Source organism: Nipponia nippon, unplaced genomic scaffold, assembly GCF_047370975.1.
Source record: "Nipponia nippon isolate SJK-2023a ecotype South Korea unplaced genomic scaffold, ASM4737097v1 scaffold_1, whole genome shotgun sequence".
In the NCBI taxonomy this organism is placed as follows: Eukaryota; Metazoa; Chordata; class Aves; order Pelecaniformes; family Threskiornithidae; genus Nipponia; species Nipponia nippon.
The window spans coordinates 133,191,309-133,263,397 of NW_028262290.1; the positions used below are offsets into that span (position 1 = coordinate 133,191,309).

At 39.4% G+C, this 72,089-nt stretch overlaps 1 protein-coding gene across 1 annotated transcript; it reads left to right on the forward strand.

Annotated features, from left to right (window-relative positions):
- The first annotated feature begins 21,196 nt into the window (after positions 1–21,196).
- Positions 21,197–57,319, forward strand: MACC1 (MET transcriptional regulator MACC1). Its single transcript, XM_087754651.1, has 5 exons — positions 21,197–21,305; positions 42,202–42,316; positions 44,593–46,631; positions 49,060–49,248; positions 53,418–57,319. The coding sequence occupies exons 1-5, from the start codon at positions 21,303–21,305 to the stop codon at positions 53,631–53,633; spliced, it is 2,562 nt and encodes an 853-aa protein (XP_087610777.1). The 5' UTR covers positions 21,197–21,302; the 3' UTR covers positions 53,634–57,319.
- The last annotated feature ends 14,770 nt before the right edge of the window (positions 57,320–72,089 follow it).

The window sequence follows — 72,089 nt, forward strand, 5'->3', positions numbered from 1 at the left end:
TATTATTTTATCATATGATGCTGGTGAAGTGCTGAAGTGGTGTGTGTGTACATGTAACAGCATGTGTTTTGTGTTACGAGAATCACAGATCTTTATTTCTGTTGGGCAGTAATTACTCTTTTACCATTCAGGGATGGGCTTTTAGGGCAAGAAACAGAAAATGAATAAACAATCTGTGGTATGGCTCACAGCTGTGAAGTGAGGGATCAATTGCAGCACATTTTCCGCTTACTGAGTTAAGTATTACATACATATATATATGTCCTATGTTTGTGCATGTGTATATGACCCTATTCTTTCAGTATGTAAACTCTAAGTGAATTCTAAATTTATGCTAAATAAAAATGAGAAAATGCTGCCACCAACTGCGGATTCCAGAATTATTCTGTCCTAGGTAATATGCCAAGAAACAGAGAACTACTGATGTTGTTTCTATTAGAGAGTCATTAACTGTCAAACTCAAGCCCTCTCAATAATAATCTATAGCTCATTTTCCGAGAATTGTGAAATTATATCTTCTTATTTGCCTGTCATTTTTTAATCTTTTACTTTTTTTTTGTTGTTTTTTTTTAAGCTTTTCTCAGTCTATATAAACTGGATACACATACCTATGTGTACTTTTGCATATTCATGTCTAAGTATGTGGAAGTCTGTGCATAGTTCTTACTTTTCCATACATATATTAATTCCAGAGGAGAATCACTCCCAGTTACACACACCCAAAATGTCTGTTTTCCATAGCCTGTCTGGCAGAAAATACTTTGTTCTGTTGGGACCATGATAACAGGGAGCTATATGAACTCTTTCATGTCTGCATATATACTCTCCATCTTCCATTTACAATGGCCTATATTGTATTTTAGATCTTTCAAAATTATCTGATTGAACAGGTTTGTTGCGACAATTAAAAGTGGCTTAATTTTTTAGTGGTTATCATACATTAAATTCCAAGTTAGTATCTCAACTCAATTTATGGGCAGTGTCTTGCTTTCAAAGACAGCGACTGACAAGTCTGTAATTACAGTTTGTATAATTTCATCATTTTTTCCCAGCAAGAATAAATATGCAGGCTACATGTATAATGCTTCATTAACAGTCTTATAAAAAAAAAAAAAACCTTCAGTATCTGACTGCATTAAATTTTTAAATTTATTTTTTCTTATAATCCGTAAGATAGAAAAATTTTTGTTATCTCCACTTTACACATCAAAAAATGGTAGAGAACATAGAGAAGAGAGATTAAGGTCTGACCTTCAAAAGGTCTTAGTTCCTTAAAAAAAACTATTAAAAAAAAAAAAATCTGACTTGTTCAAGGTCGTAAGGGAAATCTGGAGCAAAGTAAGGTCTCAGATTCCAGGCTAGTGCCCTCCACACGGTGTATAATATGCTAGGTAATATACTGCTAGAAAAGATTACTGAAATGCCCTTAGGGAAAAGGAAAAAAAAGACAAAGGAATCATATCTTTTAGAAAAAACATGTTAGTTGTATAAAGTTTGAACCTGCATTCAGTTCCCACTAATTTTTTTGGTAATTGAAAGTACACAGTATTTTGCAGGACTGTTCACCTACAAGTGTACTTCAATGTTTCACTCCTTGTGCTAGTCCTCAGAAATGTATAAGTGCTTTTTATTCTGACAAATAAATGCATGTTACAGGGTGCAATCATTCTTCTAGGCATTCTTTATTGTAGGTTGTCACTCATGTATTTGGATTGCACCTTTTTCTCCGAATAAACTGAGTTCTCTACCCAGATTTTTCCTAACCCCTTTCTAAGAATTTGACAAGTCACTTGATTAAAGATCAATTTTTCAAAGCATCCCCATCCCAAAGCTTCCTTAGTTCTTAGAACCACCATTTTTCATATGTATGGGTTTGAGTCTGTTCCCAACAAAGAAAAACTGACTTTGCATTTTTTCTTTCTTAAATTCAAATCAAGCATAGGAAACAACAAACACAAATGCTGAATTCAAGGTTTTGCAAATGCAAAAGCTTAGACATAAAACTACAGTAGAAGACTTTTTACAATAATCTTATGAACTATTCAGGAGGTTGTGTTATTCCAGGGAATACAGATCAGCAAAACAAAAATTAAGTGTGTAACTCCTGTGCATTCTTACTAGGAGGCTGGCTAAATGACAAATATGCAGAATTACCACCAGCCTTTTATTTGACAAAGTTTCCTTCTCAGGACCAGAATGACACCATTATTAACTACCTTCATTTTTCTCTACCTGTTAGAGAAATCAAAGCTTTCCATAACCCCAGATAGAAAAAAATAAAAGGGATTCTATCAGTCCATTTCTTGTATGAGATGCTGATATACTGATGATGGGCCAAAGTACAAAACTTAATGTGCAGAGAGCCTGTAGTCTCTTGGTTGTTCCTATTTCTAGGGCTAAAAATTACACAACAGAGTCTTTGATATTCTGCACATTACCTATATGACAAACATTAATTCACCAGGTGAATAGCACATTCACTTTCTATTCTGCTTTAACCTAATAAAATTCCCAATATACAGGATTATGTTTCTAAGTGTATAACTGTGATTTTGTTATAAAACATGGTCCTTTAAATCCTGTGAGAAATTATTATCACTTTTGGACCTGCTGAGCTAAAGGAAGAGTAGAGGTTGTACAATGTGCTCCGCAGTGTACAAATGATTGTGGCATCTTTCACTTTCATTTTATAACTGGGCTGCACTTTGGAGGGGCAGGCTGTGAATTGTACATTGCATTGACAGACGCACTTTAGGTAGGCATGACTGTAAACTATTACTCATATATATTCTCATGATTATAATCCACTTTCTCCTTGCCCCATCTTGCAGGCTGAGTAGCCAGACAGGTGGCTGGGAATGGCTGCTCCTCCTCTGCATGCCATGGAGCTTGAGCAGCAAAAGCTTCTCTCCAAGGTAAAGCAGCTCTGCATTATTTTGCACCTCAATGACAAAAGTAAGCTGGAATTTAATTTATTTTTGAAAACCCTTTTTGTATATTACCTCCTTTGATGGAGTCTTGAAAAGGAAAGTAAGAATCTTATTTGAAGTGGTTTTATAGCGAGTTTACTTTATCCATGGTCTGGGCCTTAAATGGTAAGGAGTATAACACAGAGTCCCTCTTATACAAAATAGTATTACTATACTTCAGCGAGAGATCTGCCTTCAAAACCTGTAACAACTCTGACTGACAACTGTGACTATTTTTGGCACTGAGACCTCTGATGAAAGACTGCAGAAGAAGGCTAGGAGTAAAACCATTTTCCTGTAAACAGAGAAGTTTCCAAGTACTAATCATACTGAAAAAGGGACATTTTAGTGGAACACCTAACTGGTTACAATCAGCTCCCAAGACCAATACTTTCTATTTCAAAGTGACAAACTGCTCCTACAAAGCACACAGTAAGCCTGTTTTTTTTTTTCTTAAAAAAACAAACCCATTTTTTTTTACTGCCAATAATGATGAGAAACCTTCCAAAGCTTTCCAGTTCTGTTTAATTTAGCCAGTATTTTAAAGCATAGATTCCAGAACTGTGGTCTGCAGACCACTGGGTGGCCAATACCCAGTCATACTGACCACTGAAATATATTCACAAGTCAAATTTTGGTGCTAAGAGGTTTTCCATGAGAAACTTGGAAGATTGATAGCAGTTACTTGTTCTGAACAGCACTAAAAAGCTTTAGTCACCCAGAGTTACTGGATAACCAGGAACCAAACATGCATTAAGGCCACCTTAACTATTTTCGTGAGCATTTACTTGTAGCCTGGAAGTGATAATTTCCTCCCAGCTGTCATTAGCGCAAGGAAAAAGTGCTACAATTAAAATTCCACAGACACCTGGCATATACCCCATCAAACATGAGAAAATTGTGTTCTCTCCACCCAATGAAGACCGTAGAGAGATGGTCTGTGTGCCCACTCCTCTCTACCATTCCCTACTTCATTGAAAATATATGTCACAAAATCAAGGGCTCAGAAGTTAGGAAATGTTGCAGTTAAGATTCTTTTTGTGCACAGTTACATGATTTTGAAGTATTTTTACCTCTGTTCCAGGAGGCAATTTATTTCCAGATCCTGATGACCCATGGGATTAACAGGTCTCAAATTCCTTTAAGATCCTGTTACAGCTCCTCCAGTGAGGGCCATTTCAGGCAACCCCAAAAGTGTCCTCATTCTCTCCCTCTTTTCTGTGGTTTTGTTCTGGAGTATAATTACTATTAGACAACAGAGCAGATGCAGATCTGAAACAGATATCCCCCAAATATTTGTAGGCTTTCTGGAACAACACTAGCATCTTTTTGCAGTGTATCTGGCAACAATCAAGTATGATCCCTTGAGTTTTATCTTCAGTTAGTATTATGAAAAGGAAACACAGAAAAGCTGCTCTGGAACAAGAAGAAAGTTCTTCTTTCTCCCTTAAGACAACATGTGCAGTCTGAACATCAAAGGTGACGATTGAAAAAGAAGCAAACGGATGCATAAACTCTGCTAACTTAAAGATGTTTAGCAATGTTTCAGTTGGATAATTGGGTGACCTCATTTACAAAACCCAGGAATCATTTTCATTTGATGGGAAGGAGTACCATGGCAACAGAGACTCTGCTCTTGTCGTCCTTGGCTCCTGAAGCTGGTGAGGTTACTTCAGCCAGCCAGTGATGCCGCAAGCCCCTGGAGCACACTGCTTTGCCCACAGCGATGTCATGACTTGTGCGGAAAGCTTTTGGTGTGCTTTCTGCGTTCACCCTGTTTGGCAAAGAATGATATTATAGGGGAGCTAGTGAGAAATTATGCTTAACACGATACTGATGCAAAAAAAATCAGCCTTCAAGTATTTGTAAGAGACGTGTATTGTTCTTTTAAGCCCAATGGGATTGAAAGTGGGTTCTCAGATTTTTTTAAAAAGGAAAAAAATAATTTTAAAAACTGCCTTACTGTTAATCATTGCATGAAAAGTGTGTTGTCAAGAGAAGCCTCCATAACAAGCATTTTCTTAATGCATCTCACTCAAAGTTATCACATGGCCCTACCAAGCCTTTCTACATCTTTCATCCCATTAAAAATTCCAGAGTTGATTTATTTCAGCCCTTTCTCCCAAACTCTTCAGCTGTGTTAGCACAGTGTTTTCTGTACAAACCATCCCTGGCCTGCTCTTTGTTGCTGTAGTATATTAGGCCAGTCTTGGCTCTATAAATTCTCTTCTTCACAGTCTTGGCCATATCTTTGTCTCAAATACTCTTCTGGCATTTATCGGATCCTTCATTTTTCATAGATCATAAAGGTAGAAGGGACTGTTGTGATCATCTGTTCTGCCCTCCAAGATAAAACACTCCACATAATTTCTCTGAAAAAGATTGCACTTGAACCATAAAACTTTGCTTGTGCTGGAGGATCTGCCCCAGGCCTCTCTGATAGCTCTCGGTAGGATCCCCATCCAGGAATACCAGGCAAATATTTTGATATAATACTTTCCTCACTTTCTGGACTCTCATCTGTTGGCACCGGTCCGATAGTACCTCAGTAGTAAAGATCTGCAGAGCAAATTGTATGGTTTATCAAAGGTGGCCGGGTGCCAGGCCCGTTGAGTACTCTGAAGGTCACCACCTGCAAGCAATTGTACAGTGTGCAGCATCTCTCTGCTGCTCTCTTAAAAAGCTCTGTTCCTGGAACAAACGCTGCAAGGCACAAACACACCTGATTTACATCTGCTTGCTTAATTTCGTGTCTAGTTGGAATACGTAAGCCAGTGATAGATTGACTCTATTATTTTAGTGTATTAATTAGTGATCCAGAATGTAAGTTTTAAAAGAATTTTATGTAAACTAAAACAAAAACTTCATTAGGTTCTAAAATTCTAATTTTTTAGAAAATGCTTTATAAACTCCTTTTTCACTCCTGTTTTGCTGATCAAAAATGTTTAATTCTACATCTAATGATAAACATAAATTCTTCATTTGAAATATGAGTTCGTTGACTGAAATATAAATAAAAGCAAAATAAGCTTTTATTTCTAATTGTATTATCCTCTTACAAGGAGATTCTATGAAAATGCACATGCTTTTCTGGTGACTGAGTACACTGTGTTTCCGGCCTTGTACTTCATGAGGAAAGATCTGCTGTTTCCATAGGAAAAAAAAAAAAAAGCTGGCAAAAGAATGTGTTCTGGAATAGAATTATTCCACTATCAAACTAATGTGAGTTTCCAACTGTTTTTGTGTGTGCATGTGGAATAGAGCCCTGTTAGAGCAGGTTTTTTATTGCAAAGCTTTTAAAATATGACTCATGGGTGTTTCGTCAGTGGAAACGTTTGTAAAAGATGTTAGAGTATTTTTTGTTTTCAAGACGTCTGTTAATCCTGATTTCAAATGTTTATATACAGATCACATTCAATAATCTCTTGATTCAAATAATCTGAAAGTAAGTTGATGTGGATAAAAATCAGTTCATCACATTTTTTGTTCAACTTTCCATATGACGTCTGTTACAGAATAGAGATCATTTTTTAAAATAATGCATGTTACTGTAGAAATTGAATTTTAAACACTTTTTTTTTGTTTAAATATCTGACATCAGAAAAGTATGTAAATGCACACTTCAACTAAATACAAACATTTCAAGTTAAACATATAGCTAAAAACTTTTATGTCCCAGAGGTTAAATTAATGACAAAAATTATCAGTACTGCTGTGAATTCAGTGACCAAAGACTAACTGGGATAAGGTCTTTATAGAAAAAGTAGCAACAACAACAAAAAATCATAATATTAAGAAAGTTGTTAAGGTATACATAAAGTCATTATGCATGCTGAAATGACCATTTATTTTATTAAGAAACATGGCAGTAACATCCAAATACTCAAAATCAAAACCTAAACTTCTATTAACTCCTGAACTTACAGAATAATTTAAAGTTTTCTGATCTTTTAAAGTGGGCTACTGCTGGTCTTCATGGTGAACATTGCCTGAGTAAAGGACAGTTTAAAAAGAAATCAGAAAGGGAAGGAAAGCGACTGGGAGAAAAATATAGCTTTCATACTTCATGGATGTAATCAGATTTTCTATTTAGACCAAAAACCCTGAAATGTGGCTCCTGGCTTTTTACTTTTTAGAGCCACTGTGTTCCTGGTGATGGAATGAAGAAAGGACAGTTCATTTCTTAGTCCTCTGATTTGGTAAAATAGTTGTTTATCTCTAACAAAGTATCCAGTTAAAGAAACAAAAAAAAATATTCTGTTGAAATTATGATTTGGCAGCGTACTTCTGTCTCTCTGATTCATCAGTATTTTGCTGATGTTTAGAGCCACAAAAACATATTTCACTTCTGGTAATGTTGCTCTTTCTCATGAAAATGAACCTGAAGCATTTGGCAGGACATCTCCAAAAGTAAATAAATAGTAAGGTTGTTTCTTTTACCAGACATAGCTCTTTTCCTGGTTTCCTGCTTTTCAAAAAACAATAAAAAGTGATGGCAAGTGGCAACTACAGCAGGGCTGACACTTAGTGAAATCTGGCCTATGTCATTTGGGAACTTTATATGAGGCACTAAGATAAAGGTAGATCTTGTGATGAGGTTAGACTATGATTAAAAAATTTCCATCACTCTTTTGCAAAATCTATATGTGACTTCAGGAAGATTTTTAAATAGAAGAAAAGATCAAAAGTTTTTAGTCAAAACCTCTGCTTAATTACTTTCTGCTATTCGAAATAGTTTTAAATAAAAGTATTTTTTATGAAGTTCCCAGACTTTTTGAGGAAAAAAAAAATATTTACAGGAACTGTTTTTAACCTTTTTTTTTCTTTCTTTTTTTTTTTCCCCTTTTTTCTTTAAAATTCTATTTTAACAAACTGGTTATAACTAGTTATTTCAGAACTAGGAAAAGATACTTCTTCTCTGGACAAACAGGACCCTAACTTTCTAACTTTCCCTTCATTATTCTGCTGTACTTCAGATTGTTTTATAAAGAACAATTAACAAATAAACCCAAATTTAACTCAACAGTTTCATTTGTCAGGAGTCCTATATATTAAAAAAACCCATGTAATAAGTAGTGATTGAACAAAATAAATGAGAAAGGGGAATATTTTTTCTGAAAATAAGATGAAATATATTTAAAAGAAATATATTTTGAAATCTTTAATTAAAAAATGGAATTCCATTTCTAACAAAAAATGAAACATTTTTCTTGGTGTAGTAATGGCCTATACTTATCTAGCACCTGAAACAAAAACAGACAGTGCTTGATCCCAGGAAAACATTTGAAACATTTCATCAGAGGCCACTGAAGCCTTTCCTTCTGTGCAACTCTGGGAAAAAAAAAACCTTCCTCTGCTCACTGTAATTTGAAGATTTTCAGGATTTCTATTTTGAAGTCTGTGACAATGCACTCCATTTCTGTGGTCATGCAGCTTTTAATTGTGAATAACTTCTGATTAACTACTCAGAAGAAGCATTTACTTAGCCTGGGTCCCCTAATCAGAAAAGAAGTTTGAGGCATCAGAACTTTTATGCTTCAAGCAACCACAAAGAATGCCAGTGACTTGGTAAGTTTTCAGTATTCGTAGGAGAAAGAAGAAAAAAGGCAAATGCTAACAAAATTCTAAGTTGCATTCATCATCTTGCAAGACAAAGATTTGCACCACAGGATCACTGTAGTAAATAAGCTGAAGGCATGCCTGTCTCTTGGAAGCTGAGTGCAACTTGATTCAACTGCTTTTGGCAAGCAGATGTGATCCTGGTACTTTACAACAACTGGAAAAGGGTCAAAACAAATGCACTATTCCAGTTACTTGAAATGAGATAACAGAAATCATGGATCTTAAGTCTGTGAGGGCTACTTTTGCAATGGTTTCTTGTAAACAGTATCCAATTATGGTTGATGAAACAGCAAACTTTCCCAAGAAGAAGCAACTGACTTTATTCAAGTATACATGGATAATGACAGAAGGTTCATATAGAGTCCACAAGATTACTCAATGTGGAGAAGTAGTTATAATGGTAAAGTTACAATATTTTATTCAGTCCCGAGGTTCAACAACTGTCATGGAAACTTCTGCAAGGATGCCAATACTATGGAAAGCTTAGTACCATATGTAGCAAAATGGAGTTGGCAAGGGCTCTGTTTGCTCATTACAATGCCCGTGCTTGGAATGTGGCGTGGCTTCAGACTGTAAAAATACTACTATTGTATGTGATATTCCTGCAGTTGTTTACCAAACTATCAAATTTAATTTGAATGACACAAATGAGATGTTATTTTTCAGGCCAAATAAAGAAGAGTAATGATGACATCATAAGGAATTTGACCAAAAGGATAGCATACGTGTGGAGAAGCACTGGTTTTCATTTCTGAACTGACTAGAACATGTTGCAGTAGGAACACTGGGAGACATGCAAAGAAAGAATTTAAAATTATTGTGATTGCAAAGTATTGTGAGCTTTAAAAATCACCCTCTTTTATACTAATTATATGGAAAAATTCCAAAGAGGGTAGACCTTCTTTCCAACACAAGTTGCAGCAAAAGAAGGCAAATCTTATTTCTGTCCACTCACATTGCTGAAATCTAGACATAAGATATCAAGCAAAGATTAGCACCTTGTAATTCAAATGGCAGAATGGGGCTACAGTAGGAAGTTTTTCATGGTACAGTTTCAGATTATGTATGCAATGAGGAGCACTCACCTGATACGTTATGCTAGAAGAGCTCTAGCTACAAAATCCTTGCCAGAGAAGCAAGGATAAAAAACTGTGAAGGGTGTAATTTCTGAACTGCCACAGACATTTTGGTAGGAATGATTTGCCAAGGGTTATATTCTAGGATAAATCTACCAAAAAGATGTGAAGTTAGAAATTCTTGGAGGTGCCTGCGATTCCAGGGAAGAGGAAAGTTCCAAAGAAATTGTGGCTGACAAATAAAACTAGACACTTAAATTTATCAAAGTATTTTGTGACTTTTTCATTGGCTCATAAATACATTTCCCAATGTCCAGCACTCAGTCAAACTTTGAACAGAAGAGTCACCAATTATATAAGATCTGGAAATTCATAATGATGTCAACCTTAATAGAAATATGCATGCAGACATGCTTTGGATGAATGGTTCAAATTGCAACTATGATTGACTGATTTTCCAACTTTATTAGTATGTTTCCTTTCAAGATTCACCTGCTTCAATGCATGAGGAAGATTCTGGATGGTGGAAAGGGGGAAGTGAGGTTGAGACCTGAGTTGAAGGGGCTGCACGGATGTAGCACTGTTTTAACCAGAGAATTGAATCCTGGAAGAAGTCCTTTCACATGGGGCAACCCAGCACACTCCCTTACTCTGTAACCAAATGCCCCAGGTGCAGCTGGTCAGCAAATAAACAGCGGTAAAGGAACCAGAGAGAAGGCATTGCATGGCCAGTGCATGAGATGTGACCCAAGCTACAGAGGAGCAGGAGACTGGAGTCACGAGCATGAGCCTCGACCTCTCTGTGTGTGAGGCTTGACAGGTGACATCTCTTGTGAGTCAGTGTCAGCTCACAAGATTGTTAAAGTCAGATCAGAAATATGTGTATTTGTTCAACCAAACACCAATATCATCTGTTTTCAAAAGCAGCGAAGACAGTAACAACTGGCCTGGTGGCACTGATAATGAATGCTCTTTGTGGGCGTATTTAAGTACTCTCTTCATGATAACGAACTGTGGCTTTGATCCACAATTTAACAATCATGACTGAACTTGTATATGATTTTACATGTTTATGAGGGGAAAAAATGATGACTTACAGCTTGCAGATGTTGCTGAAGAATTCATTTCAAGATGCTTGTCAGGAAGATCACTCTCTGGACTTTTTTTCAGGTTTGTAAGTTGTTCTTTTCCCTCATATTTAAAAGATTAATGTTTTAATGAATAGTATTTTACTATGACTAAACTTGTCCACTATTAATAAAGTGAGATAATGACCCCCTATTCCAAAAACTATTTCTTTATATAGCAATGAAGTCCAAAATGCCACTAAACTAAGCCAGTGAAAAGAGTAGTTAATAATATGAAAGCAAAAATGTAGGTTTTTATATGGACAAGGATTAACAAGCACTTCTTATGTGTTTTCGCATTTGCATTACTATAGTCTAGAAGTTTTACTGAAGCGTGCCAGCATCATCGTCCAATTTATGTATGTTTTTGAACTTGGCCTTCAGCAAGAAATGCACGCAAAGAGAATCCTCATGGATCCTTTGTGATCCAAACTGTTATTCAAAACCATCTTACTTCACAGACCGATTAACTTTTGTGTGTGTGTTTACTGAAATGCAACAGCTTTTTTTGTTACATTTTGAGATGGCTATACAGCCCTTTCTATTTGCTGTTCCTGCTTGAACTTCCACCCACGGGGCAGTATCACTGCTGGTCTAAACTCAAAGTTGTCTGAAGTCAGCGAAGTCGCAGCTGTTAACACCACAATCAGCTTTGGCGCAGAACTGCAATTTCATCACCCCTGAATAATCGCAGCTTCCTTGCTGCATTTGTTTTAAAAGCCAGAGAATTGTGTACAACACTGGGAGATGCCAGATAAAGCGCTGGTTGTAGTATTTGCCGGAAAATGTTTCCTGAAACCACCCATGTCATTTAAAGAAGTTTAAAGCAGTTAATTATTTGATCTTATCCTGCTCCCGTAGGTGTCAACAAAGATAAATCATTACATTCAGAATGAAGGCAACAGGAACGAACCTTACAAGATTTCTGCGTGAGCACTCCCTTGAGCCACTCAGCACTGAAAATATTCAGTGCATTGCAGGAAGCTGCCTTCCAGAACAGGTCCCATAAAGACCTCGAAACCAAATATGCTCCTATTTCCACAGCTTTCAGTTGACAGGGACCTAGTGTGCTGAAGCAATGTTCCATGTTTAACAGCTTTGGTGGTAAATGTAGGAATCAGATCCTCAGAAGATGTAAAGCGGAATTACTCCCTTCACTTCAGCAGAGTTGTTCTGATTAATAGCAGCTGAAGATCTGACATTATATCTTTTTTATAACTGCATTCTCAGCATACGCTGTACTTAAATCATACTATTTATTACACCTTGCCAGTTTTCTTTAAGCTGGCAAATTGTTTTTAGTTGGAACCTCTGAAAGCCTTAAAAGAGAAAACTTAAAACAAAGAGAAACATGATATTAACAGAAAATGAGGTCAGAATATTGTCTTCTTGCACTACTATTATTCCCTTATTAGCAGCCTCAATGCAAAAAATGTTGGTACATGCAGGGAGCGCACAGCTGCTGCTGCCTCGTACACTGTAGAGAACGGCCGGGGGTGCCAGCAGTGGGTGGAGGGCTGCTGTACAAGCACACACTGCTCTGGTAGCAGAGGCATTAATTACAGTCATTATGGTAATCAGAGGCAATTGGCGGTATTACTGAATAAGAGGATCTCTTTTAAGTACCACGGGCCCAAAGCTGACAGCAGCTATTCCTGCAGCTGGCCAGGTCTGGGAGTGGCTTTTCAGCTGAAATGTTCTTGGGTTCCAGTCCTATTGCTCCTAAGGCAGCCAGAAATGATCTTCCCTTTTAGTAGGCAACGTTAAAGACCATCTAGGAAGGTCTTGGAGCCATTATGTGTGCTTCAGATTGGCCATGTGAGGTCACTTGGGAATTAAAGCCAGGTCCTGTGTTTCCCTTGCAAGGATGATACTGCCAGGCCATTTCTGAAAGGAGTGGGGTTGGTCTGCATTAGGAGGATGTGTGATGTGCTCATAGTGCACCAGAAATTTCTTGTTATAGAAAAAAGATTCAGTTCCAGAAATAGTATTTTGCAGATCAGGTGGGTGTTTGTAGAGCTTTTGGAAAATTACATTTAAGTTATTAAAAGGTGAGACAGTATTATCAGGATGGTGACAGTGTCTGGTTAGTACCATTTGCTTGTGGAGCTGAGAGATACGTACTCCAGAGCTTAGATTCCAGCTCAGAAAAAACCATATACATATGCAATGTAAGTATGATAATGCTCTTCCTAAAGAGCAAAACATCAAAATACACAGTTAAATATGCATCTGAATTGCATCAACAAGATTATCTGATGTTTTGCTGACTCAGAAACTTAATTGAACACCTGGGTGATTACATAGCTGAATAGTTTCTTTATCAGTGGTGGTTTTTGTTCTCTGCACTGCTATAAGATTATTCCCTTGCCTGCTGTACCTGACAGTGAGAAAGAGAGTGCCTGTTTCCAGGTAACGAGTACACAGAAAGTGAGATTTACAGTTCTCTATCTCAAGTCTGTGACAAAGGCATAGTAGAATTCAACTGATTAGAGTCACTATAAAAATAAATATGGCCAAATTATCTAAGGAAAATAGATGAAAAATGCAACCGAAACTCGTCTATTTTTAATCTACAAAAATGATGTATAAGTAATTGATGAATAAAACCTGATCAGTCCGAGTCTTTTATACAATTGTATGACAGTTTTATACATACTGGTTTTCATGCTACAGCCACTATCCAAACCCTGACTCCTATTTCTAGTTGTACGCAACATTTGAAAGGAAATCTTTACATTTCTTTATATGACATACCACACAGTAAATATGACTAATGAATACTTAAGGTATTAGACACAAAGTATTGGGTATGATAGGTCAAAAATGTAGCAGACCTAGACTATTGCATCAGTTATTCCAGAAATATGCAGTCATCTGGCTTATTGTAATCATAGAATAAGTCATAGAATGGTTTGGGTTGGAAGGGACCTTAAAGATCATCTGGTTCCAACCCCCTGCCATGGGCAGGGACACCTTCCATTTGACCAGGTTGCTCAAAGCCCCATCCAGCCTGGCCTTGAACACTTCCAGGGATGGGGCATCCACAACTTCTCTGGGCAACCTGTTCCAGTGCCTCACCACCCTCATAGTGAAGAATTTCTTCTTTAGATCTAATCTAAATCTGCTCTCTTTCAGTTTAAAGCCATTACCCCTTGTCCTATCACTACATTCCCTTGTAAAAAGTCCCTCTCCACCTTTCTTGTAGGTCCCCTTCAGGTACCACTGTAATAGACCACATTTCAAGGAAACCTCACAGTTTGCAACAACATGCTGTGATTAAGGATGCCAGGTGATTGCGAGAAGGGACTAGAAGTCAGCCTTTAGCTCCACTCACAGCTTCACTGCTGACTTGCTATTTAGGTACGTTTTAGGTCACAATTCAACAAATCACTTACATTCGGGTTTATCAATAAATACAGGGTAAGGCATTATTAAACTTAAAATAGGAGAAATGTTTTCTACTAACCTGAGGAAATGTTCTCAAGTGGAGGGAAAAAAAAGCAGCCTTCACTTTATAATGAAGAAAGCACTGAATTTGTGGCCCTAAGTTTTCAGGGCTTATTAGCTCTTATATTAGAGGAGATATAATCTGTGATAAAGGGATGAATATTTGGTTTATAGGTAAAAAGCTGTAATTATGCTGTAATTGATAGATATTTAGCAAATAATTATTCAAGTTGGTAAGAAGGTATAACACAAAAGTTTTAATGTGTTTGAGCCTTTCCAAAATTGCATTTTTATCAATCTGAGGTAAAAGGAAAAAACCACAGCCAGTAAATACTTGCTTTCAGGTTTAAATGGCATGAAGAACGTGAAACTCCTATTATTTATGCCAGTGTTTAACCCCTATCTAACATGGAGACAATCAGTTTTAAGTTCGTAATAATGCTAGAATACATTTCAGGTCTTAGCCTGGTAGTTTAAATGTGATTTTCAGTAGAGCCTGCTTTCCACATAGGCACCTAAACAAAGACCTGACTTTCAAAAGCATCTGGTATCACCTGACTCCCGGTGAGGCATCCATGGCCAGATTTTCAAGTTCTTAACATACTCGTTGCTGAAAAACTGGTCCATGTTGACAACCTGTATGGTCAAAGCTAGCCACCTACTACTTAATTCAGCAGAGCTGCTTGGGATCTACAATGAGATCAGATTCTGATTCTTTATGTCTGTGTTGTATAAATGCACATAAATATCTTTTTTTTCCTATATGGACATTGACTAACCAAGAGAAAAATAAAAATGTATTCCTATGAGCAAGAGGAGTTTCTGGAGCTGAATATCTCATGAATTTGTGTTTTGAACTGGATTTTTAACTGTTAAAAAAGGACAAGCCCTGAAACCTTCTTTGGATTTTGTGTTGTCATAGTAGTCCCTCTTTTATTTGTTGTTTTCTGTGTGATTCTCTGAGGTCTAATAATATAGTAACCTTTCCTCCACAGGATCCTCAGCATCCTTGAAAAGGATGAGCCTTTTCAAGAAACTTGCAGCATTCTACAAAATCTGAGGTGGCTGTCCCTGCATTCAACTGAGCTGAACTGGCTAATGGATTCACAAACAGTGGTGAGTAGAATAAGTCAGAGTCTTAGGCAGACACGGCATGATTGTATAGACCTTGTTTCCTGAGGAAATCAGGCTAAAAACAACAAAAAAAATCTTATTTGCTTCATCTCTAGTAATCAGTTAGTTTCTACCCAAGTGCAGCTGAGTACTGTGTGCTAATCATTTCTAGAAACACAATATAAGAAAATCTTCTGAGATGGAACAGTATTTTTCTTGCCCTGCTGCTCATTACTCTTTAAGACATGAACTTTTTGGCCTGAACCCTGTTCTTTTGCCTTGTTGCTCCCACCTGCAGAATTTTTTTTACTGTCACATGGAACATTTTCCTTGGTGACACGCAATGTAAGTGAAACGATCCATCTTAATGAGTCCACAGGATTTAATGAGGAACTAAAACAAAAATAGGGTTTTCCTAACCTGAAAGATATTATTCTTTTGCCCAGTCTAATGCTACAGAAGTAAGTGCTATGTGGCCCTGTCATCCACTACTGCTTCTGCCTTTGATATGGAGGCATCACTGCAAGAACTTCTCCAGGACGGGCCTCTGCAAAACATTGCTTGGGCCACGGGGGTCTTTGCCTGTGCCTTATTGACTGAGGTGGTAGGCTTGCATGCTCGAGGCAAATTTGTTTTCCTTCTTTTGAGGTCACCTGGTGCCTTTTCTCTATGGGAATGGAGTAAGTGAACCTTTCCTGCAGAGCGCAGCAGATTTGGCTGTGGGAGAGAGTTTTGCTAGCAACAGAGTGAAAATGGTGTAAACACAAAAAGAAATTGTTTGTTTAATGAACACACTTTGTATAAAGTAATGTAGCAGCTAACCAAGCTAAACAGCTTTAGTTACAGAGAGCAAACACAAATGTTTTCATGGTACAAAAGACATCTTGTGAGTCCTTCCCTAGGGCACAAGTTCCAACCCACTTGCTATTTCAAGAGAAAGAGATCTTTCTCTACCGCTTTCAGAGCCCTTCCTCCAAGTCCCTTTTGGCAACCCTATGCTCACCATTCAGGAAAGTTCCTGCCCTGATATTCTTTAATCCAATTTGCAGCTACCTATTCATATTAATGTTTCAATTGGATAATAATCTTTAAAGTTTTCTCTTCATTAGAAAAAAAAAATCTCTCTTTTAAAAATAATTTAATGTTCAATCAGTGTAAGGGCATGGTATACTTATTCCTTCAGTAAGATAAATACTAGAGGAAACCAATGATTTTCCTTGAGTTGTTGATATATGCAAATCAGAACAACTGTGTTTTCACTAGGACTTTCTGGGTGGTATTTTTTTCCCTTTTTTTTTTTTTAAACAAATTTCAGTCTTTGTCTAGCTCCCCATGGAGAACTGATCCCTTTTTTTTTTTCCAGAGCACAAGCAGATATAGTAAATACAGATATAGTTTCTGCTGCTCAGTATAACATCTTCCTTACTAAATTCCATGCTGCACAGTGTTGTTTCAGTTTGGGCTATTGCCTGCAGCAGTTTCAGTACATATTTTTGCTGCAGACTTTGGCGGTAGTTTCCCATAGTGTGTTACCGTTGCCACAAGTTCTATGTGTTCATTAAAATGCAATGCCACAGATTTTTTTTTAAACCAAGTCTTCACCTTGACTAAAGTCTAAGAGATAGCCTGCTGAGGATACAACATGCTTTGAGAGTTGTTTTTCTGATGTTTAACATTACGCAGAACTGTATCCTGCCCTTCAGAAACCAGGTAAAAGCTTTCTGATTGCTTTGGTTCACTATTTATCAGGAAAGGTGGTTTTGCCTGCCTGGGTGGAGTATTCATTAGTGTTTGTAAAGTCTGCTTTGTATTAGAAACTTTTGTTAGTATAAGTAACGTCCCTTAGGAATGTGATTTTGGCAACGTTTGATACTGGCAACAGCCCTAATGTGGACACAGAACTGGCAGAAGAAGTGCTTTTGCTGGTATAGATTATACTCAGGGTTCTGGAATCAGTAAAAATAGCCCAAACCGCTTTTGCCAGCATAACTATACTATTAAACATTTTCTAGCACAGACCTGGCAGAAACCCAATTTTCACCCCCACACCTCTCGGTTATTAAATGTCATTTCATTGGGAGGTATACTCAAGCTGCTACCTCATGTGTAAATATCTTTGGCTGAGTATTCTCTGCCATGGAAGTTTTTCTTCCACTGGTGGGGAGGGGGGAGAGAAAAAAAAATATATTTGACCATGTCTGAGTGGCTTCTTTATATCCAAATGGCCTGACATTGTACCTTTGTTTCCTTTCACACATGCATGCATAAATCATGGTGTAGTGGCCACAGCTAATTTTCATTGCAAATCATTGTACAGGTAACTGTCACGTAGCCTAGGGTTTATGGTGCCCCTCTTCTAATGGTCTAATGGGCAAGGGGTTCATATTTGTTTTCTCATGAGCTTTAGGAACGACCAAAACAAATGGGATGAGAACAATATGTAATGTACACTGAAGGCTTGGTGTTTATCATTCTTCTGACAAGAACTGCAGCAAAACTGAGATCAGGTCCAAAAAGATGTGCTATTTTCTACCCTAGCTACTCAATTTGTTGCAGGCAAATAAAATATGGTTACAGACAGAGCCAAAGTGAGCCCTTTGACCCTGCAGTCATTGTTAGATTTAGCCGTCAAAATATGTAGTTATTTAAACAAACAAACAAACATAAAGGAAAAAATCAGCAAAGTGGAAAGCACATACTGTAATCTAATGAAAAGTGAAGACATAGATGCCACTTCCCATATATGCTATATTACGTCAAGCCAGAATGTGACTGTTTACGCTCCCAAGCTTTCCAGGATCCTGCCACCACTACCAGTAAGGTTGCAAAAGTGAAACGATGTGGCTTGGTGGCATTCACCCACTTCCAAAGTGAAGTAAGTATCCCATGAGGTTGCTTGTGCCCTGGAGTTGGCAGCCCTAGCTGCTGCAGACCAGCTCTCCTGCTCTCGCTACGCTAGTCACTGCATTCACATGGACCAACACATCATGTCCAGCTTTCATCCAGGGCTTCCTACATACATGTTTTATTGGCTTCCAAACTTTCCATCTGAAAATTAACCTCATAGGTCCTGCTTCTGTCCCAAAACATTCCTCCCCAAATTCCACTGATTTCAATGACAGAAATATATCTGAGAAGTGGGTTGAGCTTAACAAACAAAAAATGTGAAAAATACATTGCCAAATGAGCCTGCAAGCATCTGCTATTGCTTTTCTCTGTGTGTACAGCATGTGGGTTTCCCCTGTATACAAACACTGCAGTTAATTAAACACATGAAATTGCTTATTAACTGTCCACATAATATTTAGCATTCCTAAGACCTAACAGTTTAAATCTGCTTTCTGGAAGTCTTTGCCCTGAAAATGAGTCAAACTGCAGAAAACCACAGTGTCTCATCAAATGATGTTCAAAGAAAAGTTGTTGCAGAATATGGGTTTCTACGGAGTCTGGAAACGGAAGCTGACTGGTCAGATCTGGTTTTGGAGAGGTAGCAGGGTATGCAGTGCTGTCTTTTAAACACCTACTTGAGATGCCTTCAAGGTAAACTCCATTATGCAACAAGACAGAAGTGGCAGAGTTTAATAAAAATGTGGGAACTAATAATTGGTCAGCCTTGTACAGAAAACCCAGATAGACTATGTTAATACTCAAGCCCTTTTCTGAGGCCCAGAAGTGAACTGAAATCCTGTAGATGCTTCATGTGGGTCAGCAGGGTCCCACCTGCAGGGTCCCACAAAGCTATCGGTACAGATATCCTCTATAGTGATTTTCTAGCTGAGAAACAGTTGAGAAGCCTATTAGATTTAATGAATTTTGATTCATCCCTATGAAAAGGGGTGTTAAAAATCATCAGCCTAAACTTAAGTCTTCCTGTTTAAGGTAAAATACCACTACTGTTTTTTAAATTGTTCTTTGAATCAAAAGAATGGATTGACAAAAAACATCTGGCTCTGAAAATACTTGTACTGGGAACCAACATTTCTGTTATGAGCTAATGGTCCATTCAGAGAAATGAAGTCTGGAAAAAAGTATTTATCTAAATGGAAATTTTAAGCAGTCATCCGAGATTACAGAAAAGGGGTTGAAATTTAGAGTTTAAGATACCAAGATCTTCATTTATTATTAAATTATATTAGTATAACAGTGAGTTTCAACTGGTTTGGAGTGTTAGTGTCATTAGTATTAGAGACACATAATAGACAGCACCTACCTCAAAAAAAAGCAGAAAATGAAATATGTAACAAAAATTAAACACTTGATTTCTTAATAGCTCTGAGTAAGACACTAAATGTCTGTGGAAATGTTTCCCTTCTCCTACTGGTGTCTGACAGGGCTTTATCTGCCCTACGTATTCTATTTCCAGAACCTGAATTTCTAAACTACACCTTTAGAGAGGCAAAAGGAGCAGAAGTTACTTAATTTTCCTGTAACAGGTCGTTTTAGTACAAAGTGAATACCCTGCTGTGTTACTCTAATCTGCTTCTGACAGCAGGACAGAGCGCTCTCAACAATATATCTAGTTGGTTAAAGCATTTGGAGATGGGGCATCTTTTTTCATCTTTATCACAGCCAATGCCTTACTTTATTATACAAAATAGAAGAGATTCCCACTCCAAAACCCCATATGGTCAGGTGGGAAAGGCTGTTTTCTGGATTATGGTGGAGGGGGAGGGAAAGTGTTCAGTTCTCTGAAGGAACTGAATGGTACTGCAATAGATTGACCATTTAGTTGAAATGGCATTGGCACCATTTCAATTTCATTTTTTTCTAGATGAAACTATTTGTGGAGTTGCACCCCACTTTGCTACCAGCCCTGGTCAAACAAAAGCACTTATTTTGGCAAGTAGCTTATTTGGTGGAAATTGCCCACCAATATTGACAGTATCTCCTCCATAAACAACCCAGACTCTGCCTCTCTCCATTTTTTTATCCTGTTTGATTTATACTTCAGCTTTTTGGAGGCAGGCTTAGAAAGCTTGTGAAGGCTCTTTTCATCAAAGGGGAGTTTCAACTGTGAGTCCTAAGTGCCATAAAAACACAGGTGGCAAATAACAGGACAGGGAAATCATCTCTTCTCCAGCTCCCTGTGACATTCCTGGGACAAAGACCATTTATCTTATCTCTCTGTGGCTATAATCTTTGTTCCTCTAATCTTTATCAACTTTATCCTGCAAAATGCTGAAATCACTGAGAAAAACACCTACAATATAATGTCTGGGAAAACTTACTATTTCCTCAAGCTCATGGAGCCGAAAAGGAACTCTTTCACTCCCCATCCTCCCGAATGTCTCTGCTTTCCCTCCTCTGTAGATGTCTTCTCAGGCTGTTGCCACCCCTCCTTCACTTGCTTCCTCATACCCAGTTGTCTGATTCTCTCACATGCACAGAGATGCCCAAACCGGTCATACAGGTTCATGCGATTTTGGTCACTGTATTCGTTGCCTGTAAGTCTAATTATTTCTAACCTTGACCTTTATCGGAAGGCCATCCTTTGTTCCCCTCCCAGCAAGTTCAATATATCTGCAAGATGGCGTGTAAAAGTAGAAAACCCTAACTCTCTTCCAGCAGCACACAAGGAGCACACACTTCCTTCTTTCCTGTTCGTGCTGATCTCTCCTCCCTAAGGCGAAACTCCCACACCACCTCTCCTGGTTTCAGGTGTAATCATAAACCTGCTGAAGGCAATTATGGGTAATGTAGTTCCATTGCTCCCTCCTGTCTGTTTGAACAAGTGGTGCCTGGTACCTGCTAGACTGCGCATTCCAGCAGGCATTGCTCAGCACCCCTAAGAGGGAGGCTCGCCAGGTGTGCTCCCAGCACCTACCCGAACACTGAGCACGCCGGAGTTTGTCAAAGCCAGAGCAAGAATAAGTGTTGCTTCAACAGTGCTGATGTCTTGAGCAACAACATAATTTGGATCTAGGGGAAAGCTCTTAGTTTCCAGAATGGTGAGTTTATTTTTTTACTTTCAAGTATCTTTTGCTGTTTTTGTTTAAAATACTTTGAAAGGGCTGAAATATTGGAGTAGCTTTTTACCTCGTACTAATGCTGCAGTTCGATACCCTCTTTTTGGCCATAGCTAGTGCCAGGTACCTCTGGAGAAGGTGCAGAAGCTGTGTACATTTTGAATTGCACGATATTGTACCCTAGGGTGGTTTGGGATGTCTGGAGAAAGGCACGGTGCTTGCTAAGTGCTGGTGATTGCCTTTCGTGAGAGCATAAATAATGGTGAACCTCTTACAATTTAAAATCAACCAATACTAAGCTGGCCTTCTCTGTCTTTTTTCTGTTGTGAAATAAGCTGCTGTAGTTGTGCGTATGTGTGCGTGCATGTGTGGGGTTTGGTTTTTTGTTGTTGTTTGTTTGGTTTGTTGGTTTAGTTTTGTTGAAGCACTATATGAACTGAAATACTCCTCTTCCTGTATGCAGCAGGTGGACTGGCCCCTGACTTTGTGAGTTGGGGATCAGGAGCGTGCAACACTGCATAGCGATCCTCCCTGCTAACAAGGCAGCTATTAGAAATCAGAAAAATGGAGTTTAAAGAGCACAGATACTTCTGGGCTTTAAAATATTCGTTCTCTATTAAAAGAATACTTGAAAGGTAATATCTCCAGGCTAAACAGAGAAGAGACCTCCGTGGAGGCAAGACCTATCATGCTGACAGACCTTAAGCCAACTCCCTTTATGACTACAAAATGACAAGCAGAGCTGGCCAGTCTGTTTAAAAATAGAAACATTTAAATGAAAGACAAGAAAGAAACAGTTCTTGTTCCCTTTCCACCTGTTATTTAACACTCAGCTAATAACACCTCTTCATTGATATAGATTTCTTTTTTTTAAGGAGACAGGTTCAAAATCTGAACATCTTGGGAATAATTTTTGACTGGCTTTACTAGGAAAAGGCAATAGGCACCATTGTAAGTAAGGAGTAAGTGAGAGAGGGAGGGAAAGAGGGAGGGGATCATTCATACTGAGTAGATCTTGGGGAGGTGCAAATTGCCACACTGGCAACAATTTCCCTAGCCCAAAACCATGTATTTGACAGTGGTTAACATGAAATGCTCCAATGCAGAACTTACACACTGAAACCAGTTGCACAGTGTCTGTGTTGGGTGGGAGATATACAATGGGATTTACAACACAAGTAGAAGCTGGTTATTGTCACGCTAGAAGCCATAGAAAGTGTTTACCTTGGGTACATTAAAACCAAGGAATACCGACAGTCGTACTCACTCAACTATATGGTACAACAATATCCTGTGGAAATGTGTTCAACAGGCTAATTATATGTTGCAATAGAAGGCTTATTGAGCATTTAAATGTTCGGTTTAAATGTTGTGCTGTCTCTCTTTCCCCCCGTTCTCCCCTTATTATGAGAATGGCTAACTGGGGTCAATTGCACTCTTTGTCGTTATTCAACTTCCTTTTAACTCTTTATCATAGTGATTTTTGGCCTGTGGCCCAGGAATATTTGTGTTTGGTGGACTGTCTCTGAGAGATTTCTATGAAGGGTATCCAAGGGAAGAAAAAAACTTTGAAATTCACTACCTCTGAAGCTGGATGCCTTTCCTCTCTATTTTCCAAAACAGATAAACTCAAGCTCCTTGAGAAACTACACCTGTTTATGCTACTGTAAACTTTGGCATAAGTCCCTGCAGGGAAGTCCACCCTTGAAATATGAATACAAAATCACAGAATCACAGAATCATAGAATCACAGAATCACAGAATCATAGAACCACAGAATGGTTGGGGTTGGAAGTGACCTCTGGAGATCATCTAGTCCAACCCCCTTGCTAAAGCAGGTTCACCTAGAGCAGGTTGCACAGGATCACCTCCAGGCAGGTTTTGAATATCTCCAGAGAACAAGACTCTACAGCCTCTCTGTGCAGCCTGTCCCAGTGCTCTGTCACCCTCAAAGTAAAGAAGTTTTTCCTCATATTCAGGTGGAACTTCCTGTGTTTCAGTTTGTGCCCGTTGCCCCTTATCTCGTCACTGGGCACCACTGAAAAAAGTCTGGCCCCATCTTCCTGACACCCGCCCTTAAGAAATTTGTAAGCTTTAATAAGATTCTCTCTGTCTCCTCTTCTCCAGGCTAAAAAACCCAGCTCTCTCAGCCCTTCCTCATAAGAGAGATGCTCCAGTCATCTTTGTAGCCCGCTGCTGGGCTCTCTCCAGTAGTTCCTTGTTTTTCTTGAACTGGAGAGCCCAGAGCTGGACACAGTACTCCAGATGTGGCCTCACCAGGACAGACTAGAGGGGGAGGATAATCTCCCTCGACCTGCTGGCCACATTATTCCTAATGTACCCCAGGATACCATTGGCCTTCTTGGCTGCAAGGGCACATTGCTGGCTCGTGGTTAACTCATTGTCCACCAGGACTCCCAGGTCCTTCTCAGCAAAGCTGCTTTCCAGCAGGTCAACACCTAACCTGTACTGGTGCATGGGGCTATTCCTCCCTAGGTTCAGGACACTACACTTGCCTTTGTTGAACTCCATTAGGTTCCTCTCCGCCCAACTCTCTAGCCTGTCCAGGTCTCGCTGAATGGCAGCACAGCCTTCTGGTGTATCAGCCACTGTCCCAGTTTTGTATCGTCAGCAAACTTGCTGAGGATACACTCTGTCTGTTCATCCAGGTCATTGATGAATAAGTTGAACAAGACTGGACCCAGTACTGACCCCTGGGAAATGCCACTAGCTACAGGCCTTCAACTAGACTCTGCACCACTGTTCACAACACTCCAAGCTCTGCCATTCAGCCAGTTCTCGATCCATCTCACTGTCCATCTCACCTAATCCGCACTTCCTGAGCTTACCTATGAGGATGTTATGGGAGACAGTGTCAAAAGCCTTGCTGAAGTCAAGGTAGACAACATTCACTGCTCTCCCCTCATCTACCCAGCCAGTCATGCCGTCATAGAAGGCTATCAGATTGGTCAAGCATGATTTCCCCTTGGTGAATCCATGTTGACAACTCCTGATAACCTTCTTTTCCTCCACATGCTTAGAGATGACATCCAGAATGAGCTGTTCAAAACAGGTAGAAAAAACATCAAAAGCACATACAATGCAGAAATATAAATCATGTTGCTGTAAAAACCAAAAGACTGGCTTTTTGCACAGAACAGCTGTTTAGTCAACCTAATCTAATGGTCTCTGAAGGATGTCCTGTCTGAAGAGCTGAATTCTACAGTAGTGGCAGCTGCAGTATGGCAAACTTCTGCACCACAAAATATGGTGCATACTTGCAAAAAAATTTGTAAAAGACTAAGCATAGCTCTGTCTGAAACTATAGGCTCTTCCATCCCTTTTGCTACAAAATACTGCATAGGATCCTAAGTTACCTCACAGATCCCACAATGGGAAATGGAACATGACTGGAGAGGAGAAAAGGAGTTATTTCAACAGCATCCCTTTCCTGATGTTTCCATACTCTGCTGCTACCACAAAAAGATTAGTCTAATTTGACCTATTCTTTTAACTGCTTCTTCTATGAAAGCCGCCTCCTCTCATCTCTTACCCTCCTTCTTGAGTTCTTGTCAGTTCATCTCCTTCAACTCTGTATTTTCAGGAGTAGATAGGGGTTTTTTTTCAGAAACTGAACTCCAGAGTAAAAGTGAGGTCATATACTCATGGAAAAAGAATATATATGTATATATGTATTGGCTCTGTAATACTTTACCATATTTTCATCCACTTCTCAGTACAGACCAGTATCTTATTTTCATTTCTGCACATTGAGCAAACATGTCTGTTAAACTGCTGAGGATTATACTTAAACTTTTTCTAAGAAACTACAATTAGTTTAGAAAACAATGTGTATGAGTAACTTCAAATTGCTCCTCTGAAAGCGCCTCTTCATGTTCTTAGCTACAGCAAACTTAATCTTATGCTATTCAATTCATTAGGCCTTCCAGTAATTCTTAGTCTGCCCTAGTGTTAGTAACCTCAGTAATTTCAGTTTGTGAGAAAACACTATCATATCACTTTCCACTAACCTTGCCTTGCCTTGCCTTGCCTTGCCTTGCCTTGCCTTCCCTTCCCTCCAGAATTTACTCAAAGCACCTATTGTACACTTCAATAAGCTGAGGCACTGGAGCACTTCCGTACCAAGGAGCGGTGGTGAAGTTGAATCAGGGCTTTGAACCACTGAAAACTTCAGAAAACTGAATCAAAGTTTTATAGCTTGCAGCAAGTGATGCTTTGGGCTCTGGTTTGGTGTCCTCATGGTGGAGGGGAAAAGGTTTTAGGTTTGGATGTATCCAGACATCCTTTTCAAGGAATTTTATAGGAGGCATATACTGCTTAATATCTGTAACAGTAGGAGTCCTTTCCTTGCATAGCTGAACTTCACCTTGTAAGCCAGCCTGCCCAGGAAGAAGCTGGCTGATTATTTAGTTGAAAGCTGCGTTGTGTACCCCTAAATGCTGCCTCCCCCTGCTCTGTGGGTGGCTCTGCAGGCTGAAATGCTCTGGAAATCCAGTGAGTATTCTGGCAGCCCAGAAGAAATTCTTCTAGGTCTGCTTGGGATATGTATTACAAAAGACTCTGGATGACAATTATTTGAATCCAAAATGTAAATAGTTGAATGTCTTTGGCATTTTCTTCAGCTTTCTTAATGGGGAAAGGATCTTTTTGAATTCTTAGAAGTCTGCCTTCACTGGAGACTCAGAGTACTTAATAATCTTTGTGTTCCTCTTTACAACATACCTGTGAGATAGGGAGCTGCCATTTTACCTTAGGTAAGTTCTTGCACTACATTTAAGCTGCTGTAATGGCTCCCTGCTGCTGAATGGGGCAGTCCCATTTCTCATACCTTGCCATTACTTCCCACAGGCCAGCACAGGTGAACGCTGACTCATCGGTGCCTGGGCCAGCTCCCTGTGAGACCAGATAAGCACCAGTGTTGATGCAAAGGAGATGTAGGACTGCTGCTTTCTGGAGCAGCCAGCCAGCCAGCCACCCAGTCAGATGGCATCCCCAAGAGCAGGCTTAGCCTCAAGCGCAATGCCAGATGATCTTGTCTCTTGTCTAATACCTTAAAAACTTGGGAGATTTGACCTTAGTTCTATCCCAAGCTTGCTCTGAATTAATTCTCTAATCTGTCTGTCTCTCCATGGAGGCATATAATACTTCCCTGCATTAAATGGGCGTTCACAAGTGTTTAAATTGATTCTAAAATGTATTGGCTCATACTTTAATCTTCACTGACCTCTAGTTAGATATAATGGTATTAATTCAGGTTGCGTCTTTACTTACTAATACGAAGTGCCAACAGCATTGCTTGTCCATTGTGCCAGTCATCTTGCAATCATGCCAAAGCAAACAGCTTCTTTCCCACTGGTTGCAATAGACTCTATCGCAAAACATTCGTGCAACAGCTTGACGAGGCATTCAGTTCCCACCTGAGACTATGTCTGTAAAAACCCGAAAGTTTCACCTGTAGGCTCGAAGCTTGTGACCCATCAGTGGCAGATCCTACAGCCTAATTTTGTTCCTATGGTCTAATTGGGACCGAACTTTCGATATGTATTTACATGGAGAATAAGCTGTGTTTCTACATGTACTAAGCTGCATAATTAAAAGGAAATTACTTTGCCTGAAATAACTGGGGGGAGGGGAGGGGCAGCTGGCAAGACTTTTAGGTGGTTTGTTTTTATTCATATATGATCTCATGCAATACCAACTCTGATCCCTGAAGAAAGGCCTATGATGTGATGATAACCTTTTTATGAATTCACTCCCTCTGATCCACTAGCCTTAATTTAACAGGATCTCTGTAAAGGTGGGAGGGGCGTGATGCAGCAGGGAGACAAGAATTCTCAATTTATTCTTACCACTGCCCTAATTCCTGCAGTATAAATTGTCACTTGTTACTCGGTGTGAAATTATAGTGCTACGAACATGAGTAATGCCAGTTTGTTCTTCTGCTCAGTGAGTTTTTTTTTTTCTTTTTTCTTCCCACTTGAAATGTGGTCTGTTCTTTAGTGTGGACACCAGTTCTTCACCTCTGGACCGAGACTGTTAACTTACTTCCAATAAGTTGCATACAACCATCAAGTGAGATGAATAACATCACAAATGCATTTGTAAAATCTCATTAGCTCTCCAAGGAAACATCTAACAGTTCTCAGCAGAAGTGTTCATAATATCTGTCTCAAGGGGTGAGAAGAGGAAAGCTAAACTCAAACCCGTCCCCTCACTTTCCATATATAGGACAAGCAGACTACTACACGCTAACAAGAAGCAAAGTTGTGTACCATCTACAGCTAGATGGTACACAGGACATGGGTTACACTAATTGAATCAAGCTTAAAAGCCTTCAAGCTAAACTCCATATAGTTTTGAGGAAAGTGTAGGAAGCTAGCATAGCTTTCCCAGTGAGATAACTGCTTTTTTTTGGAGCACTCAGAAGCGTCTGGACTCTGAGGTGTGTGCGAATCTAGTTGTAAGTGTTTAATGCATGCACCATCCTAATTTCTTTATCTCATCAGTGGAGATCAAGAGGTGCATTTAATGGCTCTCTGAGTTACCTTTTTGTCTGTCAGAGCACAGGTACTTATGCTCTGCCAGCTGGATCCCACCCACAGTTACTTGCTTGGCTCACACTGTCGAATGGCTGCTAATATGGCTGCTAAGCAGAAAAGTGATACTAATCTGGAAAATATGTAAGAGAGCCCTTTGCACCTTGGAATTCCCTGATGTATTTTTACCAGTAATGATTGTACTCCAGTCACAAAACGCACAGGCAGGAGGTACTGTATGCACTAGTGATGTGCTCCCCAGAAAAGTAGGAATTTCCCTAGAGTTTTCCTCATCTCATGTAGTATAAGATAGCAGAAACAGAAGGACAATTTGTTGGAAGGTTGAATTTAATGGAAGTTGCATTCACCATCACTGTGATTTGTTTATTTACTTATTTATTTATTAAAAAAAAGGTAATGAATAATCTCAGACGTCTAAGTTTGGCTACTGGTCAGTTGTTTTGCCAGATAAATGAAAACACGGGAGAGAGAAAACAGTGTGTGGGGTGTATGTATCTATATATCTCAGTAATTTTCTGCTACCTGTTATACATAGCTACAGTTTCCTTGTATCTGATTTTGGTATGTGATTTCTGCTCATAGCTGGAAAGGGAGGCCAAACCTAGCAATGCCAAAGGCTGTCAGGAGGTGTTATGAATACCTGCCTTGCTCTCAAGTTAATTGCCTTTTCAGGGTGTGAACGTTTTGGGAAAGAGAAGGGCTCTTGTGATATTTATGCAGTTACTTTCAAAGCCCTGATCTTGGTGGCAGTTTTCTTCTCACGGCACTTGCGTGTCCTGTGTTCTGTCACTGATTTCCTGAGTGATCTGGGACAAGTTGTTTGGAGCAGGATTTTTAAGGAGTTAGCACATGTTTATGCAGTTCTTACAGTAGGGGTGGAAGACACTGGAATGTGGCTATCAGTCCCTTTTTATTTTAGTCTTTCCATCTGTAAACTTGTCTATCTCCATTTTTCCCCCATCCATGCCCTTCCTTGTGCATTAAACAATCAGTTCCTTGTGACCAGGGTGTGCTTGCTATGTATTTGTACAAAGCTTAGCAGAGGGATGCTATTTCAGCTAGTTCTACCAGGATATAAATGAAAAAGTAAAAGAAAACCCTGGTTTGGGTCCCAACAGAATATAAACATAAGCTCTGGGGCTCAAAATTGGATTTATTTTTAAACAGTTTCAGTTCAATAAAAAGTATTCAACTTGGCACAATAAGAGCTAGGTAAAAGTCTGTGGCCTTGATTCTGCATAGGAAGACTAAAGATGATTGCTTTGTTTCTTTTGGCTTTGAAATCTTGATTTGAATAAGTCAAATTTAGTGATTCTGAAACAGTCTGGCAACTATAGGAGCTTCTATGCCTGTGGTGCCAAAATCTGTGTGTCAAGCCCTGTTCCTCTTGGGACAGGTAGATCTGGGAGGCTGAAAAACCTACACGTTTCTTAGGTGGCAAATCACCTCTCTCCTAATATGGAGAAATGAGCAAAAGCTCACACTCTTTCCCTCTGGGCAAAAAGTTCACATATGGATTACAGGTTAAGCCTTAGGTTTTTTTTAACACTAATCTCTAAAGAACTTTAAAACAAAATTACTTGTGTGGACACCAGTGATTCAGCGTACTGAATGATGATGACAGACATTGACTTACCATTGTAAAATCTTGCTGAAATCAGCAATGTGAGATGAATTGGCACTGTAAAATAAAATGGTCTGAACTAACTTTCACAACAGAACAAACTATTTAGCTACATTTGTCAAGACTGTGTGGGCATACGGTCATTTCTGCTTGGTGTGAAGTAGAGCAGAATCTCCTGAAGTTCTGAAGATTAGAACTTGCACCAAATTAGACAAATATCTTTACATGTACTTACTGATGATCTGCTGACTGATACTTCTCACTTCTGGTGGATTTGACATAGCTATACAATAGTTACCAGAAAAACACTATATTATAGAAGATTTTTAGATCATGATGATTCAAGTTTTGAGCAAAGTTGTACACATTTTTGTTTATTACAGACAAAGCAACCTATACAAATACAAACCTGGACTGTGACCTGTCAGGAGCTGACCTAAACTAACTTCATGCCGGACAACTTTTGCAGCATGCACCTCCAAGAATACTTGCCAAATTAAAGTTTAGATGAAGCTTTGGAAGCAGAACATATTTAATTTGAGTTTTGATTTTCATACCTCATGCTTTTCTTTCCCTTTTTGTACTAGACAGCTTTTTGTTGGAGAATGTTATGTTCTGCAAATATCTGCTTGTCATCATCAATGACCTGAAACATAGAAGAATAATTGCCATAAAAGGGAGACTGAAAATCTCATCCAATTACATTTGTCTGTAGCAAAGAGATATAACAGGAGTCTCCTGTCTCACTACAGCCAAGGAAAAATGTCTTAAGCGAAGTAACTTGCCATCACATATCAAGGTGTGTGTTTGATGTGATGTTTATAAGTTAAATGTTAAAATGATATTTACACATTACGACAGATGTATACTTTAATCAAGGAACCCCTGACAGTGATGGCAAGGATACATGTGTAATGGTAGGAGACAGATGCTTGATCTAGTCTTTCAACTGCACTGTAAGTGTGTTGTGTACGTTGGTCTCTATAGAAAACCCATAAAATAACAAATTTGGTTAGAAAAAAAGTAAACAGTAGAATTTTGCATATATGATTCTGCAGCGTTTCACACAACGTAACTGTCGTGGTTTAACCCCAGCCAGCAACTAGGCACCACACAGCCGCTCACTCACTCCCCCCCGGTGGGATGGGGAGAGAATCAGAAGAGTAAAAGTGAGAAAACTCATGGGCTGAGATAAAGACAGTTTAATGGGTAAAGCAAAAGCCGCGCGCGCAAGCAAAGCAAAGCAAAGCAAGGAATTCATTCACTACTTCCCGTCGGCAGGCAGGTGTTCAGCCATCCTCAGGAAAGCAGGGCTCCATCACGCGTAACGGTTACTTGGGAAGACAAACGCCATCACGCCCAATGTCCCCCCCCTTCCTTCTTCTTCCCCCAGCTTATATACTGAGCATGACGTCATATGGTATGGAATAGCCCTTTGGCCGGTCTGGGTCAGCTGCCCTAGCTATGCTTCCTCCCAGCTTCTTGTGCACCCGGCAGAGCACAAGAAGCTGAAAAGTCCTTGACTAGTGTAAACTCTGCTCAGCAAGAACCAAAACATCAGTGCGTTATCAACATTATTCTCATCCTAAATCCAAAACACAGCGCTCTACCAGCTACTAAGAAGAAAACTAACTCTATCCCAGCTGAAACCAGGACAGTATCACACATTTTGAACCCTTATTATCTCGAGAGGTAGGAGCTTGTTAAAGGTGCAAAACTTGAGACTTGCTGCCAAGGAGGTGAGATGGGTAGGGAAATGCATTGATCATCAAAGTCAGTGACGTTTTGGAAAAGCTGTGAACAGTTCCGTGTTTAGGTACAAATGGAGCAAGGACAGTAAACTTATGAAGTTGAAACCAGAAAAAGTGTTTCTTTAGGGTCGGCATTTGGAAGGTTCTACTGAACAGGCTGAATTCTCTAAACTAACACATGGCAGGTGCCTTCAGGTTCCTAACTAGGAAACTCAAAGTACTAGAAAGCTGCTATAAGTTTGGTCTGGATTTCAGCTTATTTCACTTGTAACCTTGTACCTGCTTTCTTTCTATCTGAAGCAAAGGTTACTCTGCTATTAATGATCAGACTGAAACTGTCCTGCTAGAGGAACTCCAGCTTCTTAGAGGCATTTATCCCAAATGAAATGGCCTGTGCTGGTACCTGTAGAGACTTTGTGCCTTGGGCTGTTTAGTGATATTTGAGACAGCTGTCTGTTCCTTTCAATCTGCTATAGCCAATGTATGGGACACTGTTGATAGTTTCCTCCAGCAAGGAGAGATTAGCCTCCCCTCCTGCAAGACTGGCTGTCAGAAAAACCTCAATTCTAGGCAGTGCATGAAAATTTCCTTTCAAAGTAAGGGTTGTGAAATTAATGTGGTTTTGCATGATGTTTAAATATCCTAGTGGTCTCAGATCAATTTTCTGTAACTTACTTCTGTAGTCTGACAATAGCCTATATAGCAGTTTCACTTCATGTACGAGGTGATTATTCTTCCTAGTGAATGGAGAATCATATGGCTGCAGATGTGGTTTTGGATGATAAATGATGCCCAGGGTTTTTCTGTGTAGGAAGCCAGTGAGGTCAAAGAATTGCAGCCTTTTCAGAAACTTAATAGTATAATATACTGAGCTTGCTCAGTCTATATGAAATTGGAAGGTGAGCATGTTCAATGTCTGTGAAGGGTGAGGCAAAATAAAGGACTGACACCTGGATCTTCGCAAGGCTAGACAATGGCCAGGTCTTGCAGAGACTGCCATATCAGTGAAAATGAATTTACTGCATGTAAAAATTCCTGAAGGAGTGCAGGACTGACTGGAGTTGTGGGGGCTTTTTTTTTGGGGGGGGGGGGGGGAAGGGGGCAGGGACAGACCAGGGGGGAAGCTGGACGTAACATATTGAAATGCTGTGATTATATCTAGGAGTTACTCATCTGCAGCCCTCCACTTCTGCTAGAAAGGCAATAACTTCAGCTATGGTGAAAAATAGTAAAGCTTGCTGAAGCAGAATAAATGAAATAAAAAACTGGGCACGCATTTTGAACTGATAGAGTATAATCCACAGCATTTCTGAATCATTTTCCTGAGGATTTGCTGCAGGGTTATCTGAGAGGTGCTGTTTGGGAATTTGATAAGTTTGGTTTTAGCCAAACTTTCTGAGCAATTTGTAACTGCATCACTCTAGCCCTTATTTTTATTTGAAGGTATATCAGCCAGATTTGTTGGGACAGATTAAAATTTTTCTTCAACTAAGCTGACCATTTTTTGTTATAAAAGGATGAAATTTATGATAATTTAGGGATTGGTTTTTTTTTTTTTTTTTTCCTTTGATGTGTGATTTGAGTGGAGAGTCTTCCTTTTTATAGAGCTTGAGCCACTGACCTCCTCATTTTCTGTCCTATGCTAATTCCCTCCACATCTCTAACACAGTGTTGTAGCCAGTGCACCTGTGTGGTGTTAGGGAAGTAAATAAGGACGAAAGAGGTAACAGCCTTCTTTCTCTTCTTACCACTGCCATATTAAATGCAAAGAAGAAACAACATTAAGTGCTTTCTTCATGGCAAATGGCATGGAAAGATGTTATAGAGCTGAGTGGGGAAGATTTCTTGAGTGAGTAGGCACTCATTTATGTATAGTGTCTGCTCGTGCTACTCCTGAGCAATTTCAGCTCTCTCAATTGCTTCATCAAATTTTGCCCTCAAAAGTCAGTGATGTTAGCTCAGAAGGAAGAGCTATCTCACACAATTCTTACTTTCACTTCTGAAAAAGAAAAGAAGAGAAAATCTTTGAAAAGTGACTCTGTCAGTGCTGCATAAAAGTGGATGAGATTGGACATGCTATTCTTATCGTACCAAACAGTAAGGAACAACAGTATAGGTGCCCTCTTCTCAAAAGGTAGGAATAGACAGTTCAATCAATGAGCCTGTAAGGCAGCTAGATTTAAGAACTAAATTTAAACATATAAGCACATGTAATTTGTTGGGAACTTGTTGCCTTCAAATCTTCTTGAACTTGGCTGTACCTTTAGAAGAAGATCCACAGTGATACTGTAGACTGATGTATTTTATTTTTGTTAAAAAGATAAAATCATTCTTATTTCGGTTATAAAACTACCATCAATACTGGAAGCCGCTCTTCCTCATTTTCATATGTAGGACTTCTTACTTCTTCCTCTGAAATATGTAGTCTTCTGTGATCAGAGAAGGATTACTAAATGGGATCTGATATTGCACAGCAGTTTATCTTCCTCTGACTTCATTTTTGTTGCTGGATCATTACCATTTTAGAGTCGATCTGTCAGTCAACACAGGCACAAATCTTTTAAATGTGATGACATCTTGCTGCTGGAGAAGAGTTCTGACCAAACTTTGGGGACTATAATTGCCATAAAGAACAACAAACTAAAAATGCACTTTCTGCAGTATTGGAAAGTGTCCCTGTGATTAAGACTCCCTCTCAGATGCTCTCTTCACTATGTTCCTAAAGTGCCAAGGACTATTAAACAAGTTCTTCAGTCAAAACAGATCAATACGCAAAAAATAGGTATCAGTCTTTCCTTGTAAATTTTATCACAATCTATCAAACATACTATTTGTGCTATTACATATTCCCTGTGTCTGTTATGTGGTCAGTCAAGTACAGCAAAATGTAATTTGTGGATGCAGTGAAGAATGATTATGCTTACAGTTATTAACTCTCTAACCTAACCTCTAATGACAACCAGAGGAGTCCTTGCCAGATGAATTTACTTTCTCCTACCATATTTAATGGAATTATTTTCCCAACACAGGTGGCTACCTGTTTTATTCATTTTTTTCCACGTTGAGCTGGTCACGTGTCACCCATCTTCCATCATTTCTGGTGTCTCAGTATTGATCTCCCTTTATATTCCCCAGGAGAGATGGAACAAGTGACTGACTTGAGTCCTGTCCTGTCCCCCTCTCCTGCCCCCCATTCATGCCCTACATAACTGGGATTTCTTCTTAACTAGTTTATACATTTTGAAAACTTGCCTGACATAGTTTAAACATTGCAAAACAAATTCTCCATGTGCGTTGCCATGTTAAGTTATTTTTTGGTGGAGATGGGGGTGTTTTGTGGTTTTTTTTTTTTAGTCCTCCCCAAGTTAACCAACACCAAACAAAAGCGGTTCCATATAAAAAGGTCCACCTGACAGTGTAGGCTTTCTGATGTGTTTTTCCTTTCCCCTGGAGCAAAAGTCTGTCATGCATATGGAAAGAGGCCTTCCTAGTCCCCTATTTCATCAAAAGCATGGTACACTGCAGTGTACCCCGGTATCTTTCTCCAGGCGCTCAACTCAGTTTGCTGAAACCAGAACACCAGAAGAGTAAAGGCACCTTGTATATGTCTGGATATCAGGTTCAATTTACTTCAAGGTTCACATTGCATGTTTCGCCCATAGATCTTCAGTCTACATCTGTCCAAAATAAAGTGTCAGTATCCAGACAGCATAACTGACAGGCAATTCAGTTCTATGGTTGGTTGTTCAAGACTGGGTCCTGGCATAGTGTCAGCCATATGGCTTTGTTATATCATTTTTAGCCTGCAACAGCCAGAAAAACCATCCTACATTTGCAACATATCCAGCTAATACAGGTGTTTAAAATCTATTGTTAATATGAATTACAATTATAATGTTAAGAACTTAAAAGAGCTGTGAGCGAGTAAAACACTGTGCCTTCTCTGCAGGTGGCTTTCTTGGTGCGTTCTGCTTTGCCCTAATGCCGTGAAGAGAGCACAGCACTTGTAGGATTTCTGTTATCACTTCACTGAACCAGATGACACATTTAAATGTTGAAAGCCAAAAGGGATTTTTCCCCTGCCTGTGCTCAGCCTTTAAGTGTAAAAGTAATTATTTCTATGAAACTTGTAACTCTGAAGTGCCTGATTGTCAGTTCCTAATGAAAAACTACTTCACTACTTGACTTGGGTTTGATTGTCTGGAAACTGTTATCCTTTACTTGCTTTCTGGGTGGATAGTAGATGTGCTATTTTCTATATATAATTGGAAGAGTGTTAAACAGTAAGATGTTGCCAAAATCAAGTCCTTGGGACAAAGGAAGCCTCTTTGTTGTTTGTTTTTTGTTTGTTTGTTTGTTTTGTTTTGTTTTGTCATGCCCCTGTGACTCTGAGGCATACAAAGGCTTTTCTGTTTTTTAAAAAATAAATTTCCTTTATTATCCTTGAAGTTAGCTCTGAGATTGTAAATCATTCACTACTGTTAATGCTACAGCTACTTCTTTCTTCCACCGCTGCTTCCTGCCCTCAAAGATCACAGCTTATATCTGTCCCTCTGCAAAGCTGACTTTTGGCACTAATAGGCAGAAACATGAGCCTTTTCCAGGGAAGAGCATAATAAATAATATGCAGATTTGGGAGTGCTTTCTAAGCCAAGCTAGTGTACAGGTGTCTAAGGCTTTATCTCCACTCGCCACTGACAGGTAAGCTGCTCAGTTAAAGACCCGGTGTAATTCCTGCATGCAGCCTGAATGTGAGAAAAAGTCTAGTATAGTAGAGGAGAAGAAATCAGGGTAACAATATAATATATTGAGTGCTTTGGAGGTATCCTGTACTTACAAACGCATGATCACAGCTATAGTTAACAAGGATATAAAGAGCTATCAGAGATTTTTAGATTCCCAGTAGCTTCCACTCCTCTAGGTTGTTCAAAAATGTTGACAGTTGAGGTTTTTGTTTCATCCTAGCAAACATTAGAAGTACCTAAGGGTGGGCAGCAGGGCTCTGGTTTACATGCAGAACACATTACATATAGGCTTTGCCTTGCTCTGCAATGTCACATGTATTATGGTGGCATTGAAACACCTGCAGCACCTAGAAATGGAAACTTTTACTTTTTAAGGAAACTGCTAAATAAAAGGTGTTCCTTACAGAGTGCTTTCAGCATCTGTTTTGAAAGAATAACTCTGTTGGCATCGCAGTCAGTAATAACTTGTAGTATTGTAATCTCTGTGAGGGAGCCAGAAGTGTTTTCATAAGACCTCCAAAAGTCAGGAAACTAGCTGTGCTTTCAAAGTATGTCACATATAATAAGTGAGAATCCAGTGTGATTTTTAACTATTATTGTTTTTAGAGGCTTTTGAGAGGTGGTAAGGAAATGAGTTCATAGAAGAATTAAACTAATCAAATTGCAAAGTTTTCTCTGTTCAGCAAAAAGAAGAAATATTACAATTTAATAGTACAAAGTTGGATCCTTTAATTCATTTGTTAATGACATCTTTACTTTCCATTTCCTGTTCTTTAAAAAGTTACTTAGTAACGTAAGTAGAAGGCAACATATTTCTTTTTTCCTGAGGCCAAAGAGAAACCATGGAGTATTTCAGAGTGGTAGCTGAAACCCAAAAGACAACATCAAAACTTAACTACACATTCTTGAGGCTTCTGGAAAGCAATATTCCCAAATGTAAAGTTCATAACTGAAAATAAATACTCTATCCCTTATGCTTACAACAAGCAATTTTAGAAGCATAGATGTGTGGAATGAAAAGAAGGATACTTGCCTTGTAGAGGGAGTGTCTACGGTATAGTTGTTTCTGCTTGCGCAGTGTTCACCAACCTGGGTGTAAAGCAGTCAGCTCTGGGTCGTGCAGAGCTGAGCAGAGGCTGTAAAAACCCACTTGTGAAGTTGTGAAAATCTACTGAGAGGATGACCCACTTCAAGCCCCATTTTTGTTGTGCTGAGACTACTAGCTCTACCCTTTAATGCTAACTCAGATGAAGTATTACGAGCAGCGATTACATCCGTTACAAGCAGCAGTGTAGACATATGTTGGGCCTGCAGAAAGCTTAAACCCTGGGCTCAGGAAGGAGCGTGAATGGCTCTGCAGTTCCCATAGGGTGGTAAATCTTCAGAACTTTGAAAAAGTAGGTACCAAACTTGGCAACTATTTAACAACAGAGTAAACTAATAGATATATCAATTGAAAATGCTTTTCTATCATTATAGGCAAAGTGACAAGTAACAGGGTCATACTAAAGCATTAAGATTGCAGCCAAGTATTAGTAAACTAGGTAATATAGGGTTGAAGTCTCTCGAGGTTCAACATTAAAAGGCATTTCTGTCTCTGTGCAGAATAAGATACAGCAGCATTTCCTTGACTGCCTCACATGCACCAGGCTAAGAGAATAAGTTAAAGACTTTATCACTTCAACTGAAGGTTTCGTTTGCTATCCTTTACTATCAATAGCTATAGTAACCAAGGTTCAACCCTGTAATCAAAGATTGCTAAACTCATGTCCAGCCACATGACACCAAACTCTGAGCTGCGTAAAGCTGTTCCAGGCCACAAGTACCAAGGGATTGTTAAAATATGACCTATTACTGTAACTAAAGTTTTGCTAGAAACATGTTAATCTGCCGAGAGCAGGCAGTATTTGAAACTTGATGATGATGTGTGGTGCCTTATAAAACCATCTCTCTTCTTTGTATTACTTTCTCTTTAGAATACCTTTCCTCCCTCTGTTTAATAGAATTTAAATAATTCAGTACACTCTATTTGGTCAGATCAGGAACATCATATTTAACATTCTGATGAATATACCTTGCTCCCTTTTCGGAAATAAACTTGTAAAGTAAGTCTAACAACCCAGCCTATCTAACTAGCAAGTCATTTTTCCCCATGACAGCTAAAAGCAAGCCTGAGGAATGAGGCACATCTCCATCACCCGCTTGTGTTGCTTGTCCTGTCTCTGCAAATACATAAGCTTCATCCTCTGGATACAAAGGCCATGAATCACTGTGAATAATGGTATGCCTGAGTAGCACTGTCTGTGTAAGAGGCATGTAGGAGTCCGTGGGGAGACACTGCCACAGGACAGCTCTGCTCTTAACACAACCTGCTTTTGAAGAAGGCCGAACAGGGTTAAGGTTGAATGAAAGGCAGATTGCTAGTGTCTTGCTCTGGGATGTTGGTACTTTAAAACCACAGAGGAATGTGTTCTCTCTCATTTTTGAGGGCAAAGGCAGTTGGGAAGTGTTTGCTTTTGGGCTTTTTAAAAATTTTCTTCCTTACCACTATTTTAAGCACAGCAGGACATGTTTTCTTTGGTACAGAGACTGGAAAGGAGAAAAAAAAAGTGCACCTGAATTTTAAAAGACCTGGAAGAGATTTCTAGAGGCATCACATGCAGCAAAAATGCCATTTGCAGCAAATCTGTCTCCTGACTTCTGTGAAACTGAACTTTCTACCTGAGACTTTCTTCTTCCTCTAATGCGTTTTTCTTCCTCTGTAACAGTGCTGCAACATGCCTGCCAGCAGCAGTATGGGTCCTGAGTCCCCTGCTCTTATGGGTCAAGCAATGCACTCCAGGCTTGAACAGCAGAGTGCACCTGGCAAACTGTTTTTTGCCCTCATACAGAAAAACACCACATCTCTCAGCAGCCACTTAGGTTCACTCACTGGTCACCTCCATAGCTGATCTCTTTCCAACTTCTTCACTTCTTCATTCCCTGTTCACTTCACACTGTGAGCTGACATACCATCAGTCAAATAATTCTTTGCACCATTAAGCACTTGTCAGTTTACATCTTTCTTACTCAGTTGCTACAGCAAATGAAAAGCTTAGCTTCTGATTCTTCCTATACATAATTCCCTCTTTTTGCAGCAAAAGGGTTTAACAACTTTCCCCTTCACCACTGATCAGCATGGCTTTATATCCCACATACATTGATCTCTCTTCTCTTGTGCATGATCATTCTTCTGGATTTGTCCAGGTAAGTTCCTAATTAATAGGGTTGTCCTGTCAAAAGTTTCATTTGGGATGCTATTTTATCACAGAATGTACCCATGGAAAAGGGGAGCACTGGGTTTTCTTATTTTCCTAGTCTCATACAAAGGCACTAGGGATTTATGCATTGCCAGCACTAAGGCTGGAAGACAGGAGAGATGAGACCCAACCCTGGTGTCAGATCATGTAATGCTATTCAGGAGGCACATTGCCTGGTACCTGATGCCGTGTGTACAGCCTGTCCCCAGCATTTCCCACATCCCTTGACATGCTGACCAAACATGGTCATCTTTTGTCCGGGAATGTTTATGCCTCCCCCCTTTGCTTATCCTCTTCTTGGCTGGCCTGAAGACATGCCTAAATCACAAAGGCTCCCTCATCATGCTCTCATACCAAGGAATGCTTTTGAGAGTGGGCAGGGGGGCATAACTTATTTTTGAAAGTGGTTTTCCTTTTCAGTATCTGCCTTTTCTGTCTTTGTGCCAGGCTAGTGGTGAAGGTTTTAAGGAGTTCCCAGAGGGAACTTTTAGGAAATTACTTATTCTATTTGCAGAAATTCTTAGCGTTTATAAAACTTCTATATGCAATCTTGTTGTCATGTCTCTGTCAATATACTCCCACTGTGTAAAGAGATTGTTTTTCTTTCTCTTTCTCTCTCCCTCCCCCTTCCCCATGGGTTTCTTATTTTAGCCCCTGTGCATCTACTTGCACTCTTGTGCTCTTTCCTCATCCTTACTTACTGCCTCACACTTCATACAGCCACTGAAATAATTGTGAGTGTTTTAACTATTTAAAGAACTGTTCTTAGATTTATATGTCAATTGATTAATAAATCATCAGAGATTAGTGCTGGCAACAAATACACTGGTATTGTAAAAAGTAGACTTTTTGTACATTTATTGGGATTTTAGACTATGGATACCTTAGTGTGGAGGGATTAAACGTCCCCAATCCCTGAAGTAGAAGCCTGAGGTAAAAATCTTGCATATTTATACAATGTGTTCAGTTTTTCAGCATTTTGAGACGCAGCAGCAAAGCAAAATTTATTCCCTTTGAAGGAATCTGTACACGTTATCAAAGATACTGTCTCTTATCAGGGACAGAAGGAACAGTGATATTTTTATACAGGTGTGAGATGTCAGATCTTGGAATTACAGTGTTGGAATTAAGGAGGCATTTTAGTTTCCAGTTTGATTCTGGTGGGGTATTAATAGCAGAAGCCACAAAGTATTAGCCTTGGAGGCTAGCTTTCACTACTATCTGAAATCACAACTTCTAAGGCCAACATCTGAGATTTCTGGTAACAGAGGAACCTGAAAGTCCGTACAGCCCTGTGACAGCAGAGCGGCTGGGTGACAGTCGGGCTTAGCCTGACTTCAGCCTTGTGTTCTGTCTGAGTGCAAATCAGCACCTGAACAGATTGCCATTAGCTGAAGGTAGCTTTTGTGGGAAGAACAATTTACATTTGCACTGGAAAAAAAAGATGTCTTAAACCATGGCACTGTGCAATGGAAACAGACAGCCGGCTTTCAGTTTCTACTCAGTAATGCTTTGATATAAGGTATGCTTCCTTTTTCCGATAACTCACCTACTAGAACTGTAACTGAAAATTCCTTTTTCTTACAGCCACAGTAAAACCAGGCCCAATGTATCTTTTTTCCATTTTAAACATGATAAAATGAGGTCTGCTTAAGTTGCAATTGCTGCTGCAGAAGTAACAGGCTGCAATATTTCAGACTCCTGAACAAAGCTGACTATTGTATCCTGTGGATGGACCCAAAAAATCTTCTGGCTTTTTTACCTTTTCTCTTTTATTCCCAGCCCCCCCCCCCTTTTTTTTTTCCTTTTCTTTTTAACATATGTCTTAATGTATCTATTGCACATCAGCATTTATGCCCCACTAGGTATAGGATCAGTGAGAGGATTCTGGGAGAGTCACTAAATGATCTCTTGGTTTATAGCACTAATTTAGTGAGCTGTCCTGCACAAAAAGGTCTAGAAGATAGTATTTCCTCCAGTTTCTGTTTCAGGGACACAGTAACATTGGCACATAGGACAGCCAACACTCCCTTGAAGACCTGCAACTCTTGTTTCTGGGCAGCTGAAAATAGCATTAAGCAGTGGTGCCTTGAGAAGTTCATTCTCCTGTTGCCTGCCTCAGAGCGATGCCCCTCCTGCCCTGCCCTTGCAGTAGGTTTGCTGTTGATCCTCTTTCAACCACAGCATCTGGTTTACAGCTCTTGTGTGGCCCAGTCCACGTGCAAACTGTGTCAAAACCAAGCAGAACTTCTTGTAGCCAGAACGAGGAAGAGGAGAGACCTGAATGTCCTCTCTTGGGCTTTTGCTGTGCTGGCACAGACCCTGCAGAAGGGTACTCTAAGTCATTGTTGTACAAACTAAAAGGAAAATATGACCTGATGTTCACTCAGGGAAGAGCACAGGAAGAATAATAAAGCAGAAAGGGTTGCAAATATTTTATATTAGTTGGCAAAGGAAGGAACAGATCTAGCTCTTCCCCTTTAGTAATTTTGGTCAAACTTATTCGAAAACAGGAATTAGGATGAATATTTTTTTTAAAAAAGTTTTTATTCAAGACCTTCTGAACAGAAGTTATTGTACAATTGGCTCAGTTCCAATTGCAAGACATTTAATAATGTGAGTTATTGGACTTCACTGTGGACTGGGGTACCATATTGTACTGCAGCTGTAGCATCTGGTGGTTTTGCTGCAAGTTAGATAGTAAGACTCGCGCAGGATTGTGATGCTCTTGGGCAGACTCCATAAATTTACTCATAAGCCATAACTTCACTTTTTTTCATTTGTGTCACATCACAGGAGCAAAGCTCAATTATTCTTCAACAGTTTCCCCTTTTTCAAATTGCATACTTGCTGATGTTTTATATGTTTAACTGTTTCCCAGGAGGAGATCACTTCCAGTAGTGGCACAGATTCCCTAACCAGTGGAGAGATTCCACGGAGCAGGTCAGAGGGGACTTTGATTGATGTGGATGACCGAACACCTTCAGCCAGCTACAGTATGTCTCTTCTGCTATTTTCTGTGCTGAGGCTCTCCACCTAAAGTCTGTATTTCTTCAAAACTCTTAATAGTGTCAAGAGCTATAGCTACTCTGTAAACTCCTGCACATAATTATTATTTTTTTTTAATTGCTTGTGTTCTTCATTACTCAGGCCATGGTAGATGTCCCTGGGGTCAGAACACAAGGGGTTGTTCTCAAGGTCCCCTAGGAGAAACTTGCTGGCATATAAGAGAAGTCCTTTGTCCACTGCCATAGTAAATGTGGGTCAGGCAGGTTGGGATAGAAAGCTGGAATCATTAACCTTACATGAATAAATGCTATTTAGGAAATGTTTACTGGGGATCGAGACAGGGAAGAGAAGAGGGAGTTCTTAGCCAAACTACATTAATTTAGGGCTTTAAGAACCAGGAAGGCAAGGTAATTTTGGAGTTAGCCCAGTTTAAAAACTGGAGTCTCAGCAAAGTTGATTTAATCTCATTGCTATTTTAACCCAAAAGTTAAGAAAACATTTCCCTCCACAAGGTAGGCATCCTCTTAGCTTTTTGCCCGGTAGCAGGTGTGAGTAACGGTGAGCCTGGCACTTGCTGTATGAGTTGGGGAGCAGGAATTATTTCCTCGTTAACCTCCTGCACCCCAGTAATCTGTGCTGTTACCTTGGCATGAGAAAGCATCCAGCCTAATGACTCAGGCTTTGCCAGAGTTTTCTCCTCACACTTTTCCTGTAGAAACATGCCATTTAGGATGGGGAAACAAACAAACAAACAAAACCCCCAATGTTTCTTTTGGGATTAATTAATTTATTTTTTAATACATAATAATGATCTGACTGTAATAGCATCACAGCGCAAGGAAAGCTTTTCGCCTTTGGGCAGAAACAAAAGGACTTTTCAGCTGGTGCTTGAGCATCCCAGCCCCATCTGGAGGCTCTGGCCAAGGCTGGGTGCCCAAGGGGGAGGAGGCTGCCCCTGGGCTCACTTTCGCCCTGGCATCTCACCTGGAAGGCTTTTGTCAAGAGAATGCTAGAGCCTTGCAGATGGGCAGCTGGGAAGCAGGTAAATTCCACTTTGGTTCTTCCAAACTGGGATTTTTCTGGAACTGTGGAAAAACTTCATGGTTTTGGCTTTTTGTCACAATTCATGACAAATGAAACAAAAAGAAAGGTAGTAACATTTCAATTTTTATGTTTTTTTTTCTTTTTGTGGCTGAATGCACTGTCATTCTTGCAATTGAGCAATAATTAGTAATCTTGGAGATGGAAGGTACTATGGAAAGGGTAATAATGAAGGATATAGTTATGCTGAAAGAATAGAAATGCTGAAGTTTCCCTCTCAAATTAAAATCCTTTACAAGGATGTACAAAAAAGGAATGGTATAACCTCTGTATATAGAAAAATAACAGCAAACTGAAGTAATAGAAACCCTTAGCACAAAAAGTTGCAGATACTCTATTCGTTGCAAGAAGTGTGAGTCTTAATCAACCTACAAACTATCTTCTGTGAACAGTTATTAATATAAAAGATAAGGACATCTTGTCTTCAGAACGAATAGACATTGCTGCTAATAATGAGTATTTTTATTAGAAAGCATATTGAAATATACACCCCTATTTGTCTATTTAAGTGCAATCTCAGAAAAATTAGTAGCCACAAAAACATTTATCTTCAAATTTCAAATTGTACAAGACCTCATAAATTATACCAATGAATTTTTTTAATGGAAAGCTAGTATAACAAATTCCACACACACTGAAATAAATTGTAAGAGTACTGTTATCAATTAAATGCATGTGCACTAGCATGAAAAGGGATCCTGAATAATACATTTATCTGTACTGTCTACGGTGTTTGAAAAATGAAATGTAGTTGTTTAATCTTTGCTGAGAGTTAGACACAAAGGAAAGAAATCCATAGCATTTTGTAAGAAGCCAAAGATTAGTGGAATATAAAGGTTTAAATCTTATGGGACTTTAGCATTCTTGATGCAAATTAATAGTCGTAGGAGCTGATAATGATCAGCACTTTGCAGAAGATTCTTTACATCCTTCAGGACTAACTTGTTAGCACTCTTTCTATTAACAAAGATTCTTAATGCTACTTAGAAATCAATACTGATACTCTTTAAAAACCTGAAGGAGAAATATATAAATGATATATATGTATTTCAGGAGGATAAATTTAGTCACCTGTTAGCTTAACAGACTATTATTTGGAAATGAATGGAATGTCTTAAGTCTCTGTGCTTTAGGAAATGCTTCTGTTTTTTCTTTTAAACAGATGTCAATGAAAGTAAATTGGATTTGGATATTGACTGGTCTGATGTATTCAGACATGTCCATGCTGTTTCCAAGACTAATCCTTTCTGGAATGAACTGTCAGCCTCCAATCCTTTTGTACATGACATAGCTGCTTCAAATAGAAATGAAAATAATAAATACCTTTCAATCTTAAAAGAAAAACCCTACTTGTTCTCTAAAGTTTCTAGCAACAGGGATTCTTTGGCTTCCTCAGGTGATGAGCTAGATATTGATTGCCTTCTAAGAAAGACTTCAGCAAGAAGATCTGGACGATCCAAGAGTGTCTCTGACTTCCTGGATATTGTTGATAACCGAAGATTTAATCCTCACAAGACAGCACCTCAAAAAACTATAGATTCAGACATGACATGGCTTCAAAATGACCGTGAAGCCTACAAGATGGCTTGGTTGAGTCACCGACAACTCACCCGATCTTGCCTAGATTTAGAAGCCATGAGCCATAGTCCTGGATGGGCACAAACACAAGCTACAGACATTCATGTAGTTTGTAAACTGAATCATGAAGGGGGTTCAGTACAGCTACCTGACTCGGATATCAACATTCATGTCCCTGTGGGTCATGTATTACCTGGGGAATTCCAAGAAGTTGGTTTAAAGGCTATCCTTAACCCTCCATCGTCATTTAACAATGAGCTGTCTAGCACCATAAGCCCTCTAATAGAACTTAGGCTGAGCAACCTCAACACGAGGGAAGCCATTTTCCTAGAGGTGAAAGTTGCAGCTAAAGTGAAGAACGATCCACTCAGCCAAGTTATGAGTGATATTGTGTGTTTTTACAGTCTCAATAAAGAAGGGCCTTTTAAGAAGCTAGAGAATTGCTACACTTATCAGGATACCATACAAGTGAAGCTAACAGACCTAAGTCACGTGATGTATGCAGTGATTGCCGTACAAGCAAACAAAATCCAGCCACCAGCAACTAATGTCTGGGACTATGTTCATAGAACAGTCTCAGTTGGAATTTACGGTCCCAAATATATTCATCCAACTTTTACGACAGTTTTTACAGTTTTTGGTCACAACTACATTCCAGGACAACTCACAATTTGTGATATAAAAAAACGGGGGAAAAATATGCCTCCCGTTGTGTTTCAGCTGTGGGGAAAACATACATTTCTGCTTGAAAAGCCACAAGATCTAAACATTTCTTTGGTATCCTGTGATCCAGATTTTGAAGTGAAGATGGAAGACCAAAGCAAAAATATTAAAGAGGAGGAGCTGAAAACTGGTGAAATGGTCCGCCAACAATTCCTGTTTTCCATGCTTGGATGTAGGGAGATGCATTTCTTTGTTTTCCTCGTTCAGATTAAAGTCTTAAAAAGTAGCCAAGTAATGCAGTTCCATGTTACGACTCCTGATCCAGCTCCAAAGTTAAGTGGAATTATCAATAGGCCAAAGCGCTTACAAAACCGCAAAGAAATCAAGTCTGCGCCTTTGTTTTTAATACCAGCAGTTAAATATCCAAAGTTTCAAGATAAAACTTTGAGCGTTAATACTTATGGAGTGGCTTTGAAAACTGTGTTACGTCAAAATAAGATTGACTATTTGCTAGAATATTTTAAAGGGGACACAATAGCACTTCTTGGTGAAGATAAAGTAAAAGCCATTGGACAAACTAAAATAAAAGAGTGGTACGTAGGAGTTCTCAGAAGAAAGATTGGTCTTGTACATTGCAAAAACATAAAAGTGATTTCCAAAGAACAAGCTATGGACACTGCTGATAGTGAGCTAACAACAAGGAATCTTGTTGAACAAATTGCATTGCCATTCAAAAAACTGACTTACATCTACTCAGTAGTTCTCTCTACAGTATCAGAGAGTGTTTATGACTGGAGAGCTTTGGCTGAGGTGCTAGGATATTCACATATGTCTTTGGATGATTTTAGTGAGGCACATGCTGATAAAGAATCAGAGAGAGTTGCACATGTTGTGAAGAGGATGAAGGAAGACTGCCATGCTAACAAAAAAAAAAGACTATTTCTTTATGAGCTCATTGTTGTAAGTATTGCACAAACTAACTTGGTTATTGGGAATGTACTGCGAAGAAACTACTCAGTAGTAATGTGTGAACAAGAAAACATGGTCCTGCACCCTTGTGGGAATCTTTAGAAACCTGAGCATATTACTAAAAGTTGTAGACACCTATACTTGGAAAATACATCCAGACTCTCATGAAGAATAATACTTTGATGAATTAATTCTAAACAGTGTTCTGTAAACGTTCCAGGAGCCTTGCTCATTTAGCAGGTTGGCTGAGTTGACTTTTTTTGGTTTTAAATGGTCATGATTGAAATAGTTGTCTTTTGTCATGGAAGTCATCGTGGTAAATTGCTTCCCTGAGCAATTCACATTCCCATTGTGAAGTATTTAGTAACTTCATAGTGTGGAAACTCCATTATTTATGTATCTATCTTGTGTACTCTAAGGTGCATGTCTAAGTTTGCTTCATATTTTTAAAGCAAGGAAATCCTGACCCACATGTTGAATACAAGATTCTGTATACATACATAACAACTTCGTAGTCAATGTTGTAGTGACCTAAGGACAACATTGCAAGTATTTCAGTACATATTTTCATGGACCTCATTTGTAAGCCACTGGACAACTTATATGTGATTCAATGCTGTTACACGTGAATCAAAAGTGGTTTTATTCTAAATGCTTCCAGGTAATAGGTTGCATTTTAATCATTTTAGTTTACTTACAGATCTGTGTGCAAATTAATTTGGAATAACGATTACTCAATACTGTCCTTGCGTCTGACTGAAAAGTCTACCAGCCTAATTAGGGTCAGAAGAGAATTAAACTTCTCATATGAAAATAAGGAATTATAAAAATGGGTGTTTAAAAATTCACATCGTAGCCTTTCATCTAAAGCTTTTTGACTATCCTGAATTGCAAACCTTAACAGGGTTTACTTCTCATAACCACTCTATCCCCTTTGAAGCGCTGACAGCAATTTCAGCAGGATTCAGAAAATTTTGGTAGCAGTGGCAACTTAGAACTCTTAAGACTGCATTAAACTGTGTGGAATAAAACTGAACAAGTATGAAGTACAGTTTAGTCTGCTGTGACTCTGCACAAAAAGGGGAGGGGGGAGTTAAAGGTGAAAATGATCCAAACTTTTAATTGAATACAGTGAAACAGAAAGCTTATTACAGAACAGGCAAAAAATGGGGCATAATTAGATTAACAAGATGTCCCAATTTGTTGAGATGTATGTGATTTTAAGCTATGAAGTGCCAATGCATGTCCCTGTCTTTGTAAAGCTAGACTTAAAGCTAGATATCATCCATGTCACTTTTGGGTAGAATTTACTGGTTATTTCTTTTAATTAATTTTCTGTTTTTATGTTTAATATGATTCTTGATTATCAGAGCAAAGGCAAACTGAACAACTTTGTCTCCACTTTGCCAAGGTATAGGGGGATTTGGTACTGTACACTATAGTCTGCTTCTCACTACTGTGACTTCAGTATTTCCTTCTAGAGAGGCACTGGTATGAGAGAGTTTGGGATCTGTGTTGAGTATTCTCTGGTTAGTTATATTAGACAAACATCTTGCCTACCAAAAGTTCCACTGTTTGCAATGAGGATTTTAATAGCAAAATGTTTTACAATTAAATAACACGTATATCTGATTTCTGCAGAAATGCTTGAATTTTATTAAAAATCAATATCTAAAACCCAAGAAAAACAACTGGATTTTGCTCTTGATCTTTCACTGAAAAAGTCAGCATTTTCAGTGGAACATTTTGCTGTTAATTTGAGGAGAAGAAAAAAACAACACCTATTTTTCTCATTAGCTCTTATCCAAACAAATACAGAAAGGAGAATGCAACATATCTGCATTTCAAGGTTTCACTCCTGGAACCATTTTAATTTGCTTGTTATTAAAAGTTCATTTGGCATGGGGGAGGGAAGAGTTTTATACTTGCATTTCTGCTTAATGGTCAGCAAACCATCAGTTCTGTGGGAGGAGTAAATCAAAAGGTGATGGCTAATGTAATTAATGATTTCTGGAAAAGCAGTAGATGAAGGACCACACCTTAGCATAATAGTGCTCTAACTTCATTTTTAAGTTTCATGTCATTCTTTTAAGAAGCTAAATTTGATGTCCCAAATATTTTTGTTGGAGAAGCATATTCTTCCTTCAGGATCTGTAAGCTTGGCAGGATCCATGTGACACTGGAATGCTGAAGCAGCTGAATGCCAGCTTAATTTTTTCTTAAGGTTGTAGGCAGTTTTCCTATGAAACTGTTGCCAACACCTTTTTGTAGGAAAAAAAGTTACATATTTGTAAGAACACAAAATAGACAAAGAGCCTCCCTGTCTGCTTAGAAATGCAGAATAGTGCTACAAAAACAAGTGATAATGTTCTGTTAGTAATTACTGGTGAAGGAACACTAATGAAAATAATCGTTGCAGGCACTTTTGAAAATAGATTGCCAGGGATTAGTGGCACGTCTTACCCAGGACACCATCATTTTGACTTCAGCTGTCAAACTTGGCAAATACTGGCGGGAGCTTGCAGAGAGGCTAGCCCGACTCACGAAGCAGCAAATTGAGGCTTACGAAGTACCCCACCAAGGGAAAAATGGCACAGTAGCTCTGGAGGTAAGGCTCTGGTGTAACGATGTGTGCATGCTTGCTCCTCTCCACAAACATAGCCAGGGAACTTTCTTCTTCCTTGCTTTTTGTGCTTCTTTCCTTTTGCAGCTTGGCCTCCTTATTTAATTTGTAAGCCCTTCAATGCGAGGAATTCTCACCAACTTTTGTTTGCAATTATCTAAATATTCCTTTGAGGCTGGTTGTTCAGTGTTACTGTGCCAGCTTTATTTGCTGTGGAGGTCCTGGTCTCAGTCTTGAGCTTCAGCTCTTTACTCCCACCCCAAGGGCCACTTTCAGTCCCTTCTTATTGTCCTGTCCACTTGTTAATCTTACTCACTCCTCTGCTGTCATTTCAGACAGAGTGAGGAAGACCATCCAGTCCTTGCAGGAGCCAGTTCAAATCACCCTCAGTACAGCTTTTGGTCTTTCCACTGAACAGAATCTTACCTCCACTATTAACACTTTTCTCTTCTGCACCTGTGTAATATTTGTCATCATTTAGCTTAAGTAGCATGACAAGAGTTTGGAAGCTCTGACACCAATTCCACTTCTGTCCTATTATATGAACATGGCAAATCCATGTTTTAATTGCATAGTTTGTCAGGTAGGTCGTGCTATTTATTCTCCTTTGTAAAGCACTCTGCTTATACAGAAGTATGAGTTCTAAATAAAAGTCAAGTTGTCCTCTTGGATGTATTTTTGTGTATACACACCTAAGGACGAATTTAGGTGCCTAATTATATCTCTAGTACCATTTGAGGTGCCCAGAGGTACCCATGGCATCCATGCAATGTCAGATATGTCACAAGACTGAGGGTAGGCCCTTGTCCATGCCTCTGAGCCGAGGGCCAGCCCGTGCTCCTGGCACACCTTTGCCTAGGCAGCCAAGCTGCTTCCTGCATTTCTCTACTCTTACTTCAACACTGAAGCATGCAGCAGATCCACTCTTTCCCACAGAGTTATCTCCCAATGACTTCTAGGTCCCAGACTGGGTTTTACCCTGAACATCATCTTTTATAAGTGTTGCTGAATGATGCTGAAGCTGACCTTTCTGCCTTGAGCGCTTACAGTCAGGCTTGACTCTCCCTCTGCCTGTACTATCATCCCCTGACTATTGCAGGTAATGCACATGATCCAGCCTGAATTCCTTCTCTCTCACCTCTCAGTACCAAAGGAATCGCTATTTACTGTTCACAGGTTTACAATTCCTCAAGATATTTTTTTCTTCCTTTTTCTTTCCCTGTAGCTGATTCTTCCTGTTCCCTGCCAAACATATCCTCCTTTCCACAGTCTGAATCCAGTGAGCCTTTCGTCTCAGTTTTATCTGCCTGGTGATAGCTATCAAGAGATTTCTGCTCTAATTGTGAACCACCTCCACTTATTCCCTTTGAATGCACTGCCTTCCCTCCCCAATCTATATTTGACCAAAATTCCACACATTTACTTACAAGGTTCTCCACTTTTCTGCAAAATTATCTCTATCATTGCTGTTTGCAAACACTGCCTCCTCCTCTGATCCTGCTTTTTTCTTTGAGCTATTTTGCAGTTTATGGTTTTTTTTGTTGTTGTTTTGTTTGTTTGTTTGTTTTAAAGTTATCCTGGATACATTACATGTGCCTGGATGCACCTTCCTCCTTAAATTTTTTTCTCATAAAACTCTCGGCTCTACCAATCTCTAGTCTACTATCCTCTTTAGTGAAAAAAATCACCCTGTTTTTGACTCTGTTTTTGCACTAGCTTATTCTAAAATACTAAAATCAAACAGAATGTGAATGATTGTCATTTCCATTATGTTTTTTTTTTTACTGTTATGCGGTGCGTTGTCTAACTTCCTAGATTTTGTTTTACTTACTAAGCTTTCTGTGTTTGTCTGACAAAACCTCAGCTTTCTACAGAAGAAATTATAGACCTGAACAATATGCAACTCTACTGGTCTCCATGGTATTTGGAAATATTTTCACCTTTGCTACAGACAGCAGAACTAAAACAATCTTAAAACTCTTTCTTGCAGCACCATAGCTATTTATTTTTATATATAAATACATATATAAAAATATATTAAAAATATATATTTGCTTTGTTTTAAATGGGTGTCTATTTCCATGAAGTCCATCTTCTGCCTCATACAGCCTATTCTTTTATTTTCAAGAGTTTTTTACATTATTTTTATGATAAACCACCTACAAGATTCTCTGCCTTTCAGTGACAGTGTCTTCTGCCAGAAGATAGTACAGTCAAATTCATCATAAAAAGCCAATAATAGCATATGTTCTATTTTTTAAGAGAACATTCAGGAAGAAATCAAAGAACAGAATTTTGCTTTATTTTTATGTCATTTCTCAAGGCTTAGGATAGGCCCATGGGGAATTTATAGGTTTTGTGTGAACTTTGTAATAGTGCTTGTCCACACAGGTGTGAGTTCAAAGCACACCAGGTTTCTAGCACTGGTATCTCATGTGATCACTCAGCATCCTCACTGTCCTGTGAATCTAACCTTAGATTTCAGTACATTCTATTGAATTTCAGTGCTTTCTTCTGACCTCTGAACTTCTCAGTGCTCTGGTGAATTGAACCTGTACATACAGAAAGCAATATTCTGTTTATAAAGTTTTGTGAATGTTGTTCAGCAGTGATGCAAAACGAATGTAGCTAATGCAGTGTAAATTTGCATCCGTGTGGAGATGCCCCCAGCATTGTTACAAGGTTAGCATTAGTCTGACTAATTTCAGAATGATTGCTGATCATCACATTTACTTAGCAGGTATAAAAGAACCCTGATTAAAACCATCTTATCCCAGCCTGGAGTTTTCTAATGGAAAATCTTTCTCATTGGTAGTAGTTATTGGCATGAAAACAGGAAACCAAGCAAAGATGGGGAAGTAATAAGTTTCGACTAATTATTGAGGATTACCTAAAAACATTAACCAATTCATTACCCATCAAGGACTGTTCTACCATCAAGAAGACTGATTGGTTGAAAAATGTTTCTGCTTTTAAACTTAATATTTTTCTTAGTGGTAGAAATTTTCTCACAGATGATCACAGAAGCAACTTGAGGTACATACAATTGGGACCTAGATTTTGAAGTGCTTTTCATCAGTAAATTCCAAATCACTTTACAGAGGATGTAGGTATCATTATTACCTACTCAGCAGAGGCAGTGGGAGCAGAGGGAAAACTCACGCACACAGCTGAGATGAGACTTGCCCAGCATGCTGCAGTGATTTAATATTTTGCCTGAAAATCTGCTTTGATATAATTCAGGAATGTCAAATGCAATTGAGTTCAGCCATTGCATTAGAGTTTGTGGATGTGGAGAAAGACCGGCCTTATAAACCCGGTTTGCAGTGCTAGTTCACTGTGGTGAGTGTGTAGATTACTGCTGAGTTAATCATGCATCACTGATGACCAGTTTATAAAGCTTTTGATTTTCTCTCCCCCCCCCGCTTTTTTTTTTTCTTTCCTTTGTCCCAGGGGAAAAAAAAATCAGTTGTGACAGAGCAGAGGAAAGCAGGGTTTGTATTTTAGGCATATTTCAACCAATTCTCTGATTGCACAGTGTCAGACTGACCTTCAGCATAAGTCAAAGCATAGCATCTTTTCATACTCACTGTCTTTTCACATACTAGTGAAGACAGAAGGCTGTACCCCAAAACTTCAAACAGCCTGGTCCAACAGGAATATAAGGAAAGGAAGCAGGAGACAGAGAAAAGGTATTAGAATATCAAGAAATCCCAGCTTCTCTTGTTGGCTACCTTGGTTATCAAGCTAGAAATAGGAATACAGAAACTTTCTGTTCTCAGCATAAATACAACAGTGGTGAGCTGCTTTATTTCATTGCAAAAAATGACCAAGGGGAAAAGTGTTTTCCTTCCACCCTTGTGCTTTGAGGTTTACTTTCAGACACAAATACATTTTGACTTGGTGATAGTCATCTGAATGAAGAATTTGTCTTTCCATTATTTACCCCTCTGAGAATTTGACAGTTTCATAAAATTAATGGAGTTTTTATATCAACATGCCTTTTATGATAAAGCATTTCAGCATGGCTAGGGATCAAAAACTTATTTTCTTTTTTCTTTTCTATGACTTTTCTACTATTGGAAAGATTTAGATTTTTTGCTCAATAATTCAATTTCTGCAACTAAACATTTTTTTTCCTCCTTTATTTGCAGATGATGTGGAAACCTGCATATGACTTTCTCTACACGTGGGGTGCCCATTATGGAGACAGTTACAGGGATGTCTTACAAGACCTGCAATCAGCCTTGGACAAAATGAAAAACCCAGTAACAAAACATTGGCGAGAGTTAACTGGAACGTTGATTCTTGTGAACTGCATGGAGGTGTTACGGGCAAGTGCTTTCTCCAAGCTGGAGGAAGAAGAGTAGACTACCAAGATATGCTTTTGAAAAAATCTCTTGGGAAACTGTACCGCTGATATTTGTGTTTCAGTGATGCATGCAGAACCGGACAGAATGGAGTTTGTTTTGCCTGAGTTGATGTTGGGTGTAGCCCCATGGTTCTCAGCTACAGATTGCCAGAGCTTGCTAATGGCTACCGAGTAAATGAGAAAAGAGTGGGAGATTAAACTAGTGAGGGCAACAAAAATGACTTGAATTCTATAATGTAGTTTCCAAAATGAGCTATTTCTGACTGCACTGACTTTTAGACAGAGGTCAGTTTTAAAAACAGAACTATGCATGGATGAGTTCAGCCTGTGGGGCCTAGGTTTACATTGTTTTCAGTGAGGTATTAAAAGCTAAATATTTAATACATTATTTTAATTGATGCCAAAACCCTCAACTTCAAGTAAATGGGTGCAGGGTAGCCTAGAAAAAAAAACCTTTAGGATTCTTTTGTCATCAACTGGGACAAAATTCATCTCCGCTTCTCAGAAAACAGGAATTCAACAGTTATTTGCACCTGGAAAAACAGGTGTGTACTGCTTAGTCCTTCCAAACCAGCTCCTGGTGGCTTTTTTGGAGTCTGGAAGAAAGACATGCAATTTAATGGTCAAAGGCAATTCGTTTTGATTGGTTTGTTAATGTGTTGATGTAACTCAACAGGGTTTGTCTTTTCTTTTTTTTTTTTTTTCTTTTTTGTAAATTCCAGCAAATTTTTCTAGATTCTTCTGAGCAGAAATTCAGGAAAATTCAGGAAGCCTTCTTGGTGTACATTGTCCATCCCGCTGATCATTTGCTTATTCCTAATCTGTTATTAAATAGGTAAACAGGGAAGAGTGGCTTTGCAGGTACAAGAGCTGTAGACAGTTCATACACACTTTTGTTGATCGTTTTTTCTTTGCTGATCAAGGACAGGTAGAGAAAAAGGAGTCAGGTTATCAGAGCTCCCTGTTGTTTCAGGTGCTAGCACCTATTTTATATCTTGCCCCATGCAGTTTCAAAAAGAGCTGCAGAGAAAATATAAAATTACATTCTCTTGTTATCTGCACTTCAGTGCAGAGAACGGCTGTTCCTTCAGGTCACACACCATCTCCCTGCCTAAAACTGCAGGAAAATAATTTTTTGCTTCCTAAGAGCTGAAATACCAGAGCAGATCATGGAGCAAATCTTTCAGCTTCACCATGTTCTCTCACCAGCTGATCTTCATGCATCCTGGCAGGCCATGCTCCCTTACTTAAGGCCCTGGTAATCCACTTTTTTTTTCCTCTTTTTTTCCTTTTTTTTTTTTTTCTTTGTTTGTTAACCTGGTTGCAACAGCTAAGCAACTCATCTTACTCCTGCTTTTGAAGACAGATCTCTGCTTCCGTCCTTTTTTTGGTGCATCTTAATTTCTTACCTTTAGTAAATGTGTGTTTACTACATGTCCTACTGGAAAAGAAAGTAATATCTTAGTAATAACAACAGGAAAATACAGGACGGAACTACTAGTCAAAAGAGAGGGAAAAGCTACCAGAAGCATCCATTCCTCGTTGTGTGAGTCTACCAAATATGAGGCACAAGCTGCCCAAAGCCATGGCTGAAGGACAGTCCATCCTGAGAAGGTGGCCAGTGATCAGGAACTTGGGAAGAGAAGTGGTCAGGGAGCAGAGGCTGCTGCCCGTTATTCTCATAGCCAGGCCCTTTCATTGATGTGAAACAACAGCAAAGTTGTTTCTGTCTTAAACGAGAGTTGAATTTGGCCCAGTAGATTTAGCAAATATTGACTTAGTGAGTCAGTGTTCTCCTTAGCTTGCAGAACTATGCAACTGGTCCTCCAAGTATGTTTCTTTAAAATGGAATTTATATCTGTCTGTAGTTGTGCTGTACTCGAGGGTCTTTGACTGTGGGCTTTGGTGGCTAATTGCACTCCCTGTTTTTCCTTTAAGCTTCTGCTCATATGAATGAAATGTGCACTCGTGCAATATTTTGTTTACTTTAGCAGCCCACACTGGATATATTAAAAAAAAAGGTATTAAACCCCCGTATTTTATTTAGTGCTCTAGTATTCAAAACCACAAAATGCCAGCTGAGAGTGGAAGCAGCTGCACTCAGCAGCAACACTCAGCTAGGAGCACATGGCTTTGGTAAACACACTCTGTTCTTGACCTTTTCTCCTTTCCTCCCACCCTGTCAAGAGAGAACAGCTTTCCCATGAGCCTGCACACATACCTTCTTGGGTTTCTGCGAAGCGGGATGAGATTAACAACTCCTCAGGAGGAGACAAGGAAAAATACCAGCCCCTGGTCCTTGCCTTAAATGACCCTGTGTTTCCAGGTTTCCCAATTTCTTTGTGTAGCCTGGGGAAAAAAGCTGTGTCAGCCAATTCCATTTCCCTTTGTATGTGTAGGCAGAAAAAAACTTTTTCAACATCCTTCTGTCCTCTGAATAGGTATGTTTCTTAAGCAAACTAAAAACTTGTGAATGCACTGATTGCTTTACAATTCCACCTACCCATGAAAACTGGAAAAATGGTTCCCTCGGGTGTGGCTGCACCTGAATGGGGCAGCCACCTTCCACAGTGGGCAGCAGTAAGGAAAATCTAGCTGTCCCTTACACTAAAAATGCTGGGTTTTTTCAATAAAGTTGGAAGCCATTCCTGTTGTTTACAGTGCAGAGGCATCTCAGCTGCATGCCATTTAATGGCACAGTGTAGTGACATGTTTCTAAATTAATAGCTGTCAAGACAGGAGAGAAAATGCAAATTATTCCCCCACACAAGTTCCAGTCCTTCAGGTGCGTTTGGGGAAGGATTCAGTTCCTTAGGTTTCACTTGCTTTTTTTGGAAAGCAGAGGTTTAGGGAAGGAAAAGGAAGTTTCTTTTAAAATATAAGTAAAGGGCTACTCCCCAAGCCAGTCTCCAGGCAGCACGTCGGATGCCAAGAGAGGTTGAGGGGCATTCTTCGTGGAATTATCCAGGGAAGAAAAGAGAAGGAGGAATCAGCCATCCTTCCTCCTACTGAGGCCAGAAAAATTGGAAGAGGTGAGCAAGTGTCTCTTAAGTCTTTTTTTTGTGAAAATGACTGATTTTCACAAATTCTTGCTGTAATACTAAGCTGTGTGAAAAGCAAACACTAAGCAGCTCCAAAGGAGCAACTCTATTTTGTCATGTTGAGTTGACTCTAAAGACTTATTCCTAAAGTACTTCTGGACTCAGTAAGTGATCAAATCAACAATGATCTACTAAATAAAGGCTATTGTTTAGAACTGCAGATGGCAATACCATGTTCTCAGCTAAACTCAGTCATCCTGCTTTTCTGTCAGCTAATAGATTGTTCAGATATGGACAGCTGAACCAAATAGGAATATGAAGCTTTGATGTTTTGTTCTGTTTGTGTCATAGCTATGAAAATTGCCTGTGAAAAGACAATATAAGGGAGAGTAAGGGGGTTGGATTCCCCAACCCCCCTGCCAGGAAGAGCATGTAGCAAATGATATTCTGCACATTAGTGTGAAACACCAACCGGTCTATTAAATTCCCTGGAGAATTTCTAGAACAACTGTAGATATGTAAAGAAAATGTTAGCTCAGCATGAGGAATAACCATTGTTCTTGATAGTTCTGCTGTCAATAGGTGTCTACAGACAGCATGAGATATAGTTCTTCTAATAACCTGTGATTATTCTTAGTACAGAAAGTGCCATTTTATATTTGTTGCCAATGTGTATATAAATATTATCTATTTTTTTTAACTTACAGTATATATTTTTAAACAAAATAAACAATGGAAAATTATATTGTCCACTGGAATCTTGCATGGATTTTATTTAGCTTTTGTAAGACAAAGAAAAGAGGAAGATGGCCATGGGGTGAAAGATCGTGGTTCTGCAAATACTAGGCAAGCGAGCTATGCCTTTTTGCACATTTTTCTTCATTTAAAAATTCTGTGTGTTAAAAAGATGAATGTACACTCCTTGTAGCATGTTCATAAGCAAAAGTAATTTGTTTATATTTCTTCTTGAAACAGAATGAACTCTCTATTGAGAAGAGGGCTGTCTGTGGAGCTTGCTGGGGAAGCCAGGCCTCCTGACAAGAATATGCTCTCAAGTTTTTTCTTTTTTTTGTTGCAGAATCATGAAAGTAAGTTTGCAAAGGCGAGTCTTTGTTTGACAAGGTCAGTCAAACCTAAAACAAGATTCTGAACCTTCAGTAGAAAGAAATAATACTGCTGATTGGTTTTAATTGAACATTTATCTCAGTTTCCTCAAATCAAACTGTTACTTACGATCCTTTCAGTACAAATTGTCCAGGAAAACAGTTTATATCTTCAAATCTAAATTTATGATCAGGATTTTAATTTAAAACTGAGTAGCAGGAATTACTATACCAACTGGGAGATCCATTTACATATCCATTCTGAATGCCAGGTTTTAAAATGTAAATGAACTGGCCTGCCAGGAATAGGGATGGCAGCACAATAGTCCCAAGAGAGCAGGCAAAGCCGAAGTGCATTCAGCTCCACTCCACAACTTCAGAGCTTTAAACATTACGTTTGTGGTAAATTCAGAACAAGATCTAAAATATAGCCTTGTCAAATACAATACCCTGAGAACAAAGGGAATCAGGAGTGACAGGGAGGAAGTGAATAAGCAATGACTGCTCAGTATGTCTCATAACAATGAAGTTATCAGGTGATGGGTTTAAAAATATGCGAAAGTACCTTTTCACACAGCGAGGAATTGGGGAATGAGTTGTTATGGGATATTGTCGAAGACAAAAGCACAGATGGGTGCAAAAGGCAATTAGTCAAATTTATGGAAAAAAGTGCTTTGTGGATGCGGTGGTTTGTGTACAGCCACCAGCTTCATATAACACAGAGTCGGATACTGAAAATGCAGCAGGGAGAAATATTATCCTGCACTCGCTCTGTTTCTCACACTCTCCCCTGGAGCTGGTGAGGCTAGAGCTGTCAGGCGCCTGCTCTCACCCTGACTTTCCCAGCGCTCTTACAAACATGAGACTTGCACAATCCCCATATACCCCAGTGGGCTCCTTTCTAGCACCCCGCCTCCCTTCTGCCCCCAGCTGCAGCCATAGCTCATCAGTTTATTCAGCAACAACCATGGCCCCTCTCCTGGTCCGTGGCCTCACGTGCCAAAAGCAGCTGGTTGGACTGAGCCATGATCTTCCAACCAGCTGCCTCTGGCAATGGGGTCGCTGACGGGGGAGCATGATCCTAAGCTTTAGGCAGGGACACAATAACCTAACCAGGCTCCTCAGTGCTGGCCCTGCCTCATGACATTTCTGCTCTCTCGGGATCCAGCGTAATCCTACTTCAGGCATCAGAGGGAAAAACACGAAGCAGGGAAAGGATGAGGGGGGAAAAGAATGGCAGATTTTAAATGAAATCTCACATGAGAAAGCTCATTTCTTAATTCTGCTCACAAGTAGGAAATGTTATTATTAGAGCCTGAAACCATTTCATATAATGCCACCCTCTATTCCTCATACAAAAGCCTCTATTGCTATTAATAAAAGAGTTTAAAAAAAACCAGCTAATGGATGGTTTAATAATGCTGCTTATTAAACTAATTGTGTGTAACTGAAAAGCTCTCCCTGGGGTCCCATTTGCAGGAGGGTTACATAGGATTATCAAATCTAAAAAAAAAAAAAAAAAAAAAAAAAATCCCAAAGCCCTGAAGCGCCAGCAAGAAGATGGCACAAAGTAAGAGGGAGTTGGGACATTTTGCTGAATAAATTACAGACCTTAGTCATTAGTGCCAGGGGATTATCTCATAGAAATGGAAATCTGAATTGACTCCATACGCCTGCTAGCATCGTTAAAGGTTTTAGGTCAGAAGCCGCATTTTCATACATACAAACAAGCCTCTTTACCTGGAAACCTCTAGCCAGCAAGATGACTTCAGTAGCAGTCCATATACACTGCATGTCAGGGTATCAAACATATGAAACTACTGTAGAAAAACTAAATGGACCTTGCCCTTTCCTCATTAGTTATTTGCCTATAAAAGACCTATATTGCTCCATAAAGCAAAAGCGATGGTGCAGCTGAGATGGGGAGAATGAGAGCGAGCTGTGCAGACTTGTGTGGGAGCTGCCTTGTGCCCATTTCCCACCCCAAGTGCTGGTTAGAAGAGTTCACATCAGCGCCTCGGTTGCACAGACCCCTTTGTGACCAATGCTGCCAGCCTGCCTTCCCGGGCTTGCTTATCCCTTCAAAACCTCTTGCCCCTCTCCACAGAGATGTCCTCTCCTTGGCCTGGCTGGCAGCCACTCAGTGTGGACTCCCACCCCACCTCACATCTCAGCTGCCCTCCCTTGCCCACCGCTCTGGGTTCTGGTATTTTCGGAGACCCCCATTTCCTCTGACCGCCAACCCTCTGCACCTTCTCCTTTTCCCCAAAGCTCTTCCTAAGCTGGATCCCCACCTCCAACAGCCTCAGCTCCCCAGGCTTTCTACCCCCTGCAAAACACCTCTGTGAACTTCTCTCCAGCTGTAGACTGTCCCATGGCCACCACCCCACAGACCTGTAGGTCCTTGCTGGGCTTTTACAAACCCTGCTGTTACCCCTCGCTTGTCCTCTGGTCAGCCGCCTGTGATGCTCTCCCATTAGTGCCACAGTGGCTGAGCCCAGCCCTTCATTTGGCTCTTTGGTGAGGAATAAATTCCTGATGAGGTTGAAAACAACCTGGACACAGGCTGCCCCAGCCAAAAAATCTGCCCACACATAACTTTGAAGGCAGGAGAGAAGAATATATCCAGACAAAAATCAAAAGAAAACACAGAAACATGATAGTCCTGTCTATTAATAGACAAAATCCAAAGACAAAGGATGATTTTTGACCCTAGACAAAAGACACCTTCTCACAGGTTTCTGGTTTCTTGCTATTTTATACATTTTTTTAGTGATTTAAGCCAAGAAATTTAGCAGCAGCACAGTAGTTAAGGCCAGTCTCCTGTTTTAAACAGTGCCTTTAACGTCACATGGCTTTTGTCCTTTTGAAAGACTTTTTACAAGTAGGATTTTACTTTGGAGATTGGGTTGCATAAAGGTAAGCACTGCTGACACAGAAACTCGGCATGTTAAGAGTCTAGGCACAATGTTGATGGAGCTTATGTGGGACTATTGCACTCCTACTGAAATCCATGCCACCTTACTTCACCAGAGAAGGAAAATATGACAAAATACAGGACATGGAAGACACAGTAACTAATACCACTGCAAGATATTAACAGCCAATCAACACATTTCAAGCCCTCTTCACAGTTTATTTTTGTCTGCTCCAAAGTATGTCTGGAGAGGAGGGGAAGGTGAAAGAGAAGAGGCGGGAAAAAGAGAGGTTATTATTACTTGGAGGATTATTATTGTTATCTATCTGTACTACATCAGTGGCTTGTTTGATGCTGAAGATCTATTGTGCAGCGATTTCCAATAATGGAAAGTGAGAAGAAGAACAAGAAGCAAAGTGAAGTTAGAAAAACTTTTTTTCAAGGTCACTCAAAGGATATCTCCAGGATTTTTCCAAACTCTAGTTCAGGCCTTATCTATTGGGCATTGCTTCCTTCTTAGTTATCTGGCTTATCGTGAAGCACTATGTTAAGAAATACGGCTCTTTTGGCCGCAGAAAGGTTCACAGGTTCTTCACAGGAAGCATTTGCAGGCTGTGTACACTGAGCATTTTTTCTGTCATGTAACCAGACACATATCCATCACCTAACCAAACTGTGGGCATCCTCGCCACATGGGATCTATGCATCTCACTGCACGTGGAGAAAGTACACTCCACCCGAGTGGTGGAGCACTCATGTGAGGGGCTGGTGATACCCTCACACATTGTGCAAATGTGGCATGGACCTTTAGGAGAGAGGAGCTAGCCTGGATTGCCACTGTAGGCCATAAAGTGTGATGAGCTATAAGATTAGCTATGTAAGAGATGTTTTTATTCACTTACCAGTGGGCCTTTGAGACAGGATGTTTTTGTAGAAATCCTGACTGCAGTAATTCTTTTATTTCAGCCTTGGAAATGCACATATGGCCAATAAAAATAAAAGCTGGGAAATATCTTTAGCAGACAAAGACATTGATAGAGGAGTCCCTCTGTCTCTCTGTGTAATACCCAACTGCAAGTAAGACCTGAGACTGTGTAACACCCAATCAGCAAGTCCGTCTTGAGAAAAGACAACATTTAAATAATCCAGGAGTCTTTTCTAGGTAATATCAGGTGCATCTCCAGAATGGGCAGCAATGAGAATTTTGACCACTTTTTACTAATTAAATATTATTTCATCTTTCACTATATAATTGGATCATTCCCAAAGTGAACAGCTTTCTTGTAACTGTATAATTTCAGATGAGCTCTCTCTAGCATACTGGTTCTTTCAAAATGGATATCACTGAGTATGGGAAAATAGCATCCCAGACTAGTTAATCTAAATGAGAAATCTTGAACCTGGGCCCACCTACAAGCCTTCAAATAAGGTACTGGCTTTGCATACATTTTTTTCCCTCAAGTCCAATTATTTTTATCCTTAGGGATACCCATTAACTTAGAATAGTGCTGCTAGCTCTCTCTTTTTCTCATTAAGACAGAAGGGACTCATTAAAAGACGTGTATAAGCTAAGGATGCTCTGGCCCTTCATATGTGCAGTAATAACAGTTTTCACTGTGCCTATTACTTATGTAGCCACATTTGCCTGTATTCTGCTGGTTTAATGTCACCAAGTGTCACACTTTTAGGACTGTAGTCTTGCAAATGCTGATAAAGTACCCCTCCAAAAGCCACACTATTTCCTTATACTTACCTATAGAAAATGGCCCGTACCACAAATCATCAATTTTTTTTCTCTTTTTTAGAAAAGGAACTTAACATTCCAAATTTCCTCTCCTCCCATTCCCCCTCCTTTTCTGTGCACCAGAAGGATGCAGCATTTGGTATACAGTACACAGGAACATTTTTGTGAGAGATACTTATTGAAATACTGGCAGCACATGACTGAGATTATAATGAGCACAAAAGTGCTTACACAAATGCTGAGAGGAAGCCAGCATAGTACAGAGTAACAGGCAGAGAAATAATTGCTGAGGTTAGTTATAGAGTTCTTGTATGATGCTATTAGTTATGGCCCACCAAAATTTTGCAAAACTCGATTCAAAAGGAAATAAACACTAACTAATAAACACAGACTAATAGAAAACAGAGTGACTCTTCATCATTCTGGAGTTATTTCTTTTTCTGTGTTTCATTTACTGGAAGATGCCTCACAGTTTCCATGCATGAATGCAATAATAAAAAAAATATGGATTCCTTTTTCTAGCCTTGTTTGGTTCATATATAATTCTGGAAAATACTCCTCTGTGGCTAGTAGTCCCCTCAAAAAAATCAATCATTTCTGAGCACAATCCAGTAATCAAAGTCTAGCTTGTATAATCTTGCCTGTGCTCCTATTTGTAATTAGCTTAATTAATGAAGGAGAAAATCATAGGAAAGTTTAAAAGGTTTAAGTACCTACAAAGTACCTACAGACATCAAAGTGATGGCATCCAAAATCCTAGTCTTCAAAATTCTCTCCTTTTTTCCTGTTCCAATTGTTGGGGATTTTTGTTTTTGTGTTTCGTTTTTTTTTTTTAAGACTGGTTTACTCTTTCCCCCTTCACCGTCACATTAACATCAAGACTCATTAGGGTTACTTTAAAGGCAACACATAATACTATAACCCTGTCTTTGTCTTTCATTATTCTTCTATTACATGTGCAGCTCCTTCCATCTCTTTGCACATCTTGGATATTGATGTAAACAGTGAAAAAGCTGTACTGTGGAGATTTGTAGTCTCATGCTGATAGGACACAGCTGAAGGTCAGGAGACAATTTAGACCAATATATTTAAAGGGATTTATTACTGTGCTATTTGTAGTAACTGATCCAGAAACAGGCAGCATCAGTACTGTTATGCTAGGCATTGCATAAAGTCAGAGCGAAAAGCAGTTGTCAAGATCTCCTTGAAACAACTACAGAATTCATCTGTAAAGGGCAAAGAGATACTTTTCATCTATGCAGAAGGGTCACAGATGCCCACTAATTTATGACTGTCATAGTCCCTTTGATCATGACTGTTATTTTAATACCATTAGCCATCTGATTCTGCAACAGCAGTTTGAGTACCATGGACTTAGTTCTCCCTCAAACAAGGACTGTACGCACATGAATATTCATGATCCGCTGCACAGGACAAGTCAAGGTGATTGGCATGAAGTAAGGAACAGAAACTGATGCATTCTAGCCCCAGTCATTGTCCCAGCCATTTCTTACATTGGCTCCTCCTGTGATGTCGAACACACGACAGTCAATACTTTCCTAAGCTGAGGGTGCAGATTGACCCAACTGCCTTGTTTTGAGCACTATCAGTTTGTCTGCTCCCATTACTCACATAACTGTCAGTATAAATTATCAGGAACAACAAATGCAAGCTCTTTCCAGAACTGTCTTCTTTGTTAAAAAGTGCTGTGAGCTACTTCTGGAGGAGACCTGGAGTCCAAACATGCATCTCACTGGCTTGCTACAAGTTGAATTGTTTTAATGTTCACGACCTTCTATTGGAAGAAACTCCTTCTTTCAGACAACTGTGGTACCAGATCTTTAACTGGCCCATGCAGCTGGAATAGTGCTCTCACTTCACAGATCCTCTGGAGGGACCCAGGGCATCCCAGCACCAAGATTTGTCACACTGTTACATAGGAATGCCCTCCTGCTATTTATTTACCATGAAGCTACACTTCATTCAAGGCAAATCAAGGTAAAATTCAAATGAAAGCACATATTCATTTAACTCCAAAGTAGGCAACACAGTTGCATTTGTTTATTCAAGACAGCTGCAAATTTGAAAAAAAAACCCAGTGTCCTTAATGGACTTCATAAATCAGAAACATCTCTCCCTTATAAAACAGGTCTGCTGTCATGTCTTACCAAGGTGATGTATGCCCCAACTTCCTACTGTTAGAGAGTTGATCATTAGACAGATCTCATCAGAAAGCACACCTGTGTCAGTAGGGCACATTGACTTTTATAGCCAGTCTCCTCTTCAGTGCCTTTCACGCTGATTCACATAGATTTAACTTTACTCTTTAAAACTCAAGGAGGAGATTTCCAGCTGACCCGCTAAATGAGTCATTGCTCCTTAAAGGGTCAGTGTTCACAGGTGTATGGCCCTTCTCTCTCCTATGCAATTCTCTGACAAATATCTGAAATTTACTAACTTGAAAGAAAACCAATCCCTTGTTTCCCTAAATTAGTTTTCTACTGATTCATTGAGTTGAACTGGCTGCCTTCAGTGTCAGAGCACAACTCAGCTGTCTTGTGAAATCCCACCGTGAATCCGTTTCTTGGTCAGGAGACGTCTGGCCATTCTGAATTAAAATAAACATGGTGTCATTTTCTTCGAGAAAATGACAAGGGAAAAGTGAAAAAGAAAAGGGGCTAGGGTGATCAACAATCTCTTACTTTTAAGGATGACACAACACATGCTAGTACAGGTATTGCGGCATGTAATCATAACCACTCAACTGGAAAACCTTGGCTTGGCTGCTTATAGCTGAGCACCCTGCCACTGTTGCAGGGTTTGAAGCGGCATATGCCCAGAAAAAACTGCAGAAGCAATGCTACACTGGGCATCTCAGCATTGCAGGACACAAAGTGAGCACACTGAATTGGGAAGGTTAAGGAGGGAGCTACAGCCCTCCTAGGACAGCACCATAAATCTGTGACTGATTCATTCAATACCAGAGGCTATCTTCAAAATTTTCCACTTCTTAAACTTTCTGCCTAAAAAACAGGTATGAAACTTTGCTTTTCAAACCCACATGACTAGTAGTTATAGTCAGATACACAGCATCTGTGTATATCAGCCCAGCATCACTGATTTCAACGTACGCTAAATGACGCTTGGATCCAAAGTTTTTAAAGTGGTAATAAATATATACAAATGATATAACATAAAACCCCCCTGCTTTTAAAATAATTTTTAAAGTCTTGTTGCAAGTGTGCTTCAATTTTACATTAGTGACAAAAAACAGGTAACCATCCCCTTCACCATCCAAATCAGAAGCAGGCTCTGCAGCGCTCTGGAAGCTGTGGCAATTGCCATTGGAATTTTATTGCAAAAGCCAGCAGGTATTTGGAGACACGTTGCAAATGGCTTGCTGGTTTTGCTAAGCTGCTTTTATATGGTTAGCTGCTTCTGGGACACATACATCTATGACACAGCCTAGGTAACTAACTGCAAAGTGTCCATTTGATGTCAGCAGCAGAATGCCAAGAGCAGGGTAAACTGGATAAGATTTAAAAGCAATGCCCCCGAGGGTAAAGCACACTAATTATTTTTCAGTAACACTGTTTGACTGTGAGCTCTTTTCTTTCCAAAATATTCACTGATCATAAACTTAAAGTGCTGAGATCCTTTTCACTCCTTTTACTTCTATATTGTAAAATTAGCTGAAAATATGTTTAAAATGGCATGAAAAAATATTGATGTTTACTCACTGCCTGAAGTGTATAGAGTATGGTTCTCATGAAGCGTAAAACAAAGTCCACAGTAGAGTGTGAGCCGAAAATATTGGCACCACTTTTTGCGCTTTTGACACCTGGGCCTCAGACCAAGCCTTTTGCACACAGCTGGATTATACCTTGGATAATCACCATCTTTAGCTGTTTAATTCACTCTTTGTGATGGCATTTGCCAGGCACTGAATAAAAGGAAGAAATGCTTCTCTCTCTCTTCAAACAGGTGCCTTTGCAGAGAGAAAAAACCCTAAGAAATACAGAGCAATTTTCAGAGATGTCCAGTTTGGCATAATTTTAACGACCTGGTTTAGGAAGGAGTATCACCTACCCCTTTATGGACTTTGAATGGTAGTTTAGTTTTACATCATAACAGTAACAGTAGTTCATTCTCAAGTCAACTGACGGATGCCTAACTGCACACGCCATATGGCCCTGGTAAGACTTTCCAGCCTAATTAAAATGGAAAGCAAGACAGAACATATTGGTTGTATATTCTTTATTATAAATAGGGATGTAAAGTTGTTTAGACACATCAGAAATTTTCTAAGCATTGGAGGCTATGTTATTTTATGTTGTAACTAAGCCAAATGACCTCACTGGAGTTTTCTCTGTTCATATCTGCAATGAATTTGACTCTCTTGGGCAAATATCTTTTTCCTTCTTTTAATGAAAACCACAAGTAACCAAAGTCAAGTGACCGAGCCAGGTTCCACCTCTTAGAATACTGACTTACATTTACTAGTGTTAACTGAGCAACCAGATATAAAATGCTACAAGCTCATAATATTAGTATTTTATGCTCAGAGACTACTGTACAAGTTTTAAGACACCTAAAATTACACCTGCATCATGTGTGGTGGTTAAACCTTCCAGCTACCTCCTGTTAAGTTCTCAGTAGTAGCTCAGCCCAACCTCAGCCCTTTAGCTTTACCATCTTAAATATGTCTCCATCATTCCTCTGTTTCTAAAAAGAACTCTGCTTTGCCCTATAAGCAAAGTAGGGCAGGAAACCTCTCCTGTACTACGAAGATCTTCACATCCACCTTCAAAACACACGATAAGAAATGCATAATTAAGAAGACGAATACCACAGACTTCTATAGTAAGGAGGAAGAATCATGGCGAGAGATCCAGATTCAGTTAAAACAATTCAGAATTCCAGTAACAGCTACTCAGTTCAGGATGATGTTGACCTTTTGAAAAAGAACTATAGGCCATATGTTTTCTTATGGACAAGTTTATTTTTCTTTTTGTTCTTTCTTTCATGCAAAGAAGAAGGTCATCCTGACTAAACTGTCATGAACTTGTTTAGAGGGGGAAGTAATAAAACTATCTAACATTTTGAAATAGCCACAGATCTTCAGAATACTGTTGTTAACTCTCTGAAGCTTTTTATTTTAGACTGCTTAGGTCAAATATTCATCTCCTTGTAATGTTACTGTTTGACCACGTATTTCTTCACATAAAGATCCATTTACTCCATTTTACCATTTTTTTATAACTTTTACAATTTGTCTTAATTTTAATAAGAATTTTCATTATATTAAGTTTCATTTATATTGATGCATTTATTACACAAACCAAGGTGATAAATACCTTTTTATTTACATGATTAAGTGCAAATGATACTTTGGTACAAATAGGATTTGAAAAAAAATGATGAACTGGTTGAATGTGCATTATTTAAAAGAAATACATAGAGTTTGAGTAATGACCACTACACCCTTTAAGATCAACTTTGACACATCACTTATGGGGAAGAAAGTAAAGAAACTGAAGTTCAAAGTAATTAAGGGATGATAGAATTATGATGGAAAATTTTCTGTCATGTGTTCTCTGTTAGTCCAGTTTAATGACTACAAGCATCCTTATCAACAATAATATACAGTTGGCTATTTTTCATTACTCTAGCAAATGAAATGTCACATCAAATGAAAGAATGTGAAAGGTGTCAATACAGTAATAGTAGCTAAGAGTCATTGCAGCTATAGTGTAACTAAAATAAAAGGTTAGTTGTTCCTTTATTCATTCTTGCTGTTTTAGTCAGATAGCTTTTAAATCTAACTGGTAGTCATTAAACATAGATAGAAAAGTAACTCTCTGCGCTTTCTCATTTGAAAAATGCTGTAGCAGAGCTGAGAAACATCACAAAACTTGAACCAAAATTAGTCTTAGCAGAACAACTAAAAGTGCCTGAATACGTGTACATGGTTTTAAAATATGGCTGGTAGTCTCTGGAGAGATGAAATGAGAGCAGCAGAGGTGACTGACATGCATTTCAGAACTGATGGACTTGAATCTCATGTTTTTCGATGATAGTTCATTCAGCAGCTTGCTTATTCTTTTAGGATTTTTGCATTGTGTTGTCATGGAGTTTTTATCTGGCTGCTGAGCCGCAAATACAGGTTACAAGCTACACATGATTTGTAGTTGTATGGCACTTTGTCAGACTCACTGAATTGAAGAGTCAGTATTAGTATGTTAAGTAATAACACAAATTTGGTCCTAGCCGTGATATTTTGCTGCATCTGAAAGCAAAGCCTAGCCTATTACCATGTGGTCAATTCCCCAAGTGCAAGGAGCCTTGCCTTCTTTTTGTGCTATAAAATACATTCAAACTACAGTCATATCCTCATAAGTGCCCTGAGCCACAGATGTTTTATGGGACCTCTCAAAAAGGAGACAGTAGAAAATATCTTTTATCTATTCATGTTGAAATGAAAGCATACACTTCTGGCACCATCAAAGACAAAAAGCCAAGTCCTGCTGCTCAGTGTGTCCACTTTGTGCTGCTCTCCTCATCAGCATCTTATTTCAGAGGAAATAAATTAGAAAGTAATAAATACAGCTTCTGCAATGAATTAGACATATTGAACACTTTATTTCTTATATACAGTTCTACATGATTAAATTCACTCCAGAAACCTTTGCTTTTGATAAGAAAAATCTATAATTTCAAATAAGACAGTACTTCAAAGGAAACTACTTTGAAAGCTTTCTATGTATCTATTTCAATACAGCTTGCAGCATTTGTTGTGATTGAGAAGTCTGGAAAGAAGGCCAATGGCATCCTGGCTTCTTTCAGGAACAGTGTGGCCAGCAGGACCAGGGAGGTGATCTTCCCCCTGTACTCGGCACTGGTGAGGCCACACCTCGAGTACTGTGTTCAGTTTTGGGCCCCTCACTACAAGAAGGACATCGAGGTGCTGGAGCGTGTCCAAAGAAGGGCAATGAAGCTGGTGAAGGGTCTAGAGCACAAGTCTTACAAGGAGCGGCTGAGGGAGCTGGGCTTGTTTAGCCTGGAGAAGAGGAGGCTGAGGGGAGACCTTATTGCTCTCTACAACTACCTGAAAGGAGGTTGTAGCGAGGTGGGGGTTGGTCTCTTCTCCCTAGTAACAAGTGATAGGATGAGAGGGAACAGCCTCAAGCTGCACCAGGGGAAGCTTAGGTTGGATATTAGGAAAAACTTCTTCACCGAAAGGGTAGTCAGGCATTGGAGCAGGCTGCCCAGGGAAGTGGTTGAGTCTCCATCCCTGGAGGTATTTAAAAGAAGGGTAGACGTGGTGCTCGAGGACATGGTTTAGTGGTGGACTTGGCAGTGTTAGGTTAACGGTTGGACTCGATGATCTTAAGGGTCTTTTCCAACCTTAATGATTCTATAATTCTATGAATATGATTTTTAGAGGACTAATCAATGCCTCATATTCAATGTACATATATATGTGTATGTGTGCATATATAAGTTGAGTGTTACTCAATAAATGATCCAAAACCAGGTACTGAAAAAATGCTTAGAGTTTGGATCAGACTCATTGGGACCACCACCATAAAAACATTTTATATGTTTCTGCAACAACAATCTGCTTCTTAAGGCATGAAGTACTTTCTATAACAAAAGCAAATTAAAAAGAGACATTCCCAATGTGTAAGACACAGGTGGCCTAAGTGCTTAGCAAAAGCCAGAATTTAAGGTAATTATAAAGCTGCTACAAACTATGGATCAACCCTTGTGATTTCAAAGAATCTATGTTAACTCTCAATAAGTAAGGAGCAAATCTCAGGATTTTTTTCTTTTCTTTCCTTTCCTTCTTTAAGAAACTCCATAGATTTTTTTGTAATTCTCAACAAGGAAGCCATGGCTTTGGAGCATCCTTGCCCCCATGCTACTGTGGAAATGCAAAGCCAGAAGGTCTTGCTTTGTTTTACACTGCAAATAAACTCAGACTAAGAGGGGTTCTTGAACACACTAACCAGCGTGATGAATTCTGCTGCGTCCTCCATCAGCTTTGGTGCCGTCTCTGAAGAGAGACACTGGGAGCGCGAGAGTTACGTCCCAAGAAGAGACAGGAGGAGAGGGACACAGGTGACCCCCTGTACTGTACGTGATTTGCCTGATACCACACATATGCGCGGCAGGAACTACAGTAGCCATGTGTCACCAGCCAACCACAGTCATTAATCTTTATTTTCACAACTGTATGGTGCAAACATGACTTTTATTTTTGTCCCACACTGACGTTGAGAAGTATCATTCTTTTTTGACTAACAGTTGGCAAAGGTCAGAGGCTGAAACAAGACGTTGCACACAGGTAATGCCATCTTCATGTCATCTGCTGGAGAACAGCACTGACTAAGTTTCTGACAGTGCTACCATCTGAGTACCCTCACTCTCAAACCTGCTCTTTGTGCTGAAGGAAAGCAAAGAGATGACTAATGAGACTCATTGCGCTATGTGTTAAATAATGTAATAAAATTACTGCGAGTCAGAGATCCTGCTGGAACAGTAGGTCCCACAATCAGCTAGGGCATCTGATGGAAACCAGGAGGACCATGCAAACTATTCAATGGCAAAGATACTGTGTGAGCACAAAACCATATTATTCAGTTGCTCTAGTATACAAACTGTAAGTGCATAAGATAAGAAACTCCATGTGCTTCATTATAGTCATACATAGGAGTCAAGGCTAAAGTAGAATTACAACGTCTAGAGAGCAGAACAGGTCAATTAAGTCTAACCAGCATGAACAGAGTAACTGGGAGGTAGTTTTGGGATGCAAGGCCACTTGTACCTGGGTAATTGCATCAGTAATACCAGAATGGGCTGAGTTTGCCTAAGTAAAGGTGTTGGAAACAGTGTATTTAGATGTGCACGTAGCAGAACTGGGACCAATGAGGAAAACATAGTTAGGAGCAGGATGGTAGGCAGTGTGGTGAAAAAAGATAACAAAAAAGAATAAGTTGTAGACTTGGGTAGAGAGAGGTGGTATTTTCAGACAGTGGGAGAGCAGATGACTGGTGGTGGTGAAGATGACCTGCCCACCCAAGTCCCATAGGATGCTGAGGAGAACCCCCCAGACAACCCACTGGGCTCCCCGTCAAGTGTATGCCCAAAAGACTTGGCATGACAGGGCAGAGTAAGCAGGAAAAGACTTGCACCCTAATGCTAAATGGAGAAGGGAAAAGAATAGTGCTTGTGTGTGACTTGCAAGGGTTCTCCATAGCAGTGCAATTGTGACTTAATACTCCTAGTGATATAGGTGTGTTTTTTAGATAATTAAGGAATTAATAGTTTCTTGGTGGTGTGTTACTTAATTAATAACCATCACAACCATCTACATCAGTTACATCTCAAGTCTGCAGTCTAAAGGGTTATAGTCAGACCTTGGCAGTAACCGTTGCTTTCCATATTAACTGGCAAGAGCCTAAGGCACAGTTATCAACTCTCACAATCTTAACCTTCTTTAAACCTCTGGTTTCTAGAAGTTTATGATTAAGAAAATCTCAGTTTACATTCTCTTTTAGGAATTTCTATTCAAGTGGTTGCAAAGGAAAGGGTACAAAATATATCTGAAGTGCACATCTAAAAGCTCAGAAGCCAGAGGGTAAAT

Excerpts from the sequence above, each read along its gene's own strand:
- MACC1 (XM_087754651.1), top strand. Across the intron at positions 46,632-49,059 it reads TTCTTTATGAGCTCATTGTT|GCACTTTTGAAAATAGATTG; the intron begins GTAAGTATTGCA and ends TAATCGTTGCAG. Across the intron at positions 49,249-53,417 it reads ATGGCACAGTAGCTCTGGAG|ATGATGTGGAAACCTGCATA; the intron begins GTAAGGCTCTGG and ends CTTTATTTGCAG.